Source organism: Telopea speciosissima, chromosome 3, assembly GCF_018873765.1.
Source record: "Telopea speciosissima isolate NSW1024214 ecotype Mountain lineage chromosome 3, Tspe_v1, whole genome shotgun sequence".
NCBI classification, from domain to species: domain Eukaryota; kingdom Viridiplantae; phylum Streptophyta; class Magnoliopsida; order Proteales; family Proteaceae; genus Telopea; species Telopea speciosissima.
In genome coordinates, this window is record NC_057918.1 from 13890415 (window position 1) to 13955287 (window position 64873).

At 40.1% G+C, this 64873-nt stretch overlaps 3 protein-coding genes across 9 annotated transcripts; 1 reads left to right on the plus strand and 2 right to left on the minus strand.

The window, feature by feature from the left end:
• The first annotated feature begins 2462 nt into the window (after positions 1 to 2462).
• On the plus strand, positions 2463 to 7046 carry LOC122654313 (biotin carboxyl carrier protein of acetyl-CoA carboxylase, chloroplastic-like). 5 transcript variants are annotated; one of them, XM_043848355.1, is made up of 8 exons: positions 2463 to 2826; positions 3128 to 3160; positions 3440 to 3603; positions 4739 to 5051; positions 5168 to 5239; positions 6387 to 6452; positions 6563 to 6613; positions 6773 to 7046. In XM_043848355.1, the coding sequence occupies exons 1-7, from the start codon at positions 2662 to 2664 to the stop codon at positions 6584 to 6586; spliced, it is 837 nt and encodes a 278-aa protein (XP_043704290.1). In that variant the 5' UTR covers positions 2463 to 2661; the 3' UTR covers positions 6587 to 6613; positions 6773 to 7046. The 5 variants fall into 5 exon arrangements, with proteins under 5 accessions (XP_043704290.1, XP_043704291.1, XP_043704292.1 ...); XM_043848356.1 differs by having other exon boundaries at positions 6817 to 7046; XM_043848357.1 differs by having other exon boundaries at positions 6563 to 6590.
• A 2755-nt stretch (positions 7047 to 9801) lies between these two features.
• On the minus strand, positions 9802 to 16117 carry LOC122656888 (F-box protein At5g39250-like). Its single transcript, XM_043851578.1, has 2 exons — positions 16064 to 16117; positions 9802 to 10781 (listed from the first exon to the last, which is right to left on the minus strand). The coding sequence occupies exon 2, from the start codon at positions 10677 to 10679 to the stop codon at positions 9930 to 9932; it is 750 nt and encodes a 249-aa protein (XP_043707513.1). The 5' UTR covers positions 10680 to 10781; positions 16064 to 16117; the 3' UTR covers positions 9802 to 9929.
• Positions 16118 to 31165: 15048 nt separating this feature from the next.
• On the minus strand, positions 31166 to 60247 carry LOC122653611. 3 transcript variants are annotated; one of them, XM_043847511.1, is made up of 10 exons: positions 60073 to 60247; positions 58569 to 58666; positions 57585 to 57714; positions 54495 to 57316; positions 54262 to 54407; positions 51688 to 53772; positions 51486 to 51534; positions 51139 to 51386; positions 50865 to 50972; positions 31166 to 32075 (listed from the first exon to the last, which is right to left on the minus strand). In XM_043847511.1, the coding sequence occupies exons 2-10, from the start codon at positions 58587 to 58589 to the stop codon at positions 31841 to 31843; spliced, it is 5844 nt and encodes a 1947-aa protein (XP_043703446.1). In that variant the 5' UTR covers positions 58590 to 58666; positions 60073 to 60247; the 3' UTR covers positions 31166 to 31840. The 3 variants fall into 3 exon arrangements, with proteins under 3 accessions (XP_043703446.1, XP_043703445.1, XP_043703444.1); XM_043847510.1 differs by lacking the exon at positions 60073 to 60247 and having other exon boundaries at positions 51688 to 53244; positions 53275 to 53772; positions 57585 to 58020; XM_043847509.1 differs by lacking the exon at positions 60073 to 60247 and having other exon boundaries at positions 57585 to 58020.
• Between the last annotated feature and the right edge of the window lie 4626 nt (positions 60248 to 64873).

Here is a 64873-nt window from a genome sequence, read left to right on the forward strand (position 1 = left end):
TACTCCATTGTGATCTAGTGGTCGCTGGTTCAAATAAAAAAATAGTATTTTCTCGAAGTGAACAGGGTAAGACTGCATATATTATGACCCCCCCCCCAAACCCTGTAGTAGTACAGTGGCGTGGCGAGCGGTGAGAGCCTTGTGCGTGCAGTGGGTATGCCTTTGTTTACATTATCTCTGTCATTATAGCTGCCTAACAGGCTAACAGCATTAACTCATGCTTCGCAGTAAAGTGTAGGATCATTTATTGTAAAGAATAAAGTTAATGAATTTGTGGAGGTGAGTGATTTCTCAAATTACAAATCAATTTCATGAACTAATGGTCAGCTGAGCTGAATCTCAACTAGTCTTAAAAGGCATTATTAACCAACGAACTTGAATATTAATTCCCAAGAATTCGGCGACAAATCAAGGCTGCAAGGATCCCGATGTAGTTGCAGTATTATGTTCTATATATAGATGATATAAAATAAAAATTCTAAACAAGAACATTAAGGAGATCTGAGGAACTTCTCCAGTTCTCTTTTACCTCTAAAATTAATTCTGATATGGTGTGTGATTTAGTTTACTAAAAATTCTGATCGAGAACTCTTGGCCTTCTAGATCTCCTAATTGAAGGATCCTCACCTATCTTATTGGTCAAATTTCATGTCTTAGAACAAAAGTTCATTCACAGATAAGTGTTTTCGTGATTGACATTCAATAGATCACACGTAGTTGAAATTATGACTCCCGTCCTTTGTTCTAGGAATGTCCGGAATGCCATAAAACTTGCAAACTTGTGTGTGAAACACCTCAACAAGTGGGTTCTCACCGCGGTCGTGCTGATTCCTCATCCCTTTACTTTATGTTAAAAGTCTATATAAAAGTGGGGAAAAGGCTGGGTAGTGGACACGCTGCCAGGGTGCTCAACATGTGTCATCCTCTCTCCTCCCTTTTTGGAAATGACCACGTTGTTCTCTTGTGTTTAGACCTATGATTGGTGCATGCCGCTAGCTTATCGAAGCTGACGGCATGCCCAACCTTTTTGCTTATGCCATATTGAGCTCCTCTCCAGGGAGCCCAACACCCAGGGAGTGCTAGGGGGTATCTAGCCGTTGGGTTGTGCTGCACACAAACCGATGGTTGAATAGACACGCACCGGGATGTGTGCAGGATAGCCCAACCGTTGGATGCCTCCCTAAGCACTCCTTGGGTGCTGAGCTCCCTGGAGAGGAGCCAGATGTTCAACTAATCATATTGAAAGTCATAATCACTCTAAGGGCGAGTGTTCTCTGTTAAGGAGCGGAGGGTGCACTAGCATCTTTCTGCTCCTTTTTAGCTTCTGGGCGAAGAATCATTTCTTATCGAGAGGAGAGAGACAATGAGTGGGTGGTGCTAACGCACCTGATAATTAATGGACTGAGTTTTCCTTCACCCATAGTGAACCTAGAATCTCTTCAATTAATATCTTTTTATTGCTTTACGATTGGATGGAATCCTTTGGGACTCCAAGGGCACTTTCGAACTTTGTCTAATAGAAGAGTAATTATGACTCTCGATTATGAGAGAATCTCTCTTTCACCGTGGGGCACTCTATTTAGGAAAATAATCCTCCAAGTCCCTAAAGTTGTGCAGTGCGACAGTGTTAGGTGGAGATATCGACACGTGGCAACTTGGACATCTAACGATCTGAGCTCATTGACTTATGTTGAGCTCGGACCGTTGGATGTCTGAGCTACCACGTGTCGATATCTCCACCTAGCATTGCCGCACTTTACAACTTTAGGAATTGAAGAGGAATTTTTTTTTTAGTAGAAATTGGAGAGGATTAAAATCCCTCTATATGATTGTAAATAAAGGGTGGTGAAGTAAGTGAATTAGTGAAATCACTTTTATAATATACCTAAAATTCTTACCTATATTTCTTTACTTTGCAATCAAAGTATAACATCTCACTATTTACCAGTTGATAGTATAGGGGAAATGACATCTTCTAATAAAAAAAAGGCTTGTCGGATCTTCTGATCACAATGACTAACCCATGTACTACTATGTGACAAATAATGAAGTATTATCTTTCACTAAGACACAGTGACGAGAAAGAAAAATTAATGACACAATAATGATTGCAAAAAATTCTGCCTCTATATAAATTTGATTCCCTTACAACCAATGGAATGTCTCCACAATTAAATCAACCGAGTACCGTTGGCCAACCGAAAGAACAAGCTGAGGTTGGAGGGAAATTAAATGCGTCTTTAGAGAGAGAGAGAGAGAAGGGTGCGTTTGTTTTCTACTTTTGTTTGTTAGTTAGGGCCACTTGGAACTAAGGAGTTGGAGTCAATATTTTCTTCGAAGGTATCGAAGAGAGGAACAGAGACGAAGAATTGTATTCGTTTTCTATATATATTTCTAAATTGAACCTCATTTGTTTTAGGTTCAGATTTCCTTTAGATCTTCTCTTCTCTTCTCTTCTCGGTTTCATCGATTCTCTCTCCCTTCCCACGCCATTTTCCTGAATGCGTGATCTGGAGATAGAATCGATTCAGAGCGATCTCCTTGATTTATTCGCTTCTCTCTATTTCATTCCTTAATCAGTTTCCTGAGGTTTAAAAAATCGAAGCTTCTATTTATCAAGTGCTGTTGTTGATTTGATTGCATTTTCTTGTCGGTTCGTCAATGGCATCTTTCTCTGTATCCTGCCCCAACTCTTCTGCGTTTTCTGTCTGCGGATCGCAACCACAGAATCCGAAGCAGTCGAAGGTCTCCTTCCTTCCGGCTTCAACATTAACTCCACCATCTTCGTCATTGCTAGCTGGATCTTCGGCGCTTCTGAGACTTCAGGTTGGTTATATACCACTCTCTTGAATTTCTAGTCTCAATAAAGTTGCAGTTTGTAGTGGTCACGGTAGCTGATGTTGCTTTAACTTTTAAGATTGAGATTGTTCTAATGTTCTTCAAAACTTACGTATTCTTTCTACTATCTATTCTCGTTGGAGGATATTATACTTGTTCTGATTAGACTGCTTCTTGCTTCAAGTTATCAGAATCATTATTTAATCAATATGATAAGAGGCATAGCAAGTTTCTACAGTTAATTCTTCGTTGTGTTCTAATTTTAATGATACGATTACGTTTTCCACAGGGGCCTTTGCGGAGCCGATCAGCTGTTTGCAAGGTAGGGTCCCAGCTCAATGAAATATTTGGTGGTCATTTGAGTATACCCTGTTTTTTGATAAATATGTTGAACTCTTCTAATTAAAAGACAATTTCCAGCCCTATGAATTAATTCCTATTACTTCAGAAGGGTTTATTTTGAATTTTCCCTAGGGGCGTACACCATTTTCATTTTTTTTGTTTCAAATAAAGGAGGGTGTGCTCAAATCGCTTCCTTTTTCCTTTATTTTATTATGAAGTGCTGTCTCTTGTTTCTGCTAAATCTACTTCTACATCCAAGGTTGCCATTGAAAAATCATCAAATTCTGCTCCCGTACTTGAGACCAAGTTGGAAGTTCCATCCTTACAGCCAAAAGATGAGCCAGGAGAGCCTGCTCCCCAAAACACAGTTCCAGATGCATCATCCATTTCCGCATTCATGGCTCAAGTTTCCGACCTTGTGAAGTAAGGGGCATTCTACTTAACTATTGTTGTTGTTGTTTATTAGTTACTCCTACAGTCAGTCTTTCAGTAAAGGGTGCATCTTGTTGTCACCAAAATGGTGAGTGAGAAATTGTAACATTTTGATTGCCCTGTGCCTTATTCCCAAAAGTCATTAAATGTAGGGATAAAAAAGAGTTTTCAAAATAATTTGAAGGTAAAATGATGTACACACCAGCGGGCTGTAATGGAATCTCGTACGCAAACACGTTTTTAGAAATAGGATGTGGTAGTTTGCATCTCTTCATTCAATTGACTGCCACTGCATCACCCGCAATCCATTTCTGACTTTTCCAAACCAAAACTGACCACCACCACCACTTGCTGATACTGCCTCTGCTACCATCACTTCCCCCTCTTCACTCTCCCCACTCGCCCTTTTCCTCCTCCCCATCTCTGCAGATCCATAAGTACCAAGAGATTTCAACCTTTTGTTGTGTGCTTCCAACTTTTCTAACCACCTGCAATTAGAATGGTTTCCCGGATCCTCACGTCCAATGCTTGCCTAATTTCTTATTTGTCTTCATAGGAAGAAAACAATGAGAAGAAAGCAGGAGAATAAAGTAGGAAAGGGCACAATAACCTCAAGGCTCACGTTGAAAACAATGGGGGTACAATTACAAGCAATGACAACCAGTTTTCCCTCTCCCCTGGTCCACCTGCTCCCCCCCTCTAGAGAGAGAGAGACTTGTCATTATGCCATTATCAAAAGCTACACATTTTTGCGAGTAGGCATGTGAAATGTCAGGATTTAACCCCATTGAAAAATAAGTTGTTATACAAAAAGGGGAAAAAGGTAAGATTCGTTTATACACTGCTAGCGTATAGATCCCTCTCCCTAATTTGAAAGTGACTTGTCACTATGTCATTATCAAAAGCTACACATTTTTGTGAGTAGGCATGTGAAATGTCAGGATTTAACCCCATTGAAAAAAAAAGTTATACTAAAAGGGGAAAAAGGTATGGTTATGACTTTTTTTTTCACCAACCTTGGTTACAACAAAATTGTCCCTTTAGTAAATTGTTACCTTTCAACGGTGACCATGGATCAGGGTTGAACTATAGTTCATTTAGAATTGATATCACTTCCTCTGGGCAGGCTTGTGGATTCACGAGATATTATGGAGCTTCACCTGAAGCAACAAGATTGCGAGCTCATAATAAGGAAAAAAGAAGCTTTGCCTCAGCCTCCAGCTGCACCACCTGTTTTCATGATGCAACCCCCTTCACCTCAAGCTATGCCATCTCAACTGCCAGCACCTCAGTCTTCTGCTCCCAGTTCTCCTGCTCCAGCAGCCCCTGCCCTACCTGCTCCTGCGAAGAAGAGCAAGTCGTCTCACCCACCTATGAAATGCCCCATGGCTGGAACCTTCTATCGGTCTCCTGCACCTGGTGAACCAGTATTTGTGAAGGTAAATGGATTTGTTTTTTGTGTCAATTTATTTTGTACGTTTACAAGTACTCATTCATGGATGGGGTCTTTATATAATTTGTCCACATATATAATTTCTTTCACTTGGTTCTTCAGGTTGGAGATAAGGTCAAGAAAGGCGAGGTTGTCTGCATTATTGAGGCCATGAAACTGATGAATGAGGTTGAAGTAAGTTTCTCACTCCATCCATCTCTTCCTCAAGTAAATTCTACTGGATCTGCCCTTACAAACAAATTACATATAATGAGGAAACAAGTTGGTTCCATGCTATAAAACCGTTAATTTCATAATTACTAACTTATACCTTTAGGGATCTCTACATAGTATCATGTTATAGGAATGCATGTTAAAGATGTATTTATTCGTATACAAACACACATGCATGCGTGTGCAAATAGCTGAAGGTTGTAAGAAGATGCTACCTGCCCTGTGGACACTTGTACAAAAATTTGGAGGAAGAAAAAACCAAGATCAAGACATTCTTGTTTGGTTCAAGAAACTGAAAGATTAGGTGCTCTCACTCTTTCGCACACCCACACACTTTTTGTTCTCTCTTTTTTTTCTTGGTGCATCTCTGATGACCAGAAAAGGTCAATATTTTGTTGGCTGAAGGATTCAGATACACGGTGTACAGCAGCATGGTAGGCCCCTGAAATTTGACATGTGGCCATCCAAAGGCTTCCCTATCTGTCCAACTGTTGGAGCAGCTACATTATTCCTCTATGTGGCTCCAATCAGGTGGTCATCCTGGGTGACCCACCATAAGTTAATCTAAACGGGAACTTAGTTGTCAAATTGCATGACCCTATTTGAACTGTAAAGTGCACATGTTTTTGACTTTTCCTACTGTTTCTTAGCCACCAAAACATGGATTTTTTTTAAGGGTGTGACTTCATTTATCTGTGTATGCATAGTGGTATGACTTCATTTATCTGTGTAGCCATAGTACATTTGGGTTGAAAAGAATTTCATGGGTAGATGTGTGGGCGCCTGTGATGTTTACCATTCACAGGGCTGCTGTGGCATATCCAGGATGTCCAAATTATAGGGGACACTCTGGATTGTTGAAACTTACACTTTCTGTGTCAACTTGATTATTCATGATTATTCAAAGCATTTGAGAAGATTTTTATAGGGCTGGGCAAAGCCATAAAAAGCTTCAACTGGGTTCTGCTAATCAGTTTTCACTATTGTCATCTAATGAAGTAGAAATGCCCCTGTTATTCCTTCCAATGACTGCAAAGGCCTCAATAATGGGGCTACCAAATGCACAGGATCTGAATTTTGATTCTCCCTTTCCTTTTTCTTGTGCCAGGCTGATCAATCAGGAACCATAGTCGACATAATGGTCGAGAATGGAAAACCAGTTAGTCTGGACATGGTATATCTTTCTTGCTTCTGTCTGTGTGCTTTGCTCATGCTCTTTGGGCATGTTTTATTTTTCCAATTTAGCTTCGTCTTTCCTCATATTTTCTATGTTTCTCCTTGCAGCCTCTATTTGTCATTGAGCCTTGAAGTATGTGAAGCATCGATGAGTTACAAGTTGGTACTCAATTAATAGGTTTTTTATTCCAGCCTGAAATTTTTGCCCTTTTCTTTTTCCTGGTTGGTTGGATAGAATTTATATTTCTCATACCTGTATTAATCAGTTAATAAAGATCACATATGCTAAAAAAAAGTTATTTTTCTCAATCAAACTAGGGATTATTTATTAAAACATCATTGTAGATCTTTCTGAAATGTAGAACTGTATCCCAAGAAACATTTACGGAAGGAGTTTGTGTCTGGATACTATATGTGGTTGGCTATATACAAACAGCACTCAGATTACCACACGGACTGAAATGGTTTTTAATTTCTTTGCTCTATGCCTATAGCTTCAAGCATATGGTCTTCACCAGAAATGGATTCATTTTGCACCACTCACCGAAACACAAATAAATCTATTATCCTTGTAAAGAGGCATTTTCATGCACTATGTTTTAGTGTCAGATTTTTTTCCTTTTTGGCCCCTCTTAAACAATGGATACTAAGGTGTTGGATGGCAAGTACAAGCATGCTTAGTGGGGGTAGTTTTGAAAAAAAATATGTTGTTTTAAGTGCCAAAATGGTAGTTTTTCTTGGCCACCTGAAAAACTAGTGTGATATTATAGTTATAGAAGGGGGGAATTGTTATTAACAGGGCAAAAAGGTAAAGGTGAGTTCCTTTAACAAAGTGAGCTGATAGGATGAATCTGTTCTCTTTATAATTTTGAGACAGAATTAGGGTATAATATTTGGAGATCTGCAACGCTTTCGATGTTATGTTCTATGTTGTGGATGTTGTGATTTTGCAGAAGAAAGTCAATGTATCTTTCTTTTTTCTTTGAAAAATTATAAGATTAGTCAAAAATGAGTTTTACTTAATCAAATTACCCAAAACAGTGCCTGTTGCTTTACCCACATATTTTTTTGGCATTTTTGACCTCCAACTTCCCTCTCTCATTCTTTCTCTGGTATTTGCTTAATGGGGTTTGATTTTTTGTATGGGCGCTAGATTGGGCCAGCCTAATATAAGATAGATAAAAGGGTTTGATTTAATGCGTTCCATCAGTTTTGGAGTTTTTGTTGTATTAGTCAAGTACCTAACACTCTTCTTTAAACTTGAATTCCAATGGGAGAAATCATCTTTCCCTCTTCCCCTTTACTACACCGTGATCAGCATTGAGATTGAAAGCTGAACCCTCTCTCTCTCTAGTATTCGTTCTCTCTGTAAGTATTCCCTCCGCAAATCTCTTGCTCACTTTTTGATCTGTCTCTCGCTCGACCACATTTAAGAATGATTCAAATAAAAGGAGCCCGGCCAATAGGCCAGGGCTGGGTGCGTATTCTCAGCATGTAACCTTGAGCTTACCCATAAGGCCATAAATCTGGGAGGACTTTTGCCTCATCCATTAGGTGACGATTTCAAAGAAATACGGATAAAAAAAAAGATAGAGAAACCCAATTTAATTACAATCAATCAATTATCTCTCTCTCCCCAGAGATCTACCACAAGGTCTCCGCCGAGTGAGGACAGAGGTGCATTTTCACCGCTGTGTACATACAGTGACCCATGAAGGTGGTTACCTCTCACACATACGTGCAGGAACTGGACCCCATCAAAAGTACATGGAGGGGCATTTGTCTCAGCTAAAGGAACATTTGTCACCTCTCCACCATGGAGAATACCAGTGCGGAGAGGTGATCCCAGCTCAAAATCGACTCGTTGGGAAGGAAAACCTCTGGCATACTTTGAAAATACGAACGACACTTCTAGGAAGGCTCCTTGGGCAGGTGAGCTGAAAGTGTGAAAAAGAACGAATGGTGCTCATGAAGAGGAGAGAAAGCAGAAGAGGTATGAGATGGAAGGAGGTGGTTGTAAATTGTTAATGGCTAAGTGTAGTGTATAAGGATGAGAGGGCTGGAAGACACGTTAGAAACCGTGAGGTTTCAGAGGGAATGTCTTTCAATGCTCCCCTTGTGGGGTCTTCTCACTCCAAGTCCTAGTAGGTCCTTGGCTTCCCTTCTGTAGTCCTATGGTTTCTCTCCCTTCTATGGCCTTGATGGCATGGGTAACAAGCTTCTCCTAGAGCTGTTGTTGGGCTACAATATGGCCAGTGAGTGCCGACCTTGGCTTGCCATCTATCCATGTTGACTCCTACAAGAGATCTTTCTTCTTTGGACCAAATTTTCCATCAACCACGATGAAGAGAGAATCTTTTCATCCATCAATTTTGATGGTTGGATGAAACTCTATGAGCAGTACCAACAATATTTCGAGCCTTCGTACAATAAAGGAGAGAAAGGGAGAATAATCATGACATCATAGTAGTGGGATTCTCTTTCACCTTTCACCTATAGTGAAAGAGAAACTTTCTCCTTTCCTTGTACGCACAAAATGTTACAATCAACTGATCAAGGAAGAAAAAGAGAGCAATGGTGATAAGGATGTCAATCGGTATGGTATATGATACTCAATACGGTACACTGCACATATATCCCATACCAATTTGGTATAGATATCTCATACTGATACCGTACCAAATCAATTTGGTACAAGTATTCGGTATGGTACCAATACGATATGATGTATTTTCAGCATTATGTCCATACCACTATTGTACCAAATACCAACTCGATATAGGTATCTCATACCGACGTTATACCAAAATTATTTGATACTGTTCAATACAGATAATTCAGTATGAAAACAATATTGATATACGGTACATGGTACACATTGATACTGCGGAACAGCAGACCTACAAGGCATCCACAAGCAGCAACTCCAGCAGTTAAGTGAGTCTCCACATTCCAGAGAATAGGGGTCTCACTAGAGTTGGGACAAAATCCAGCGGACCAACCCAAGTTTTGCCCACTAATTGGCAGGACAATGGTTGATGCCTCCTGAGCATGGTTCATAATCTCGGGATCAATCTCAGTATCGCCTAGAATCAGTCCGAATTGGATGCATTTATCGCTGTTTTTTAATAAAAAAAACTCAAATTTTATTACCTTTTTACCTTAGACCGTACCAGTGGATCGGTCTCAGCTGATACCAATCCAATCCGATCGATCCGAGACCAATATTACGAACCCTTCTCCTGAGTGTGCGTGTGCAAGCATGTGAGAGAGAAAGAGAGTGTGCGCAGGAATGACATTTGCCAATATTCATTTAAAGTAAAATAAGATAATCTACAAACTACGACCACAAGTACAACAACAGTGATAAGATAAGTCATGCCATGAGAAAGCTGTGCATAATAACAAGTTTCACTATACAAAGCCTCCGCAACATCATAGAAAACATAAACAAGATAATTATATTTGATACCTCTTATTTCCAATCAAGCATGTCTAGCAGCCACAAAACCTCATTTTCAGAGTTCGCAACATCACAGAAGTCCAACTCGAATCCAAAAACATCAATAACTCCATCACCTCCATCCTCCATGAAGAGCAACGAAACCCAAGCACGGATGCCTGAGATGAATGGGTAGACCGGGGAGAAGTCGAGGTAATCAAAAGCGAGGGCTCTGTATGCTGTCCGATCTATGTAATCAAAAAAGGATTTGTTGACAATGCAAGCTACCTTGTTGTTATCCCTCCGACCCACAAGCACAGAGACACTAACGGTCTGGCTCAGAGGAATGTTGAACTTAGGCTCAACAGGTATTATCATCTTGTACTCGGGACCCTCCAGGTGAAACCTCAACATTTCACAAATTCCAGGAGGCAGGTCCTTCATCCCCCCTCGAAGGACGGAGCCTGGGACCATTTCTGAGAAGATTATTCTTTCTTCAGCCCATATGTCTACGTAGAACTCCAAGTCATCAAAGGAGAGTCTTGGGGGAAGAAGAGTTTTCTGATGGTGGTGTTTATAAGACATCTGGAAGAGCTTGTGATAGGATAAAGGGGGAGGTGTAGGCCTCTTGCAGATTGAGGGCCATCGCTTGGCACATAAGCATTTCCAAAAATAATCATCTCTTGCAAAATCTCTCCACTGTTTACATACACACATACATGAAGCAAGGTCTTTGCCATCCAAAAGCGGAAATACAACTTTCAAGGCTTCCCCATATGTCATCCTTAATTTACACTGTAGAATGAGAATGCAATGGCTTTGGCTTCAGAGAGCATCTTATAGCAGTCACAAGCTCACAAGCGATAGAACACTCCAAAGGTTTTTCTGAAAAAGAAAACAGTATTCTCAGCAACACGATGACTTGCATCTTATTTGAACTTCAGGATAAATCAATGCTCTATTTGATATATTGTCAAGTAAAAACGAAAATTAAAATTAAAAAAGAAAAAACAAAGATGGTTGGAGGTTATACATTTGAGCCCATTTCTAGATAGGGTAGCAACAAGTTAAAATTAATCTGGTAATGTGACGAGACACACTTCCTTTTTGTATTAGTCATTTTTCTTTAAAATAATTTTTTTTACTGCCCTTGGAGGCCAACTTTTGGGCTACTGCTGCATCTTGGAACTCGTATTTCATCCAGTTCAATTTGGGTTGGCAAAGAAAAAACTACCAGTTTCTTGTAAATTGCAACGAATGAACCCCTGAAATAGATGAATAAAACAGAAGTAGTAACTATTAATATATAATAATATGATCAAAGTTGCTAGATCTCAATAGTCCTCAACCCCCCCCCCCCCCCTCTTTAACTGGGGTAGACACAGGAATTTTCTTGGGAGGGGGGCATCTAAACTAATAACATATGTATACATATTGATGGATGAGGTAAAATTGGGAGGTTACATATATACTCTTGCCCCTCAAGGTCTGCCTCTTCTAAGTCATATTACTTATAAAAAGCATATGCAATAATCCAACCTGTATACCACGTACACTACCAAGAACTGTGAGAATATTGTAAATGTTACAAGTTCCCTTTTGATACATGATACCTTCTCCAAGCCATCTATCTTCTCTTTAAGTCAGGGAACCACCTTATCCTTAAGACACTATATCTCAAAACCCACTTCTGTGCTCATAATCTGTATTCTCTGATCCAAAACACTTTTATTCAGAAGAGACCCAATCAATGAACTCAAAAGAATATTAAAAAAAAAAGGATGACTAATGAGACTTAGATGGCATCCGATCAATAAAAGTTGTTCATATCACAGAATGTTGAACTAGCTTCACTACTGAGGGGGGGGGGGTGAATCAGTAGGCTAAAAAATTTTCCCACCAAAAGTCATGTCCTGTAGACCACTGCACTGTGCCAACAACAGTTCAAACACTTGGCTGGGACAATCCCAATTTTACCAACTACAGTTCGTGTGAACTCCCACCTTATAACCAAGATTGGTTAGGCCTTCCAAGAGATTCACACCCACTTTGCACGCACCACAACACTTCTAATCAAAGCAAACAACCACAACGCACAAGTTTACGTGGTTCGGCAATATGCCTACATCCATGGAGCAAACCCCCTATGGGGTTTCGTATTTGCTCAATACTCTGATACTCAACTCAAAATGACTGCTCCCACAATCCAGGTTACACCTGTTTTAGTCCTTGATAATACAAAGATTAAGGGCCACAACCCCAACTCCTCACAGCACCAACTATGAGGGTCTAGCTCCTACTAGTCAATTTAACAAACACGTTGAGAGCACCCACTCCAAGGTCCCTTACAATGCAAATAAAATGATAAAATTGAATTCCCCAATCCCCATAATAATCAACTAAGTGTATACATCACATTCAACTCAACCTAGGATCTACAAATGAAAATAGGGAAGAACTCACCTAAGTGGACTAGCCACTTGAAGAACAAAGCTCACAACCATCATCTCCATCTTCCACATGCTCATGGGGATTCAATTGAAGTACAGTGCTTTAAATGCAATCCCAATGCTCCAAATGTGCAAATTAGTTTTCTCCTTCAAAATCTGGGCAATAGGATGTTTTCCAACTCTCACAAGCAGTCCCAAGCTCTTCTTCTTATTTTTCTTAAAAAACAGCAACTTGAACCACCCAAAATGGACTTGAAATGCCCAACTTATGGCCTTGCAAAGTTTCAGGGGCATTTTGGGCAACCAGGGCATTTTTATGATAGAACGCGTATCACGAGGTTTAAATAGTGACTGTTTTTTTTTGGAGACAGGAAAATAGCAGACAGGTGTAACAAACTGGCTGCTTTGATATTAGCCGTCGGATCTCTATTCCAAAATGCGGTTTGATCTTCCTCCGTAGGATCTTCACGCGGCGCTTGACGAGGCTTACAACCTGCGGGGCTGCTCAGAGCCACATGAAAATCTTGAGCTGTCGCGTAGTACACCAGTGCTACACAATGGTATTGTGAGTTGCGGCATTTTGACTCCATGAAACGCAACACACGAAAAGCATCTTTGTGCGTCAAACGAAAAAGGCTTGCAACGGAATCTTCTAAATACTTCCCGTACGCTCGGGTACACCAAAACAAGTCACCGTTTCTGTGAGATGACACAAATATGTCTCTGCGCAGAAGAACCACAGGACAGGCAGGAGAATATTCTCCGCCTCCTCCCATTCAACTTCTTTGGATCCACGTTGGATGGCCATAAATGTTCTGGAACCGATTAGATTTGAGAAAAATGTGTCAGTCATATCGTCTTACCGAGAGCACTCCAATTTGAACCCTTCTCTTATGCATTTGGTCAAACAAGTGTGTGGTGTTCCCATACTTTTAGAGTTTATTTTTTTATTGGTCTGGGCATGGCATGCCCGCACGCAGGGAACTCTGCGGGCATGCCGCCCAGCATGTGGAGCCATGCCCCTTGCCAACCCAGCCAATGTGGCCATCACTTGGCCGCTGCTATGGCCTTGGTGGCTTGGACAGCTGCACCATTGACCAAGTATTTGAGTTCTTGCATTGCCCATGTGTTGTGCTGCTGGTCCCAATGTGCATGGCTACCTTGCATGCTGACCATGCTTATGCTACCATGTGGCTGCCACTTAGACATTAGGACATCTCCTGAGACCATGAAACCTCACTTGGCCCATGACATACATGACCACTCATATCATCATCACCTATCACCATACACACATACCCCTTTTAGGTATCCATGCCACCTTCCAAGCATACCATACACATGACTACATCATCATATTACCATGTCATGTTCACATCACAATCATTCTCTACGCATGCTATACATGGCATGTACATGCAAACATATCTTGTAACATGTTGTACCATCTGAACACGTCCTACACATCAGAACACATCATCTAACATGTCCAACACATCTGAAACATATTGTACATATCATCTGACGTCCATACACATGTCAAACACACCCGGAAACATTCCCAGCACATCTCTGACATCTCAAACACATCCCAACAATGCTAAATCACCTCAAACACATGCACTGTTACCAACAATGACAACATATGCACCCTGAACACTGCCACACAATGCCATAAGTCCAACTAAAGTAGGACAGATTTGAAAGTTTCAAATTGTCCCAGAACAAGATCTAAAACCAGGGAGTGAGTCTCACTCATAAGAAACTCAAGCTGTAGAAAAATTAATGGAAGAGGGTGTGAAACAAACTAGGGAGTGAGTCTAACTAAAGTAGGACAGATTTGAAAGTTTCAAATAGTCCCAGAACAGGATCTTAAACCAGGGAGTGAGTCTCACTTATAAGTACAACTAAAGTAGGACAGATTTGAAAGTTTCAAATAGTCCCAGAACAGGATCTTAAACCAGGGAGTGAGTCTCACTTATAAGTGCAACTAAAGTAGGACAGATTTGAAAGTTTCAAATAGTCCCAGAACAGGATCTTAAACCAGGGAGTGAGTCTCACTTATAAGAAACTCAGGCTGTAGAAAAATTGATGGAAGAGGGTGTGAAACAAACTAGAAGAAGGTCAGGCTGTTGGGTAACAGTTTAGGGAGCTGAAACAGAATAGAGGTATATGGGTTTAGGTCTGAAACGAGGCAGGAGTTGATGCCAAAGGCCTCTATGTAATCAGCAGGTTCAAGTCTAACTACCGATTTCATAAACTGGGCTGAAAACTGCAGAATATTTAACACAGGGACTGATTATGGGAGAAGATGAATAACTGCAGATCAGGTAATTTATCTGTTTATTTTATAATTTGGTTTAAGTTTACAAAGATGGTCAAAAGGACTATAATTTATCAAAATTTTACAAAGATGGACAGAAGGACTTTGTAATCTATCAAAATGAGGAACAACACGGGTCTATAGTAGTGGTACTTGTCAAAAGATAGATGACCAAGTTTTGGGTTCTTCCCCCCCCCCCCCCCCCCCACACACACACACACACACAAAAAAAAATTCTTCCTTTCCCTCGATTAGTTTCACTAATACCAATTCAAGGTTTATTACTACCATTCACCATCACTAGATGAAAAATTGGGGACCCAAATCTCCCTGCGTCACAAGTATGAAAGGATGGAAGTTCTCAGCATGCTCATGTAGTTAGGCCCGTTAAGTTAGTTTTAGTTCACTAGCTTCAACTGCATCCAAGTTTGATTTGATTCCAGCATTCACAGGCAATTGAGGTCTTTTGGGTCTCCAACTTAAGTTTTGACATCATATAGGTCAATTTTGGTGGGAGTGTGGGACTCAGGTACTGCAAGACACCATCATAAATCTATGTGCTTTCCAACCCCGCCCCCAACCTTTTCATAGGAGTTACAGGATAACAAAGCTAGGCCAGTATCTGCTTCAGATGTCTTCACATTCCAACTAGCTTGCACCATTTAAACACACATATATATATAAAAAGGGCTGTAACCTGGTGCAAGTCCCACTTTTGCAGTTTCCTGAAGGGGTGGATTAAACTCCAGCATTTACTGCACAAAATGGCTGCTCTCAGACTTGACACATGACTTCATGCTAGCAGCCCCCAGTTAAACACAACTACCATGGATGTAAATACTAGAAGGCATCGAGGAATATAATTTCCACTGACTACACAGTACACCATATCGATACAGCATGTTTGAACAATGAGGCATCAGGCCTGTACCTGCAGATAATTTGACGACAAAAGCTACAAGTTGGTACTAATTTATTCCTTTGCTTGTGTACTCATCAGACAGAACTCATATTTCAACTCATAAAATACAAAAAAAGGAGAAATAATGAAACAAGTAAAATCAAGCAGGGTATATAGTTCCATATTTTCAACTCTGGATATCTACCTCAGAATTAAGAACTATAATGAGATTTAGAGATTTCTCAATCCATGCAAAGATTGAAAATTGAAGATATCACAAAATCCTATAAAAAATTGGACTCACAGAAAGCTCATAAAACTCTCTGGTCAAGCACTGGGCCATAAAACTTTTACCATAAAACTTACCAGTTAAGTTATTTTCAATCTTGACCCCTGAGACTACACATAAACATTCAAAGCTAAAATCAAAAGGCCAATTTCCGGGATCTGCATAAACATACATTCCCAGCACTGACCGAAAAATAAAACATACACAGAACAAGTTGAAGGAAGAAGCTTCGTTTGGTACCAAAAATTCCTTGCACTACTGCATTTCATTTCATGACAGTACATTATCAGAAAAAAAAAATACAATAAATTCCGACCAGATTAAAATAAAAAAAGACCAGTCAAAATTAGGAATTAAAATTATCTAGAAAAGTAAGGAAGAAGAAAAATGCAACTGAAACTTGCGGTACTTGTAAGAATTCACAAATCCTATCCAGATGGTTAAATAAAGGGGGGGGGGGGGATCGTCATCGAAATCAAAATTCTCACATCAAATCAGAATCATGAACTCTCACATCAAAAACAGAGAATAGAAATTACAACAATGACAAAAAAAAAAAAAAAAAAAAAAAAGAAGATGAGATCCCAACATGATCGAAAGAAGATGGAATAACAAAATTTGAGAAGAGATTCAAATGCACCTTTGCCGGTCGAAGTAGAAAATCTTAGACTCCGGCGAATGACACAGAAGAGCTCTCGGCGTCGTCCCAGGAGAAGAATTAGAGAAACAACAATGAAAGTTTACAAGCTTGTAATATACTGATTTTTCTTCCCTAATTTTGATTAAATAATTCTTTTTTTTTTTAAAGAAAAATATATTAGTGAAATTTTTTATCACACCCATTTACTCAAATTCTATTACCTAAACTTTTCTGATTGCTCCATAATAGCAAACTTTCACATCTTTTTCTCCCTTATTAATTTAGATCCCTAAATTACCCTTTGTCCCTCTTCCGCTCCCCCCTCACTATTAGGGTGTTAATTGGTATGGTTTCAGTTCGATTGGATTCACAATGTGTAAAAATTAAAATTGAACCATTTATTAAACAATTTCATGTAAAGAAACTAAAACCAAACCATTTATTAAATGGTTATACAGTTCTTAAATGGTTTCAAAAAATATCCAAAATATCTACTCTAATTAAAAAAAAAAGATAAACAATTATTTAATATAAAATCTATTTCATCTTTATGAAATTTTAATTGTTTTAAAAAAAACTTCCACATTTTCAATGGGATGGGGTCATGGAGAGGTCAAAGAATCAAGGGTGTTATTTATTTAATGAGGAAAAGAATACTGTCCAATAGCGTCCTCCTACGGCCTCTCACATGGAACATTGAAATGATCACCCCGCCCCTCCCCTTAGAAGTTGTGTGCATGCTACCATTGGCCTCTATGTTGGCACAAGAGCCACACAACAAAGTCCTTCCTTTATTCAATATATGAGCAAGGGATCTATACTTGGTTGCATGGTCTCTACACATTCGTCTAGGCCAATGGAAGAACACTAATGGGTAATCTACTCATGGGCAAAGATGTCATCTCACGGTGCCCTGTGAGAGGTGTAGAAAACACCACCACATTTTGATATGAAGAACCATTATTGGATACTCCTCTAAAAAAAACATTGGATGCTGCTTTGTTTTGAAAGTATTCTTTTTTATTTGCCACATCACACTTAAAAGAAGTTTACATATTTTTTTTTTGTTGAAAGATGACTTGGGGGAAATATTCTTGGAATGCCTTATCTTTCAACGCGTGGCATTTATTAATCATTGACTTGGACCCGCATCATACAATTACTAGGATGCATGTTCGCTTTTTTTATTTTATTTTATGGAAATACTTGGATGCAAGGAATAAAGTGGGTGGGATAGTTGCAACCAAATTTTCTTTAAGAGGGGCTATTTTTTCGTGGTCCATTTTGATAATTTATTGCACCATCCAACTAATTTTAGGATTACAATTTTCTCTAATTCCCTAAAATTGCAATGCGATGAAAGTCAGGGCTAAGATCTAGACACCTGGTAGGTGCGACATCTAATGATTCAAGTTTGATTGATCAAGTTTTTTTTTCTTCTCAAGCTTAGCACAGTTGGATTTTGCGTCTGCCAGATGTCGATATCTCAACCCCAAACTGCACTACACTGCATTGCATTTTAGGAAATTGGAGAGGGGCATCGAACAACCCGCTTTGATCAATTGATTATTGGATCATTTTTACATTTCATGTATTAGTTTTTTTTTATTATCAAATTTTACAATAAAAGTCAGTCAAATATATTTTCATTAATGTTCATACATTCATTCTTATAATATTCAGCCATCTATGTATGTCAATAAACCCTCTTACAATATTACCCACAAAAAAAAAAAAACCCTCTTATAACATTTTTAATTTTTAAGTTTTATTTTGTGACCTCTTTTTGAAATGAAATTTGACATGTAAATAAGAGACTTTTAATCTACATATCCACAAAATGTGAGCTGTTCCAATAAACCATACGATAAATATTTGGATGGTCCATTAGCTCTTCTTATTCTATTTGTGTTATTATGTCTAAAGAAAAATTCATTATTTTTAATATATTTATTAAAAAAATTTAGTGAATTTTGCTCGTGTCTCATTAGTGGATTTAAATTTTTTTTTTCATGCTCTATAAAATGATTCAATTTTTACCCTCATCTTTGTTGCCTAAAATTTCACGTTTGATCATGATAGGTATCTTCCATACAATATTTGGATTGTCCCACTTGACATGCCATGTGACAAAAATAGGGAGCCCAAGTTGTCTCCATAACAACGCACCCAAGTAGTAGCTTCCTTTTTGCCGAATCTATATACATGTGTGAGCATGTTGGTGTAACTAAACTACTAAAGTGGTGAGCTGAGAAGTTGTAACTTTCCTTTCTTTACTCTTTGTCTTATTCTCAAACGTATTTAAATTAGGTGTAAAAAGACAATTTGCAAAATAATTTGAAATGCCTTATTATTATCGAGTATAAACATGTGAAAATGTTTATCCTTGTTGAAAGAAAAAATGTATCACATTAAAGGGATTTTCTTACTGATACCTTTTAAGGTGTCAAATATCTTGTAACTTTACTATTTTTGCCCTTTTAATACGACACATTTTTTTTCCCAATGAGGGTGAATATTGTCATTTCATATGTGTATTAAAATAATGTGCAAGACAATGACAATTTTAGATAATTACATAATGATATCTTACTTTCAATTTTTTTTTTAAAAATAAATCCTTTATACAGCTTAAAGATCTTTTGGGAATAAGATAAGGGGCAATCAAAAAAAGGTATTAAAATTCTATACACCTATAGAGGTTTCATTTGGACAGTCCATACGTTAGAAGAAGAAAAAAAATATTTAAGGTTACAACTTCTTTTTCACCAACTTTGATTACAACAAGACTGATATCGAAGCATATAATGTGTGAAAGATTATGTTACTATAATTTTTTGTAGTGTCTCTTCACGCATAAGTTCTAGAAGAGAGGCAACAATTTGGGTATCGATTCACTATTTGTATGCTTACCAAGTTATGCTCTAGAATTTGATAGAAACTTCTCTTAGTGTATGTCTATTGTTTAAAACATTCATAGGATCATAGGATCAATATGACAGATCAAAGAATGCAAACAATAAGAGGTTTGATCGGAATCATACCTGGATCCATATTGTTTGCCGAAAAACTCCTTAAATGCTCTCTTTTTTTTTGTTAGTCTTGTCTGCTTTCCTCTCTATACAATCTGTCAGTGATTGCAACTAATAGCCATTGCTTCCTTTAGATAAAGGGAGAGCATGGGACTAACCCTGAAATGAAGTACAATTGGGACTCTCTCATAATAAGGCCAATTGTAAATAGGTCTATTCTACACTTTACATTTTAAGGCAGTTAATTGAAGCCCATTACCCATAAAAACAGACCACCTCTAGTATTTGGCTCCATCCAACCAAACCTACCAATCAACGCCCATCTACTAGTCTAAACTCATACCAAATGTTAGCCCATATATGTTGAAAACATTACTTCTTCTTCCTCAAAGCTTGACTTTGTTTATAAAGTAATCTACAATCGTGAGTCTTGACCTTGGTTTGAGGAATCGGTATTGGATTGGCAGATTCATATCGGTATCGTTGGAGATTGATACCGATTCTTGGCCGATTCATCAGTATGGAATAAGAGTAAAAATATTTTTAAAAAAATCTGATTTTGTTTTTTGAAAAATATAGGAGTAAATTAGTCCGAACTGATCTCTCAATCAAATCAATTTAATTATAGAGTCAACGGTCATCTTTGAGTCCTAAACCCTAATCAAGGTGACACAACTCACTCTTTCTCTCCCATTGAGAAGACTTTTTAAAACGATTTTTAGATCACAATTGATTTATCTCATGTGATTTGTGGTTAAGTATCATCCTAATCACTTTTTTCCCACGTAAAATTATGGAGCTCTACAAATTAGTTAAAAAAAAAATTAACTTCGGTAATTTTGATTCAACAATTGGGAATAAAGTGTAGTATGGGTGTGACAAATCTCTCACTTATACAATACGATTGAGATGGAACTCAAAATTTGACATCTAACTAACTTATCCTTGCGACAAAAAACTAAAACAAAACATTATAAATAATTATGCATAGTTTAAATCAAGGATCAAACAATAAAAGAACTCTTACAAACCTACCTCTGTGGAAGCTAATGTGACAAATTAAAACACATTCTTAGCTTCAGTTTCTTCACTTGACCTTCCACCCATTGAGATCCATGCCTTATTCCACGACACAACGTATTGCAACGAAGGGAGTAGTCATGGAAATTGCCGGACTTGATCAATATCAAATACTAGGGAATCCTTCATTAGTCGTCTACCGGTCAAGGACTCAAGTTATCAAATTATTAATCTACGTGGGTCATTCTCAAAATGTTTGAGGAATAGTATCACATCGGTTATCCCTAAGAATTTTTGTCCCCTCATATTCCTTGCGACTTCCTTCACCTAATAGTTTTAGCTTTTGGGTTGGATATTCACATGATATTAGACTAGGGTTTCTTCAGTCGTGTTGTAGGTGTCTTCAGAGTCTGGCTATGTTCATTTGTGTATGTGTACGCAGTTCCGTTTCGATTTACACATGAGGAGGAATGTACATGAGCATACAAAATAACCACTCTGCCCTCATGAAATAAAAAAATTCCATCTATATTATCCCCCCCCCACCTCCTGGTGTAGAGACCACACAACCAAGCAGCTATAAGGACAACATTTGGTTAGGTCAACAAGAAAGCAAATCAATCCTATCCAAACTACGCCCAAAAGTTTGTTGGGCCAGTTTGGTCTGAGCCCAAGATAAATGTGGAATGGGATGGACTGATTTCTGCCCATCCCGTCCATAAGCAAATTTTAAATGTGTAGAACCTAGATTGTATATTATACAACACGGCTTATGTTGATCGAGAATCTTCTCAACATGTTACAAATATCTATCATGTGATAGATCAAATGAGGGCTCAAATTTTATGGACAGATGGACTCCGAGCTCCCTTGCTCAGATGTTAAATTCCAACTCACATGGATTTTGCCAAGTGATAGCTGTGAAAAATCCAAAACCATGACAGCATGCATAATAGTGGTTCGAGAACATAGGCGTGCATCAATATACATGGAGATAAGCATGGGGCATACATTGAAATAGGCTTGTTACTTGAGGCTCAACAGATTTTTGGGTTAGTTTGGCCTGAGCCCATAATACGAATGGACTACATTCGATTAGGGGTGTCAATTTTGGATGGGAACCGGTAATCGGGCCGAAACTGTCCCACTAGGAACCGGAACCAACCCACCCAATAGCTTATTGATCTGGATCTAATCTTAGTGATAGGTTATTGGTCCGGATCTGGTCTGGTCCCCAGAACCATTAAGAAATCGTTGGAACAAGAAGAAATACATACACTTGAACTTGCCTTGCACCATTTTTTCTATTTTAAAATGTTAAAGATGATTTTTGTTATTTTAACATACAGTTAAAATGACTTTTATTATACAGTTATTGTCCAGTTACTATTAGAACATGACCCAAGACTAAGCAAGACACTTGGTCCCTCAAATTCTAGTATTCTACCCCTCTCATATATGTTGCACATAGAGGACACACACCAGTAGTAAATGAAATATTCTAGCTTGCTTGAGATTTCTAGTTCCAATGGGAAAAATGCTTTACATTTGGCTACTCAACAAGGGCATGTTTGGACTCGATTAGGAAATGAAACCGGACCACCCATTAGTTAATGGTCCTGGATCTCAGATATGGAACCAGTGAGCTTATTGGTCCGGATCTGGTCTTGACACCTTATAGCCGGAACTGCTAGAAAATCAGACCAATCCCAGAACCGAAACAGTTGACACCCCTACATTCGACCAATTACTAAAACCACGTGATCTAGAGATCCGGATCCTCTTCCTACTTGGTAACCACACTTCATGGATGGTTGTTGGATCACCCTTGGGATAGTTATCAAGGGATCTTTATCCTCTCAAATCCTGTGTACCTAACTGTGCATTTGACGGTGCACTACACCGAAAGTGAATTTTTATCCAATCAAGTGTGGTGCACTGTCCGATACAGAGGACTTGAGAGAAAAAAAATTCATTAGCAAGTGGGCAGCAGATCCTATTATATGGGTCCACGTGAAGTTTATCTCTCCCACAGAAAATTATTGCCCCCACTACTGGGGGCGCTGCTGTGCGCATCATGCGGTGCAACAGTGCCAATGTGTGCATAGGACCCATTGTACACACATGGGCACTGCTGTGCCACATGATGCGTACAACAGTGCCCCAGTACTAGGGCGATAAAGATCCTTCTGCCACACCACCTCCCCTCCCCTCAAAATATAAAATAAAATAAAATAAAATAAAATTTTCATCCACTTGCTTCACTCACCATACAAGTGTCAACATGCAAAACATGTGCAGTTCCAAAACGAAAAAGAATCACATGTATGCATGTGTGATTAAGCAAACGGTGTTTTGAAAGATAAACCAACATGTGAGGTATGTATTGCTTAATGGATAATTATATTATCATTAAATATCATTACTTTTCAGCTTAAGGAGGGAAGTAGAGAGAAGTAGTGTTGTGGACTTGTGGGTTCACTTCATGAGAGGCTCTTGTGAAGAGGGAGAGAGGGAGAGAGAGAAAAAAAAAAAAAAAAAAAAAAGGGGGGGCAAGGGGACCTGCCACCCATCAGTTCTATGCAGGGAATGTGGAGAACATGGTGTACAGTTTCTCCCCTGGTTCGTCGTCACACTGTCACATGCCACCCCTCAACGGTACACTACTCTGTCCATGTGCTCCCATGTGCACCCCCAACGTCCCTTTCTCAGTTTCTCCTCTCCCCCCTCTCTCTCTCTCTCTCTTTCTATCTCTCTTCTTCCAACGAGGCCTTCGCTGGAATCGCTGGCCACACCATACCACCACATGCCACACCCCGAAATCCTAGGATGACGCTACTCTCTTTATCCATTAAATACCTAAAATGCCCTTTTCCAATTATCCTCTTTGCGTTTCTTTCTCGAACTTTTATCATTATTATAAGGCTTGCCCAGTGCTTGAACAACTCAGTGAGCCAAACACTACAAACTCAGTGACTACTATTCTTTCTCATAAATGTTCCAATTTACCCTCTTGGTCTGAATAAGTTGAGTAAAATAAATTAATTATTTAAACAGGTAACAACTAATACTGCAAACTTAAATCTGTACTTGAGACATTGTTTCAGAAAACAGCATCGGAGATGAATCGGTCAGTGTCTGATTTTGATTCAAATCGGTTGGATCAATCATGAACGATTTCAATCCAAACCGATTGATTCACCGATCTAATTTACGATTCTTAAAACCATTTTTAGTGTTAAGAATTAGCAATGCATGCAGAACTGCACACTCGAAGCCAATCTGAAGGGTATTTCTCATTGTAGTAGAATGCATGTATGGTGATAATGACATGAGATCCTCTACATGCATGTTCATCTTCATATACGAGTTAGGTGCAAACACATGTCCCACTTGCTGCCATTTAATAAATGAAAGATATTTATAAAAATAAAATAAATAGGTGTTAATATGTGACCCGTACATGCAAGTGATCGTATGTGTAGAAGAACTAAACTCGTGATAACAAATTAATCAACTAATCGTAAGTCAAACAAGGAAAAACCTTCAACCATGGATGATCTTGTAATGGACATTGAGTCCCTTCAATATGACCCGATTTCTTTTTTCATATTAAAAAATAGTAATAACAAACACATTGATTAGGGTTAAAAAATAAATAAATAAAAAAAAGAAAAAGAAAAGGGGCCTAGAGCCACTGAAGAACCGGATCCAGGTAATAGAAGATCGATTGAATTATAGTTTTTCAAGCCAAGATACAAAAACTACCGTCGCTATCGTCTCATTATTACGTAGGTGCCCTTCTTGAAATGAAGTAAAACTTACATTTGTGAATGAAGACTATTAGCACGACACTCGTGGGCATATTTGTCTTCACCGGTCAATCTTGGGGATTAGGGTTTTTAGGATTGATTCCGGATGGTCAAATGTGGGGAATTTCGGGTTCTTGAGACCGATTTCAGAGAGACCAATTTGATCAATGATTTCGTGTGTTTAAAATGTTGATTTACTTCTTGTGTCCTAGAAGTGAATTTAAGCAAAAGCCGATAAACTTAACCAAATATGCTTTTAATGAGTCAAACAATAAAGGGAAAAAGGACCAATTTTTCTCCAATCACAGTGAAAGGGATCTCTCATTCACCACGAGGCGGGAGAAGGCATTGGGAAGGTATTTTAGGAATATAACAAAACCCTATAAGAGTTTGTGAACCCTAGGATGGTGGGTGATCCATCCACTATAGGTGAAGAAAAACTCTCTCCAACATTAAACGCGAGATCAGTTTCTGAGTTAATCCTAAACGATCCATCTACTCACCAACGAGTTGGTCTGACTTCCGAGTTGTACATGTTATGAATTTAAGATTTTTCACATTTCCAGTTTCAAAATATGAATGGAAGGGAATGCTTTACCAAAAAAAAAAAAACGTATGGAAGGGAATGGCAGTTTCGTATATTTTCAGAAAACAAGTGTCGATCTTAAAACTCACCATACATAAAGCAGCGCCCTCAAGTCTCGGCCGTTGGGGTAACACAGAAACGCGTCTTCTGCCCAAGTCTCACCATGAGCTCAAGACCAAGAAGCCTCGTTCGGACATGGAGAAGGAATCGAAGAAGCTTGCGTGGAATATCAAAGACAAATCACTGTAGAGGCCGGAGAAGGTTGAGGAATGTTGATAATGGCAGAAGAATAGATTTAGGTGTCTCCGCCAAACTGGAAGCTCTGAAGAATTTGATACCTTCGAGGAACGGAGAGATAAAAGCTGATCGATTGTTTGAAGAAACTGCAGATTACATCGTCTTCCTCAAAGCCCAAGTGGAGATCCTCCAGAGATTGAACGATTTTTATGCGTCGGATGAGAAGAAAGAGGTTGTATAGTTAATTCCACTAGTTGAAAAGAGGAGATCGATAAGAATCCTCATTTTTTAATTCTGTGTTGGTTTTAGGTTTTTTACAACTTTGTTTCTATGATTTCGTTCAGGATAAATGACTTGCTTTATAAAAAGTTTTTTTTTTTTTTTTGGGTACAGATGATGATATGAAACTCATTAGTTTCAGTGTTGCAGATCATGGATTTGAAAATTTCTTTTTTCCTTACTTTTTGCGCATTTCCTCCTTTGCTAAGGAAATTGGAACGATTGAAAGCTGGGGTTCTGTTCGCTTTTATTCATTCTTTCATTAATTTGTTCTTTGTTTTCAAATTTTAGATTTGAGTTGAGGAGATTACGAGTTTATGGGTTTTGCCTTGGCTGTGAGAGGAGTAGAGGACTCGTTCACCGACTTAAGGGTTTGTTTGGATTATTGTAAGAAACATTTCCAAATGCACCAAAAAAAAAAACAAAAAAAAAGATTGTATTTCCGTGAAGCAAAGCCTGCAGATGCAGATATATGTTTTGTCTTCATTGTTGATGACTTTGCTTTTGTGAATCGAGGCTTTCAAGAATCGGGGAATTGGACGATTACCAACCCCGATTTCTGACAATTCAATACCACCGATTCTTGGGTTAAACACCAGAATCTTTGAAATATTCCTTGAATATGCCGATTCTAGGGTTTTACCGACTGATTCAATTTGATTCTAAATCGGAATTGACACCGACTGTTTCCGTCACCAATTAAAACCTTGACACTGAAACTTTTTTTCTTACATTTTAGGCTCATGTTCTCTGTGCCGGGGTGCGCCCAGACACCTGGGGGTGGGCACAATGATCACTCTGCCCCCATGAGTGGTAGGGCCATGTGTCTGGGCGCAGCCTGCGCTGCGGCACAGAGAACATGAGCCCTACATTTTATTGCTCCCTTTTTGTGTAATGGGAAATTTTGCTTTTCCATGGGGGTTTAGCGGTCATTTTACTCACTCCTATGTTTGGGCACAGAGGCAGTGCAGTGTACGTGCCCAGGTAGCATACTTTCTTCCCATGTTTTATAGTTGTTTAAGACATTAATTACAATCCCACCCCAACCTTGATTGTTTAAATGTGGGGTAATGAACTTACAAAAGGGAGAACAACATTAAATGTTTTGGTTGTTGATGGAATTTTTATCCGCTGTTGTGCACTGCAGCGCTGCTGTGCCATCGTGCAGCTTAAATCTCTGCTTCTTTTCAGTTATTCCTAGGAATGCAAATACAGTTGCCCATGCCCTTGCTAGGGAGGCCCTGTCTTTAGCAGGAGAGACAGTATGGCCTATCTCCACTCCTTGACTTTTTAAAGTGCGTAATCAAGATGCTTTGTGTTTATCTTGCTCCTCTTCTCAATAAAAATACCTTTTACCAACCCGAAAAAAAAAAACAAAACTACACAGTGGGATCCAATCCAATCCCACAACCCTCCCACCCCATCCTTCCCGTCAAACAAAAGGTGCATAAGGGATTGGTAGGAGAGGAGTAGAAGATAAAGAATTGTAGGTTGACTCAGGCAAAAAAAACCTAAAGAGTTTGCCAAGGATCATTTTCTTTCTAATGATAATCAGATTATTCACTTTCAAAAAATTTGTCTGCTAGATTATTCCCGCGAGGTGATTTTTCTATATCCATAGTGATTTAATACTCTGATTGCACTCTTGGGATTATAAATGTTATCCTTAACTCCCGGTCCTATTTTGGAATATTTGAAATATCTTTTTTAAATTCTATCAATCAACGGTCATAAGAGATTCTCTTTCCATCATGGGTGAAGGAAACTCGATCCTTATAAACATTTTTATTCTAACGTCTTAATCACATTGCACAAGGCATTAGTAGGAGGATTTTGATCCTCCACTGCCACTTGCGGGCACAATGACCGCCCTATCCCACCCAGGCAAGGACAAGCAGGCGGCAATACAGGATCTAAATTATTAGTGGGAACTCAACCCTTTGTACTCATGGTTTTATGTATCGGTATGGGCCAAAACCAACCAATACTTGACTACTATTGGATTGTTGATATGATATAGACAGAGGGTAAAATGATAACCTCCCGGAAGCAATGGGCTTCCACGCACCACATGCTACCAGGTGCGCCAGGCACTTGTTCACTTTCCCATGCTTCTATTATCATTAAAAACTCTTTGATCCTAAGGATGATTTTAAAATTAGGACTAGAACCAACTGAATTGGCCGGGTCAATTTTGACTCCAATTGGAATCAATGGAGACATGATTCCTTTAGGCTATGCTTGGATGCCACGAAAATAAAAGAAATATGTTTTATAATTAAGTTCAGTCCCGGTAGCAAGAAGCACTCTCCTGCTATCGAGCAGTAAGCGGATGAGCGGAATGAGCCACCTCGTTTTCCACAAGAGATCGGGGAACAAGTTCCCCTAAGCCTCCCCTAGGGGGGGAGTCTCAATTGGAGGCCCGTTGTGCGGGCTTTCGATCCGGATCTAACCAAATTACCCCCTTCGTTAAAACCCTAAATAGAGTTTACCTTCTAATTTTTTTACGGTCTTAAGGCTTAAGCCTTAAATTAATCCTATGAATACAATTCTACGAACTTCTTGTCTGCTACTCTGAAACTACAATTTCAATTCAATGGAAACAGAGTACTACAAATGCGGTGGCTGATGATTTGGTAAAACAATGGGTTCTTTGACCAAGACTAAGGGTGTCAAATCCTAGTCCGAACTGTTAAGACCAACCAAAACCGGCCGAAAAAACCCGAGACCGAACCGAACCGATCCTTATTGGTTTGGTTTTGGACTAGGGTATGATGGGACCGGTTGAAAATCGGACCGCACCAAAAACCGAACTAAATGAAACTAATAAAAATATAATGAGTATAAGGTTATGAATAATTGAATTGATTTCAATATTAGTGAGCAAATTTATGGTTGTAAGGGAAATTGTTACAAATCAATGAGTATGAGGTTATGAAAATAGGGAAATTGATTTGTAACAATGCTTGTTCCATTGATCTCCTTTTTAAGTGTGGGGCTAATGAAATTTATGTAGTTGAAAGAGAAAGAGAAGAAAATAGGCACAAATCGAACCAAACTTGTTTTAAAAAAACCGGTACCAAACCGAATCCAAACCGCATAAACCGAAACCGACACGAAACTAAATCGCACCAAAACCGAAACCAAAAAGTCCTTATTGGTTCGGTTTCGGTTTCTCTATAAGCCACACCAAAATCAAAAAATTCAGACCAAACCCGGACCAAACCGACCGATTGACACCCCTACCCAAGACTATGCTTTGGAGATGATTTTTCCTCGTGAATATTCATTTCTTTACTTACATGTAAGGTAAGTCTCTAGACTACTAGAGCCATAGCAGCCTTTGCGCATTTGTGCTTAGTCCTTGTTGATGTACCACTGTTATTGTTGTAGTATCACTGCTTTGTAGAAAATAATGATTTATGAGACTCGAATATATCCAGATAAGAACCAAATACATGAACCAAATTGTAACCAAATCCAAACCAAACAGAACCGACCAGTTTCGGTTAGAGTATCCAATTATAGAATTGATCCGAGACTTGGTCTGGATATGAATCCCACTACCACTACTTGGCATCGAACCGAAATCGAATGCCCGATTCCGGACCAATTTACACCCTTAATTCCCTCTTATTAACGATTTTCCAACGTCGTGGATTAGATTTTAGTCTATAGGTTTGAACTGTTGAAGTGAAATAGTGAAATGACTAAAATACCCTTTACATTTGTCAAATGGACATCTGAAACCCAGATTAAGCGCCAAGTAAGTTGATTGCCTAATATTGGTAGCAACAACAGACATGGTTTGGGGTATTAATATAATATCATCCATATTAGGCGATGCATACCGGTTTTGCAAGTGATCGATCTTGATACCGTGTTGCTGACACAATACGGACAAAGGGGTAAAATGGTTTGAAAACCTATTTTTAAAGGAGAATCATGGGCAAATTTGTCAGATGCGACCAAACCATGCCGATATCGTATCGATTTTCTGATTGAACGATACCCGTTCCGATACCGTGCACTAAAACCATGGCAGTAGGAGTGAGCGCAGACATTAGCCAACTCTCTATTCTTGAGAAACCCTAAGGCCCCGTTTGTTTAGAGGGGACTTAGGTGGGGTGGAATCGTGGGATTGTTGAGATGGAAAAATGCTGATTTCGCATTTCAAAATCCCACCCCAATATTGTTCGGTTAAATTGGGCCTGGGTGGTAAACTTACAAAAGCTGAGGAGACATCATTAATTGCTTTGTCTCATTCTGTTCTATTTTTTCCGGTAAGAAGCTGATGTCTCATTCAATCATTAAAATCTCATCCCTTTGCTATTCAAAGGTACTTTGGTGGGAAAAATACATTTTCGTCTATCCCTCAACATTTTTATACCAACAAAACCCCCACCAACATGTGGGTCCCATCTTCCCAAGAATCCCACCGCCACCTTCCCCTTTAAACAAACGGGGCCTAAATGATCTCCACTTCCTTTCAATCCAAAGTAGCTATACTGATGAATAGTACTCCAATCTTTACCCCCAAAAAATAAAAAAATAAAAATCGCACTTCAACTGAAATCTGGAATAGTCTGTTTTCCTCCCGTGCAATCTCCATGAAAGTCCTGCAGACAAAATAGTAGATAGATCCACGAATTCAGATTCACTGATGCATTTAAACTCATCGAATTGGCTATTTTCAAAACCCAAAACCCTCTCTCTTTTCGAAGTGTCTCCACCTTCCCGTATCTGTCTCAATATCCCCTACTTGCAGAACCCTCAACCTCCCCCACGACTCAATTGCCTCCAAATCCATCATCTGATAGCCCTCTTTATCAAGAAAATTGGCGAAATCCTACCCTGACTCAGGCCTCGCTCAGTCTCTCGCCCCACTAAGATTCGTTTATCAGGCATCATCATCTTCAAGGATCCAAGCTTTCAAACTGCCACATGTCGGCATCTCCACTTAGCACTGCCGAGCTTTAGCAAACTGGAGAGGATAATTTTCCAGTGGGCTAAGCCAACACTCCCATGAGTCTTTCTCTTTCCCATATGAAAATACAGTTTTACCCCCTTGCTTTGAGGGGAGAGACAGACACAAGAGTGTTGACATAGGCCACACTCTCAAACAGAAAACTACTTCCCAAAACTTTAGGGATGTAGTTTTGTGTCTTGGAGTGTGGCCTATGCCAACATTCCCATGAGTCTATCTCTCTCATATGAAAGGACATCCCTGCCACCTTGTTTTGAGGAGAGACATAGCCACATGAGCGTGCTGACTTATGCCACACTCTCAGACAAAGTTCTTTCTCCAAACACTTTTTTTTTTGGTAATGCTTTCTCCAAAAACCTTTATTACCTGTTTTAGTGTTTTAATCTATTTTCTTTCCTTTTCATACCACTAATACGATTTCAAACGCTTTCAAAGTATAGTTTCATAGTTCATTCTCTTTAACCACGATTTAGAGTGAAAATCTTCAAGAGGTGAGTGTCCAGAAACCACAAAATGATGAGATTGAGAATATGAGATCACAAATATCCGTTAAATAAATAGTGAGTCCAGATGTTTAAAACTAAGGCTGCATTTGGTGCAATCTCAGCCCTCTTTTAAATATTAGTTAAGGCATGTGAAACTCTGAAAGGAACCCCTGCAAATTGCAATTACTTTATCAACTGCAGAAAAGAAAAGAATCAAAAAAGGTGGGGGAAAAAAGAATTCTTTGATACATAACTATCAAAGTACATGTTAACAGGATTGGAACATCCACTGAGATGAATCTGAACTACTTAAGAATCTTCGAAAAGTGTTGAAATTAACCTAAATAGTGCCGCATTTTCTTCCAACTGATTGATTCAGTGACCAAACCTCCGAGATAAAATTCCTCACTGGTCTGGTCATTTGAGCAATGCAAATCAGTACAAGTGATAACTCCAACCACCCCCACATCAGGATCAATCATCAGATTGATCATAATACTGAACATTTAGCTGTATCCTATGATTCATCTGTGTCTCCAGATCTTTCACCAGAACCAGATGGAGCATCCTTTCTTTCCCCCCTTCCCTTGACAAAATGATGGGGGAAACCCAAGTCTCCTACGACTTTCTTAAGAAATTAAGAATATACATGGGCCAGAAACTACTTCTCAGAGAAAGAAAAAAATTGACACCAACGGCCTCATTTGAAAGGAATGGACAACCTTGATTACTCAAATGAGCCGATCAGGATTTCATTTTCTTCCTTTTCTTTCCATTTTTCATGATGCTTTGTATGAGTGCATGCTCTATGCCAGCATATAGGATGAAATGGAGAACACAAATTGGTTGGAGGTAGGAGATCAATGACCAAAAAGGGGGCAAAAAATCAATTAATTTATATGATCAAAGTGATAGACATTGTACCCCATCTGGAAGATTTCTAGGCAGCGGAAGTGCAGTAACATATCTCTGGGGGAATATTTTCTGTGAGGTTACACCTGCGCCAGAGGATGATGAGGTCTCAGACCCATCCGAATGGCTCCGGCCATGGAATTTGGCAAAACGGTTGATGACAGAGAAACTTTCCAGATCCTGGCAATCCACCCGAAGGTCTAAGATTGATGCTCTCTTGTCCAGTCTGCATAATCACAAGGACAGCATTGAGAAAACAAAATAAACATGAGAACCTCAAGCAACTAGTTCAATCTCTGGGCACACGTTGAAAAGCAAATATTAATCTAACCAGCATAAATAACACATCACATAAGAGGTACAATTGGCACTTTCCCAGCAACTATAAGCACTAATGGTGCCTTAAAGTGCCATGGATTGTCAAGGTTTGGGTGCTAGAGCAGTTTCTAACAATAATTACTTACTAGACATGGTCATAATGGTTTTTCTTTTTTTTATTCATTGGTGTGGTGTCCATGTGAGTGGGAGGGTGTGTGTGTGTAGTAGTTAAAATACCATACTGATACCATAAATTGCCAAAGCCATCATGAGATGAGTGCCAACTCCTCCAGGGTCAAAGCAGAGGATGCCTTACCCATCTCATTGCTCAAACTTCAGCCCCAGGCAGGTCTGACCTGACACTACTAAAACGTGGCCAAACCAAAAGCAATCCGCCTGACAACATATTTACTTAAGAGTTAAGGCTCTCCAGATATTAGGATGTATTATTTTGAGTTGGGGGTAATTTTTGTTTCCCTTTAGATGGGAAAGTAAAAAAATATAAATAAGAAGCAAACGAGGTCAAATTACATCACTAAATTTATCTAAAGTTATCACTAATTAATTTATATCTCAATATCATTAGATTTAAATTACTAAAATACTGTATTGTTATATAAAACTTAAAAATTATTTTATAATGGAGAAAATTATTGTTTATGCATCGCATCTCTCTCATATTTAGTTTTATGTAAACTTCTTTTAATTTCTATAGCTTTTTGTTTCTTGGAGAAGAGAATATTATTTAACGCGGCATTTAAGTGAAGTTTATCATTTTACAATCAACAAAACCAAAAACTCAAGCGAAAGTTTAAAAAACAAAAAAATAAAAGGAATTTTTAAACCATTGATATAATCATATATGCAGATTAGGATCTACGATATTTCTGTTTTTGGGGTATTTGGCACATACATATTCAGGAACCAAATGAGAGCATGAAAGTGACAAACAGCCAGCATTCTTCGTATGTAGGCACGTTGGCGTGTTTGTGCATTGTGCATACTGGGTGTAAAGCGCATACATGTTTAACACGATTCAACTCAACTACACCTTATCCCAACTAAATGGGTCAGCTACATGGTTCCTGTTTCGTCATTCAACTCTATTCCAAGCCATATCTGGTGTCAATTCTCATTCATGCATGTCATTCTCGCTTCTCCTAAAGTCATTTTAGACATACCCTTGCATGAATGTTCAACACTCCAAACTCCATAAACCCATTACAGGGCACGTAAGATCCAAGAAATCCAAACATAAAATGAATGAATCAATACGGAAAATTAGAGGGTGGCCCTTGGTGCAACGGTAAGGTTGCCCCATTGTGACCAAGTGGTCATGGGTTCGAGTCTCTAGAAACAGCCTCTCCGCAAAGTGGGGATAAGGCTGCGTACACTATGACCCTCCCCAGACCCCGCAGTGGCAGGAGCCTCGTGCACTGGCTATGCCCTTTAATCAATACAGAAAATTTATCTATATGGTCCCCCAGTGAGTACCTATCCATCATGCGTGTAATAGGGACGTTAAAGTTCCATTCATTTGTGTTGAGAATAGAGGTTCAATCTTTACCACCCAGCCAAAGAGAGCAAGCCAAAAGCGGAGACTCAATGGTTGAAAAGATCCTGCCTCCAATCTGTTTTTTTTTTTTGGGAGAAGAGAAAGTACCATAAAAATCATCTGATAATTTTTTTCCAAATATGCTTTTTGGACCATAGTCCACGCTTGTTAACCAAGCAATTAAGTCTATACCTAGTATCAGCTGATCATTGGAATTGAAGAGGTACGACCAATACCAAAGATATTGAATTTGGGCAGCACAGATACAACCGTTGGGCATTGGGTATTACATCTAAATTGTACAACTTACATTCTAGATGATCTTAATCAGGTAGTGAGATGCTGAAGAAATAGAGAATACGTCTAGATAGTGTTGTTACAACTTTAGAAGGTGGACCTCGGCACAATGGTAAGGTTGCACCATTGCAACCTAGTGGTTGCAGGTTTGAGTCGGGTAACAGCCACTCCGCAAAGTGGGTAAGGCTGCGTACATATGACCCTCCCTAGACCCCAAAGTGGCAGGAGCCTCGTGCACTGGGTACACCCTTTTTTTTTAATCTTGAGAGTGTTGTTGCATTATCCATAACCTCAACAATGCTGAGTGCCCCATCACCAAAGCTATCTGGAAGGGTATCCTCTCCAAGTGTTGGCCTTCCCAGAGACGAATCCCCCCTTTCTCAAGAGAATGGGTGTGGATTGACAAGTCCTTTGCTGGCTCCTCCTTATGTGATTGCGTGGGAAAATTGGCTTTTTGTGCAACTCTCAACCATATTTGGATGGAGCGTAATGACAGGAAATGGACCTCCAATTCTCGATTTTACCGGCAGATTTGGGATTCCATTTCCTTTGAAATTTCAGCAAAGTTATCTTTTGTTCCTCCTTCTCAGTGTTTAGATACCCCAAGGAACAAGCTCATTGTTGATTCCTGGGGCCTTCATAATGTTTCTTTTGTTGCTTTGGACTCCCCTAGCTAAGCTTGGGTTGGCTGTCCTATTCTTTCTTTTTCCCTTTAGGGGTCTCTAGTATTTCTTTTTCTTTTTTTCTTCTGGTAATGAATTTATTTATTCACCCAAAAAAAAACATGTGATCAGCAGCTTTGACCATCCCCAAACAGAATTCCGATGAAGCAGGGACATTAGGAATAAAATCTTCAAGGCGTGGAGCTTTCTCTTTGAAGAACCATGGTGGCATAACAAACTCTCTGTGTTCGACCTCTGAATCAATATCAACTGTGTATGTCGTGTTCATAGAGTCCTCAGCAGTGGTAACCTTCTTACCTAGGACTTGAGGCACAATCTGTACCTCTTCAAGAACAGCATCTTGATTGTCGATGATTTCTTATGGAGTGTTCTCAACCACCACTTCATCTTCCATGCCCTCAGCCTTGTCTACTTTGCTCTCTTCAATGTAGACCTCTTCAGTAGTTTCTTCCACCATTGTGTTTTGGACCTCCACATCAATTTGATGGCTGAGCTTCTCAACCATGATCTCAACTACTGGTGTACCTTGGTCTACTTGAGTTTCTTTAGCTATAGGTTCTTGAATCTCTTCAACACAAACTGCCTTAGTAGAATCTTCTGTTGGTGCATCCACCATTGGTGAAGCTTCAAGCACAGTCGCTGCCACTTGCGTTAGAGTTGATACGTTTGGCATTCCCTGTGGCTGTACCGTCGATGTTGTCACCTTTGGTTGTAACCCTTTTAGAGTAAAACAATGGTATAGATGATGTCGATCAGGTAGGACACACGTGTGGTTTTCAGGTTCAATCCAACCTTGTCGTGTGTCCAACCAATCACCACCTACTGCAATAAAGCTCTTTGAATGTGGTACCGACTGACACCAAGCACCATCATGGTATGAAGAACACCCAAATTCAACAAAGACTTGACCTGTAGGCATGATGCAATTCTCACCTGTTTGAGATAACATATCCACCACGGATTATGAAATAATGTTGTTACGTCGCCTCTCATCAACGCATAATATGGCTGTGCTCCCATTGGGTAGACGAACTCGGGTCTTGAAAACGAAGGGAGGCGGGTCTATCGAGGCTTGGTTGGAGCTTCCCTCCGCCATAGCTCTGATACCAATTCAATGTATTCCTATATAGGCAAGGCCTAATAGGAGCCAAGTAAGATCAGAGTTCTGAAACTATTTGCTAATAGGCAGATTTGGGGCTGTTTAGGGTAAAACTAGGGTTAGGTTAAGGAATTTGGGTAAGGATTGTATATGGTTTTAGTATGCAGGTTTAGGGGATTATTATGGTATAAAGAAAATAGGATTTGGATAGGTTTAGAAATTCTACAAATCTAGGGTTAGGGTTTGGGTTTTGGTTTTAGGTTCTAGGCTGTAAACTAGGGTTTAGAGTGGGGTTTTGAGGCTGGGTTTCTGGTCAAGTGTAGCTGGCAGTTGGGGAATGGTTCGATCAGAATTCAGAGGTGTTCTGATGGTTAAATAGGACTGGACAGAATTTAGAATGTTTTTAGGGTTTTTGGGTTTTGCGGGAGATGAGGGGAATTAGGGTTTAGATGGTCAGATTGAGTTCAAAGTTGGATTGAGTGTCGGAGGGAGAGGGAGAGATGTCAGCTGAAAGTTTGGGACAGATCTGATGGCTGGAAGGTGGTTGCTTGAGTTTCAAGCTATGGATTGAATGGGGGGAAGTTGCAGGTTTAATGGAGGCTAGGGTTTGATGGATGGAGGGGGGTTTGGATGTGGTCTAATGAAAGGAATGTTGGGCAGTTTGTGAAGGCTAGGGTTGGAAGATTAGAAGAAGAAAGTAATTGCAGAATTAAATAAACTACTTACTTGAATAATGCTGATCTCCAACAGTAGCAGATTGAAGAAGAGCTAAGAGAGGACCTCCCGATCTACAAGATGCAAGGAGTCACTGGGGATTCCAGTCCTTCAATCCTTGATATGACTCACAAGGGGGGTGTCTTAATATGACTCACAAGACTGGATCTCATAGGAGAGAATAGCAGCAACAAAGGCAGCAAGCATAAAGCTGAGTTTTTATTAATCAAATTCGTATTCAATGCCGGCCTCCCTTACAAACTTATATAGAAAACTCAAAAATAGACTTAGACACTAAAAAGGAAAGGCCTAATCCTATCCCTAACCTATTAGCTAACTTAAGCTGACTAGAAAACTGAAATAGACTCAAATTAGAGTCCTAATCCAACCCAACTAAACAACTAAAAGAAAAACTAATAAAATCACTTAAATTGAACCATTGGTTGAACCGGTTCAATTTAAAACACCAAATAAAAAGCTAAGTATGAAAATAAAACTAAGTATGGGAGCTAATCCCATATGCAACCTATTTACCCATATTTTAGGCCCATAAAAGTGGCATATTACATTAGAAACCCATGGTATCAAAGGCCCAACATGTATGTAACCCGACCCTAGACTTATTCCTAATAAAAGAAGCCTAGTTTGGTGATAAATCTGCATCACACATGGACAGCTCGGCAATGATGCACAAGTGTAGGAACTCTAGAAAAAAGCTACTCAGACTACTCGGGGGGAGTTATATGTCTCCAAGTATTATGCTACCTTGCGCAATCTCTGGCAGCAATTGGACCATTTTTTTTTTTTCCACACCACTACAGTTGTTGATATTGCTACATATAAGAAGCATAAGGACAAAATCAAGGTTTATGATTTTTTTGGCTGGTTTGAATGTGGACTATGACCAGATTCATGTTCAAGTGTTGGGCCATTCCCCCTTTCCCACACTTGAACAGTCCTATGCTTTAGTCTCCTCTAAAGAGAATCGTAGGGCTGCTATGCTCCACCCTCCTATTACTGATAGATCAGCCCTCCAGACTGCTGCCCCGGCTACTCCTGCACCTGTTGGAAATGTTTCTCTTAGTGATTCTACTACAGGCACTGGTAATTGTTATCACTGTCACAAGCCTTACCACACCAAAGAAAAATGTTGGAAGCTTCATGGGAAACCAGTTGACTTTGAAGCCAAACGGGCTGCCAAGAAAAAAACAAAGAACAAGGCCTCATCACACTGAGGCTGTTACCATAGCCCCTGCTACTGACATTGGTCTATCCCAGGATGATCTACAGGCAGTCCTACGTGTGCTACGGTCTTCTGCTACTGCTGCTTCTACTACATCAGCTCCTGCCAATTCCTCTGCTCCATCAGGTTCAAACTTTGCCCAGTCAAGTATTCCATTTGGTGGTCATTGTGCTTCCGTAGCTTCCCATCCTTAGATAATAGATTCTGGAGCTACAGATCACATGACTGGTTACTCTAGCCTTTTACATCGCTATTCTCCCACATCTAGGAAAGACAAAGTCAAGGTAGCCGATGGTTCCCTTTCCTCAATCTCTGGAAAAGGAATCATCAATTGCACTTCCTCTCTTACTTTGTCTTCTGTTTTGAACATTTCTAATTTTACCACTAACCTCCTTTCGATTAGTAGTATTACTCGTGATCTGACTGCAAAGTGACTTTTTTCCTTCCCATTGTGTTTTTTCAGGATCTGGCCTCTGGGAAGACGATTGGATTGGGTAAAGTGCACGGTGGATTGTACCTGCTTGATGACGGTCGTCTTACTCCACTACCATTACCTTCTCTGTTATACCAGAACTCTTTGGTCTCTTCTGAACTTTACCAATGGCACTCTAGATTAGGTCACCCTCCATTAGGATTTTTAGCACATTTATTTCCTACTTTGGTCAAAGAATGTAATAAGGATGATTTTGTTTTGTGAGGCTTGCGTTCTGGCCAAACAGACATGTTTAATTTATTCTATTTCAAATAAAAGGAGTTCTTCACTTTTCCATTTGGTGCATTCTGATGTTTGGGGCCCTAGTCGTAAGACTTCTCTTTCTGGTAATCGTTGGTTTGTTTTCTTTATTGACTGTCACTCTAGAAATACATGGGTATATCTTATGCACACAAAAAATCAGGTTTTTTCATGTTTTCAGCATTTTTATAAAATGGTCCAAACTCAGTTCCATGCTACTCTCAAAATTTTGAGAAGTGATAATGGAACCGAGTATAAAGAATCTCAATTTCAAAAATACTTTGCTGATCATGGGATTATTCACCAGACTAGTTGTGTCGATACCCCAGTCCAAAAATGGCGTAGCTGAAAGCAAGGACCACCACTTATTAGAAGTGGCCAGAGCATTGATGTTTGCTCGAAATGTTCCATCCCAATATTGGGGGGATGCTATTCTCACTGCAGTCTATCTCATTAATCAGTTGCCTTCTCGAGTTCTTGACTCTCGTAGTCCGGCTGAGATTTTACTTGGGAATTCCTCCTTTGTGGTTTCCCCCAAGGTGTTTGGCTGTGTGTGTTATGCTAGGGATACCAAATCTCCTGGCAAATTTGAACCCCATGGGTTACGGTGTATTTTTGTGGGTTATTCTCCAACCCAGAAAGGTTACAAGTGTTACCATTCCCCTTCCCATTGTACTCTTGTCAATATGGGGATGTCAGTTTTTCATGAAAACCTTCAATATTATTCTTCAACACCTCTTCAGGAGGAGAGTTCTAGTGAAGATGTGGTTCCTCCTCTTTTATATCCTTTAGATGTTGCCCAGCTCCCTTTAGCTGCAGCCCAGCCCACTTTGGTTGCTGCCCAGCCTCCTTTGGCTGCCGCCCCTTCATCCGAAGGGAATCCGTTACAAGGGGAGATCATGGAAAATAATAGTGATGATGTTCCTATTCAGGGGGAGTTGACTCTGGGCTAGAGAACCATTGGTGAATTTCAGAAGAGAATTGACAACTCCAACGTTATCACCTATAAAAAAGGATGTTTCAAAAGAGGGCCGCTTCAATCCACTGTAGCATCAATACCTATTCAATTGCCAACTCAGGATCCAGATCCTTCTTCTCCTGGTAAGACTTCTTCCTCAGACCTACCTATTGCTCATCGCAAAGGTACTAGGACTTGCACTAAGCATCCCATTTCTCGCTTTGTTTCTTATAGTTCTCTTTCTCCATCCTTTCGTGTATTTGTGTCCCCTCTTTCTTTTGTTTCCATTCCTAAAAATTGGCAAAAAGCTTATACAGATGGAAAATTAAAGGCAGCAATGTTAGAAGAAATGAGAGCATTAAAAAAAAACAATACTTGGGATCTTGTAGCCCTTCCTCCAGGGAAAAAACCAATGGGATGTAAATGGGTGTCTGTGGTCAAACAAAAAGTTGATGAATTGTGGATCGATATAAGGCACGCCTAGTTGCGAAGAGCTTCACTCAAACATATGGGATTGATTATCAGGAGACCTTTGCTCCTGTTGCAAAGCTAAATATGATTCGAGTTTTGCTTGTATTCTTGTGTTGGATGGGATCTACAACGGCTAGATGTGAAGAATGCCTTCCTCAATGGAGAACTTGGTGAGTAGGTGTATATGGATATTCCACCAGGGTTTTCTTGTGACAGTAATCAAGGCAAAGTGTGTAAATTGAAGCGTGCACTTTATGGGCTGAAGTAGTCGCCTCGAGCGTGGTTTGGCCAGTTTCACAAGGTCATGATTTCTGTAGACTATAAGCAAAATAATGCTGATCACACTCTCTTTATAAAGAGGGTTGGTGGAAAACTCACTGTTCTTATAATCTACGTTGATGACATTATTGTTACTGGCAATGATGGTGATGAGATCAGCCATTTGAAGACCTTTCTTGGGCAGGAGTTTGAGATTAAAGATTTAAGAAAGCTACGGTACTTTCCTGGGATTGAGGTTGCTAGATCTTCTAAAGGCATCTTTCTCTCTCAAAGGAAGTAAGTCCTAGACTTATTGGCTGAAACTGGTTTGTTAGAATGTCACCCTTCAAATACTCCTATGCATGCTAATGTTCGTCTCAAAGAAAAGGAGGGTGAACCTGTTGATAAAGGCGGGTACCAAAGACTAGTGGGGAAGTTGATTGATCTCTCACACACACGTCGTGACATTGTTGTTGTGAGTACTGTGAATCAGTTTATGCATGATCCCTACTCTTCTCATATGGAGGTTGTTCTTCGCATCCTTCAAGTAAGCATGATCCCTACTCTTCTCATATGAAGGTTGTTCTTCGCATCCTTCACTACTTGAAGAAAGCTCTGGGAAAAGGGATTCTCCTATCTCCTTATGGTCACCTACGGATAGAGGCGTATAATGATGCTGATTGGGTTGATTCTACAGATCGCAAGTCTATCTCTGGGTATTGTTCTTTTGTAGATGGCAATCTTGTCACTTGGCGTAGCAAGAAGCAGAATGTGGTGGCTCGTTCTAGTGCTGAAGCAGAATTTCGTGTTATGGCACAAGGCATTTGTGAGTTACTTTGGCTGAAAGGCTTGCTACAAGACCTTGGTATTCCTATTCATCTTCCTATGATGTTGTACTGTGACAACAAGGCTGCAATCAACATTGCACATAACCCAGTACAGCATGATCGCACCAAGCATGTTGAAGTGGATAGGCATTTCATCAAGGAAAAATTAGAAGAGGGGGTGATTTGTGTTCCCTTTGTGAAGTCTATTGATCAGATTACTGATATTTTCACCAAGGGATTGTCTGGAAAGCTATTTCATCCAAACTTAGTCAAGTTGGACATGATTGACATATTTGCTCCAACTTAAGGGGGAATGTTGAATAATGTACACCAGAATACTGTGGGGGTATTCTGGTCATTTTACAGTTGTATTTTTATGTTTTATGTACCTCCTAGTGAAGTCAGCTAAGCTAGGGGTATTTTGGACATTAGGCTGTAATCTCTTATATTATAATAAATACAAGGCTTGTTTGATCATATTGATCATTCAAGCATTACTCTAATTCTGAATCTGTTAACAGTTTATTTCTTTCATATATTGTTAATGTTTGTTTCCTAATTCCTATTGGCTGAGAATTGTCCTGAGGCCAATATGATTCAACCCTTTAAGTTTCTATTTTATGATGCAAGGCCGTAGAGCCCCCCCCAACGATTTTCAGATGAATAAAAATTGGCTTTCTGCCCCAATGTTCTGTGCGACTCAGAATACTTACTGTCATATGCCGTAGCACCCATGGTGAGATGCTAAGGTAAGGCTGGTGAGATTCCAATCCAATTCCAGGTGAGAGGCTTGGTTCATATCATCTTCTTCATTATCCTTCCAGTAAACCAGGTCAGTTTCTGAAACTTATTTCTTTTCTTGTGCATACTAATGCAGATCCAAGCCTTAATGAGCTGAAGAAGCCCCCCTGATCATAGGGTTTTAGTAGGAGCCTTAGACTAGTTTATACTTAGTTTATTTCAGTTCTATACTTCGTTTTATTTTTATGTCTTTAATTGAACCAATTCAAATTGGTTGCATCCAATTGGTTCAATTTAAGTTTGTCTAATTTAAGTGAAGTATTCCTATTGGCTATTAGGATCTTATATCCTATTGGTTGATGAGGAATCTTCTTAGCTTAAGAGTTTTAAGTGTTTTAAGTTAATAGGAGTAGTTAGGACTTTTAACTTTGAGTTATTTCATTAAGTCACACTCTTTCCAAGATTTTGGAAGAGAGAGGATTTTAAATTGTATTAGAATTGTGGCCCTGTGGCCCTTATTAATAGAAATCGTGGGAGACGCTCCCCCACCAATTAAAGTTTTAAAAAAATTCATTTTTGTGCTGTTGGCTATTGCTGCTGCTGTTTCTCTCTTCTGAGATTGTATTGTGAGTCATATCAAGACCCCCCCTTGTGAGTCATATCAAGGTTGAAGGGCTGGTGGACCTCCAGTAACTCCTTGCATCTTGTAGATTGGGAGGTTCTTCTTCAAAACTGTCTTCAAGGTTGCTACCATTGAAGAACTCCTTAAACCAGTAAGTTATTTACTGTTTCAGCATTCCCCTCTTCCCCTCTTCTTCTTAATCCTCCAACCCAAGCCCCACCTGCCCTAATCGATCCAAATTGTCTCCTCCATTAAAAACCCATCGATCCCCATAAACCCTATTTGTTCTAAATTCTGTCTAGCCTTGTTCCTCCATGTAATCTCAACCAAATTTCAACTACAGCCCCCTCTCATCTCCTCCCCCACTCGACCTAAGTTGCAGCCCCCCATCCAATTACTAAAACCTTAATTTGCCTCGTCCCTATAGAACCCAAAAAAACCCTAAATTCTGTATAGCCCAATTCAGCCATCAGAATTACACCATATTACAGCCGAGTACCCTTCCATTGCCCCTTGCCCTAATTCCAAGTTTAAACCCTAGTTTTAACCTAAATTCTAAAACCCGAAACCCTAACCCTAATTTCTGTAATTTTTAAATTTTGTTTAAACCTTGTTCAAACCTACCCTATTAGCTTCTCCTAGACCTGCCCATTAAAACCATATGAGATTCTACCCTATTCTCATAATCCTAACCCTAGATTTGACCTAAAATACCCCAATCTGTCCCAAATCAGCCAGCACCTTTGTGAGGGTTTGATCTACCTGGCTCCTAGTAGGTCTTCTACCTATCTAGGACTACATTACATACTCTTAACTTTCTGGAATCTGATTATTTCTTTTCTTGCACATACTAACTTTTTGCAATCTGATTTCTCTGTTATTAAATCTGATGTTTCAAATCTGACTTCATAGATAGCAACCGCACCTTCTGTTGAGTAGATCTCTCTGGTTTCAAAATTGAGTCTTGCTACTGATTTCCTAGAGTCCTGCCTCAGATCTGATTCTCAGTTTTACCTTATTTGTGGATCGATCTCTTCTGTTTCAGATTGATATCCCGATGATATTGCTGGATTCTGTAGCTGTTTTGATAATCTTTTAATTACTGATTGATCCCATCATAACCTGAGATTGGTTTTTTGTTCTGAACATTCTATTATAGTATCCTATATCCAGTAGGATATTATCATATCTTCAGATCAGACCATCAGATCTGAACCAGACTTTAAGGAGTTATTCTCCTCCATATTCAAGACCTTCAAGTTTTTAATGGAGACTGGTCTAACCTTCTCATAAGTTTCGGAAGCAGTCCAAGATAACTGGATCATACCACCCAAAAGTGACTGGATTTAAGAGAAAAGTCAGATTTGAATAAGAGATGATGCACATCAGGGAATATCTTCAACTGACCTTTAAATAAATGAAAGAACAACTGAACAACTTCAAAACTTAATTTATATCGCGTGGAGTCGTGGACAGAATAGAGAACATAAGATAGAAAGGATATGACTTGAAGAGTCACACCTCAAGCCTAGGCTAGTATCTCACCAACCACCCCAACCTCTCACCAGGAACAGAATCTCATTACAGATCTATTTCTCACAGAAGAATTGTATAAACTCAATTTCATTAAAATTCTCTCATTTCAAATTCTTACAGGCAGCTCTTTTTATAGAGAAGTTGGGAGGGTTCTAGACCCTCATTGGAACTTCAAACTAGACTTAATGGCGTGTACATTTTCAAGAACTGACATTGAGACTTTTTCAAGATATTTAATGACCCTTCCAGGGTCTTTCACAACAAACATGAACTAACCTACCGACATCCCCAAGACTTCACAACTTTAGAGGACTAGATAGAACTAACTAGTTAAATTTGTATGGGCCACTTATCCCTTATATATCGGCTGTCAAAATAGGCCCATTCCAGTAGAAAACATAAAAATCCTGACCCATATAACCTATTAGGCTACTTTCTTAACCCATTAGACTTGGATTTGGGATTGTTCCAACATGAATACTTGTGCTGGAACCTCTCTTGATCTACATCAGTTTTTCCTCTGAGTTTCTGATTTTTGGTATAAATCTCCTGACTTCTGGTTTCTTAACCTACTGGAATTCTGTTTATTTCATTGGATTTCTGAACCTATGACCCAAGGCTTCTAGGAACCCATCAAATGGGAAAAGAAGTTGAATTTCAAGGAAAGTATGCAGCGTCCATAACATCACATTAAAAGTTTTACAACCCATATGATGGGCCAAGAAGAGCTGTAGGCCATCAGCTAGACCGCCTGATGGAATTTAGAAAACAAAGAATTCAAGCAACTCAGCTACTGCCAATCCAGTGTGTAAGTAAATTATTGGTAAATCAGGTTCTTAAGCACCAAGCCTACGCTATGAAGATTTGGTATCTATTAGAAGAGAGAATTGGGAGAATGCTTGAGTGATTGAAATAGATCACCCAGCCCCTTTATTTATAATAACTTGAATTACAACTAATCAAAGTAAAAATAGGAATGCTGCCTCAGTCCTAATCCTATTAGGAATTCCTAATACAACTAGGAATACCAAAATAGAACTCAGCTGAGGGAAAAACAATAAAAAAGAGAAGCCCTAGTCCTAGCCGAAATATGACTAGGCATCTAGGAATACATAAAACAGAATAATAACATAAAATAAAAAGGGAAAAAGACCAGAATACCCCCACGGTTGGTATTATGGTATATCTTAACACTCCCCCTCAAGTTGGAGCAAAGATGTCAAGCATGCCCAACTTGACTAGGTTAGGATGAAAGCCCCGTCCAGGCAGTCCCTTGGTGAACATATCAGCAAGCTGATCAGCAGACTTCACATAAGGAACACAAAGAAGGCCTTCCTCTAACTTTTCCTTGATGAAATGCCGATCCACCTCAACATGCTTTGTGCGATCGTGCTGTACCGGATTATGTGCAATACTAATGGCAGCCTTGTTATCGCAATACAGCATCATAGGAAGGCGAATAGCAACGCCAAGATCTTGTAGCAAACCTTTTAACCAGAGTAGCTCACAAATACCATGTGCCATAGCACAAAATTCGGCCTCAACACTAGAACGGGCCACCACATTTTGCTTCTTGCTACGCCAGGTGACAAGATTACCACCCACAAAAGAATAGTAACCAAAAATAGACTTACAGTCTGAAGAACCTGCCCAATCAGCATCAGTATACGCCTCAATGCGTAGGTGACCATGAGGAGCCAAGAAAATTCCTTTCCCAGGAGCGGACTTCAAGTAGTGAAGAATCCGAAGAACAACCTCCATGTGTGAAGTATAGGGATCATGCATAAATTGACTGACAAGACTAACAGCAACCGCAATATCAGGACGAGTATGAGAGAGATAAATCAACTTTCCCACTAGTCTTTGATATCGCCCTTTATCAACTGGATCACCCTCCTTTTCTTTGAGACGAACATTTGCAACCATAGGAGTATCTGAAGGACTACATCCTAACAAACCAGTCTCAGTCAGTAGGTCTAGGACATACTTTCGTTGGGAAAGAAAGATGCCTTTTGAAGATCTGGCAACTTCAATCCCAAGAAAATACCTTAGTTTTCCTAGATCCTTTCGAATTCTTGGCCAAGAAATGTCTTCAACCTGCTGATCTCAACACTGTCATTGCTAGTGACCACAATATCATCAACGTAGACTATCAAGATAGTGAGTTTTTCGCCTACTCTCTTGATAAAGAGAGTGTGATCTGCATTACTCTGCTTGTAGCCTACAGAAACCATTGTTTTGTGAAAACGGCCAAACCATGCTCAGGGGGACTGTTTCAACCCATAAAGAGCACGTTCAATCTGCAAACCTTGCCTCGATTGCTGTCAGAAGAAAACCCTGGTGGAATGTCCATGTAAACCTCTTCATCGAGTTCACCATTGAGGAAGGCATTCTTGACATCAAGCTGTTGTAAGTCCCAACCAAGATTAACTGCACAAGATATTAGTACTCGGACAGTATTCAGCTTAGCGACAGGAGCAAAGGTCTCCTGGTAATCTATCCCATATGTCTGAGTAAATCCTTTGGCCACAAGACGTGCCTTATACCTATCCACAGTTCCATCCACCTTCTGTTTCACTACAAACACCCATTTGCATCCTACAGTTCGCTTCCCTGGTGGAAGAGTCATAAGCTCCCATGCATTATTTTTTTTCAAGGCGTCCATTTCCTCCATCATTGCAGCCTTCCACTTTCCATCTATAAGAGCTTCCTGCCAATTTTGAGGAATACGAACAGAAGAAAACGAGGAAACAAATGCACGAAAGGATGGAGACAAAGCATCATAAGAAACAACATGAGATAAAGGGTGTTGAGTGCAAGTTCTCACACCTTTGTGAACAGCAATGGGAAGATCCAAAGAAGAAGAAGTATTACCAGGTGGAGAAGTAGGTTCCGGAGCCGGAGTTGGCAATTGGATGGGAACAGGTGTCACACTGGATTGAAGCTCCCTAGTTCTGGTCCTATTCCTTGAAAAAACCTTCAAATTTGTCGCATCAATCCTTCACTGAAATTCACCAATGGTTCTCTGGACTGGGGTGACCTCCCCCTATGCAGGAACATCTCCCCCTGAAGGAGAATGGGGAACTTCCCCCTGTGTAGGAATATCTCCCCCTGACGTAGCGGGAAGGGTAGGGGTAGGCAGGGTAGGCATACTTGGAACAGCAGGAGTAGACTCCTCATAAACATGCCTCAGAGGGGGGTCAACGGTCAACACATCTTCACTAGAACTCTCCCCCTGAAGAGGTGGAGACGAATAATAGCAGAGATGTAAAAGCTCAATAGGGGACTTGGAAGCAACAACCCGAGTCGGCAGCCTATTAATCAAATAGGCTGCAGTAAGGACAGCATCTCCCCAATAAAAGGAAGGAACATGACGGGCAAACATTAGGGCTCGGGCCACCTCCAAGAGATGGCGATTTTTGCGCTCAGCCACACCATTTTGGGCTGGAGTATCGACACAACTAGTTTGGTTTAAAATGCCATGGGCAGAGAGGTATCTTTGGAAGTGACCGTCCATATATTCTGTCCCATTGTCACTTCTCAAAATCTTGAGAGAGGCATTAAACTGAGCTTGTATCATTTTATGAAAATGCTGAAAACAAGAGAAGACTTCACTCTTGTTATGCATAAGGTATACCCCAGTGAAACGGGAATGACAATCAATAAAGGTAACAAACCATCGCTGGCCATGAAGAGAGGTCTTACGACTAGGGCCCCACACATCAGAATGAATTAAGTGAAATAAGGAAGAACTGTGTTTATTAGATATAGGATAAATGGATCGTGTCTGTGTGGCCAAGACACAAGGCTCACAAAAAAATTCTTCCTTATTACAATCTTTAAACAAAGTAGGAAACAAAAGAGCTAAAGTGCCTAAAGAGGGGTGTCCTAATCTAGAATGCCATTGGTGTAATTCAGAAGAAAAAGAAGATGACTGACATAATTGGGAAGGTAAAGCTAGTTGCGGTCCATCATCAAGGAGATACAATCCATTATGCAGCCTACCCGATCCAATCGTCCTCCCCGAGTCTAGTTCCTGAAAGACACAATGAGTAGGAAAAAAAGTCGCTTTGCAATTTAAATTTTTGGTAATACTACTAATAGAAATAAGGTTAGTAGTAAATTTTGGAATGCGCAAAACAGAGGATAGAGTAAGTGAGGGAGAGCAACTGATGGACCCCTTGCCTGAAATAGAGGAGAGGGAACCATCAGCCACCCGAACTTTATCTTTCCCAGAAGAAGGGGAATATGTGTAAAAAATGTTAGAAGAACCTTTCATGTGATCAATGGCACCGGAGTCTATAATCTAGGGAGAGGAGACAACCGATGCACAGTGACCAGCAAAAGGGATACCTGAGCGAGCAAAGTGGGAACCTGATGATGTGGAATAACCGGCAGGAACAGATGTAGTGGAAGACTGTAACATACGCCGGAGAGCTTGGAACTCCTCCTGGGAGAAACTATTGTCAGCAGTGGGTGCCGGAGCTACACTTTGTGTGATTGGCTTTGTTTTTAGGTTTAGCACGGCCACGTTTAGCCTCAAAATCAACAGGCTCACATTTAATTTCCAGCACTGAGCCTTAGTGTGATATAGTTTATTGCAATGTTTACACTTGACAGGCTCCTTTGGAGGGGCAGCAGCAGTAGCAGTAGATTCAGAAGTAGTTTTAGAACCAGTAGCATGTAGGGCTGATCTTTCAACAGAAGGACCCATCATCATTGCAGCTCGACATGTTTCCTCAGTAAGAACATAAGAAAAGGCCTGCTCTAATGTAGGGAAAGGCACCCTACCAAGAACTTGCACACGGATTGGATCATAATCAGCATTGAGACCAGCCAGGAAGTCATAAACACGAAACTTATCCATATAGGCTGAATAAGCAGTAACATCAGTAGCGGTAGTGGGCTGAAAGGGGGCATAATGATCCAATTGTTGCCACAGACTTTTGAGGACAGCATAGTACTTAGTCACGGACAGCTCCTTTTGGATAGTAGAATGGAGTGTCTTCCGAATGTCATACACCTGTGCATCATTCCCCAATTGTCCATAAGTGCCCTTAGCAGCAGCCCATATTTGTGCAGCCGTGTCAAGAAGATATTGGCTGGAAAGCTCTTGGGGCATGGAGTTCAAGACAAAAGACATAACCATAGCATCATTGGCAGCCCATCGGGTTTTGGCAGTGCCTGCTTCAGTAGACTGTGTGGAGGTGCCATTAAGATGCCCACTAAGTCCCCTACGGTCCTACCAGCCACAGTCAAGGAGATAGATCTGGCCCAGATGAGGTAATTTGATCCATCAAGTTTAATAGATGCAGCATGAGGGTGAAATTCTGTCCGCGGCTGAGAATCAACTCCAGAGTTGGCCGTGGTCACTTCTGAGTCCCCCATATTGCAGACAAAACAGTAATAAAAAATTGATAGATGAATGAATCCCTTTGGCAGCAACAAGCAGCCCTAAATCCAAAATCGATAGTCAGGGTTTTGAGTAAAACCCAAGAAGAGAAATCGATTGAGATTCAGGGGACTTCAAATAGAGATTGAGTGGTCTTCAAACAGTGAGAAAATACTGCAGAATCTGTGTTGAAAGTTGATGCAGATGTGTTCAAAACAACAGCCCATGCAGAGAGGAGAAACAAACCAGATCGAGAAGTAGCAGATTTTTATTTTTTTTTCATAAACCTGGAGAGGAGATTGATATGGATAGATGCCTCAATGGTGGGAAGAGAAACAGAGACAGCAGCTGTCCAGAAAACCTGCAGTGTTGGATCCCAAGAAAACCAGCTTTAATTGCAAGGAGAATCTGATCTTCAACAAGGGAGAACTCCAAAAAAAAATCGCAGAAGTGTGGGCGGCATCTATCTCACAAATCGCCTCATTAGATCTGCCCTAATTGGAGAAGAAAAACAGAAAAAAAAAAAAAAAAGTGAAGAAATTCGAGTGGGGTGGAGGGGAATGGAGATCGAGTGGAAAAAAAGATGGAGAAGAGGACAATGGAAGAAGGGGGGGCTAGGAACCAGGCTAGATCAGAGAGACCTGCTCTGATACCATATTAGAAGAGAGAATTGGGAGGATGCTTGAGTGATTGAAATAGATCACCCAGCCCCTTTATTTATAATAACTTGAATTACAACTAATCAAAGTAAAAATAGGAATGCTGCCTCAGTCCTAATCCTATTAGGAATTCCTAATACAACTAGGAATACCAAAATAGAACTCAGCTGAGGGAAAAACAATAAAAAAGAGAAGCCCTAGTCCTAGCCGAAATATGACTAGGAATCTAGGAATACATAAAACAGAATAATAACATAAAATAAAAAGGCAAAAAGACCAGAATAACCCCCCACGGTTGGTATGCTGGTATATCTTAACAGTATCAGTGTTTTTCACACACCTAAGGGCCTCATGAGACTTGTAGAGAAGCCTTTTTAGAGCTCTTGTACTGTAACCGTGGAAGTTTCATGGTTTAAGCAAAACATATTCTAATATCCGGGCCTTCCAGAAACACTTCGGGTTCCGAGAGAGCATCTGTTTGGTAGGCTTCTCCTCCCAAGGAGTTAAAAGAAATCTGTTTTCCTTCATTCTGTATAGATTGGGATGCCATTATCAATGACACAAGTGAGTCTTGAATGTCAATTTATTTTGAAGCTTGATGTCTCATCCTTTGGGCCTTGTAGTGTCCCTTTGGGAGGAATTCTTATAGCAATATAAATATATTAAGATACTTATCGCAAAATTAATTAAATAAATAGACAAATGCCACGGTGAATGTAACAACTTAACAGCAAATATCAGATCAGAAAAGAAGATTAGCAGAAACAGTTGTGATACAAACAAGCCACAATGTAAGCTAAAGACCTCAAAAATATAAATGGATGCTGGCATCACTAGCAGCTAACTGCACCTCTGAAAATGTTGGCTGTCACCAGAAAAAATATTCCATAACTGAAACTGGACCCTTACCTCAATAAATCATTCTCCAACTTCCTTGCTCTACCAATGATATCTTCCACAGCTTTCGAGTAATACTGGTCACCAATTCTCTCAGAAATTTTGACCTTCTCATTTGTCCTGAAGAAACAAAGGGGGGGGGGGGAGAAACAATGTTCAGAAGGCTCTATGGATCTTATGTAGTTTTTTTTTTTTTTTTTTTTTGGTAATGATCTTATGTAGTGTTATATCAAATATCCACGAGAGAAATTGACTTATCAACTAGGCCTTCAAAAACAGCTCTTACATGTTTGCACTGCCTGGTGGTACAAATGAACCACTTCCAGGACTACAGATCAGGCTGCATGCATCCCCTAATGCCAATTTAGCAATGAAGTATATTACACTTTCATAGTTTGAAGTGGCTTCTGCAGAGAGTATTGATGCTGGTGCAGGACGAAAGAGTTGTTGCATCAACTGTGTCGTCAATATAAGCCTTCTTCTTGGTCGAACAAGTGGTTGTACATCCTCAATAAGTTCAGCTTCCTCTTCCACCTGGCATTAGAAAAGCAAACCTTAAAAATCCTTCCAATTGTGCAGAAAACAGAACAAAAAATTGTTACTGTAAATACACTCATTCAACTATGACAGCACCTTCTCAATTAGCCGATTTGCAGCTTGAGCCCAATCTAGTTCAGCAACACTGTAAACCACAAAATATGTTGTGATAAACAAAACCAAGATAACAACACCATTTTAGCTAGTGTACAATGAAAAGACAATGTTAAAGAAGACAAAGGATTAGAGAGTATAATTTACAAAGTTTGTTTAAACAAATACATAACATGACAGCCACCTGATATTGTGAAGCCTTTGGGAACCTTGGGTCACTTCTTTATGCCATGGTAGAAGCCCTGATGCTGCACTTTTACGCTTCTTTGGTCTCACAACAGCCAAAATTTGATCAGTGGCATCTGGTGGCAAAGAACGAAGAGGAGACGAGCACTCACTTACAACCACAGTGCTTGTTGTACCATGCCAAACACTACTAACCTGACTAGAATCAGCAGCATTTAGTTGTTCTAATCGGGTATGTGTAGGCAAACTCTCAGAAGCATTTACAAAGAAGAACTGTTGAGCAGCAGTCTTTGCAGTTCTCCGTGCATCATACATTGATAGCATCTGCCCATTTTTGAAGGTCCCATACTGATCAAACCATGAGGGTGCCATCTGTAGACTTATCTTTGAATGCTCAGCTCTAGTTGATGGTATATTCATATTGCTAGACTGATTTTGAGAATCATTTCGACTAAATTTGACCATATCCTGAGGAGTAAGCTGGGAAGCTACACCTGCATTCGCATCTTCTCTCACCTCTGATGAAAAGCTAAGCATTTTGGTATCTCCTGATGAAAATGAGCAATGCTGACCTGCTGATTTCAGTCCATGATCTGCTGCATCTCCAACCATTGCATTGTATCCATGTAATAACTGTTGTCCTGCCTTAGCAGCCGCCTGCTGACCATCTGGACCGAAATCAGGTCCTTTGAGCCTCTTCGAAAGCCTGTGACTAGGATTGGTCTCCACACCCTTCATCACCTGCATTTGGTGCAGCAGAGAGTAATTTTGATGACTATTTGATGGAGTCAAAGAACGGCCAAACACTTCAACATCTCTGTTGGAAGGAGGGGAGTTCTGGATGGTTTGCGAGACCACAACTGGATCCTTCCCATTCCTTCTATCAATCTCCTGTTGATGTCTCTGACCCAACAATGAAGTAGAAGCAATAGAATTTCCATCCAACAATTGGTTTGCCACAGAATCTTGGCCTTGGGATGCAACTGCTGTCTGTTGAGCCAGCTCAGCCTTCTCAGATGGAATTTGTTGCCAAGAGCTTTCTTTCCTTGGTTGATCTTCGCCATGGGGTAACCATTGAGGACTAATAGAACGTGCACCAAATGCAGAGGAATTATTTACTCCTTTTTTGACATCCTGATCACCTGGTTTTTGTGCCCATGAAGTGGTTTCCAGATTATTATTTGATGGATTGATAGAGGGAACCAAACTGGTAGGAACCTTGTGAGGTTGACCAGCAGATAGGCGTTGCCTTGATACATTGTTCCACACATTATGCAACATTTTTGAGAAGGGACCCTGTTGAGACATACCTGATGTAACCAACGGCTGAGAGACTGAGATAGACTCCAATGCTGGGAGTTGTTGGCCTGAAACCCTAAGATAAGAGGAAGTTGAGCTGATTGATTGGGATGTATCGGCAGGGGAACCAAGGTTGAAAGGTGCCACCCTGCTACTTGAACCAGGCAATAATGATTGTGAAGATTGATCAGATGCCACTCTGTCATGAGAGTTGTTTGTCTGCGTTAAGCGAGAACCAAGGCTATCAAAAGGACCATTTAGAGCGTGATCCTTCGGTCCTTGTCTACCTTGACTTTGAAGTTGATTTCTTGGATATGGCAGAGCAGATGTCAATGCAGTAGATTTTCCCTGCATATTAGAGAGTAAGTTCTCATTGCCAGCTTGTCCTGAAATACTTGTTTTATTATCCCAATGCTCCCTCTGCGACATCTCACGGGAATGAGACAGAGCCTGCACAGGAGCTGAGGAAGTCGACCATGTCTGGCCCCTCTCTGCTAATTCTGGATCAGCATGCCTTGAATCAAGATCGTTAACAGCTTGTGAAGAACTCTGAGATGGTAAAGAATGGCTTGAAACAGGTAGCCGTTGCGATGGAGGGGCCAACCTTAAACCAAAACCTTGAGAAGCAGATGATTGAGTGCGCCTAAGATGAGCAGCAAATGTTTCAGAAGATTCTGCCTCCGGCATCTCAAATGATCGATTATGGTCAGAAGGGTCATATTGTTTTACAGGAGCATGTTCCCTTGATTGGTCCACCTTGTGGAGAAGCTCGAGCATATTACGACTGTCAAGGTTTAAATCAGTTAAATGACATAAATTATTATATAGTAATTGTAATTATTGCAAGCACTAGTTGTAAGAGGAGAATATTTTTTTTCTGACTAGAAATTAGTCAAGAACAAACTAATAACAAAAGCTTAACCATTTATCCAAGACCCAAAAAACTAACCAAGCTTGGCAGCAAGGTTGGTCCAATAACAGAACAGCAGAGGATAATGCTGATGGAGTATTCAAGAAAATAATGAAACTAACAATCTCTATTAACCAGACACAGCAAAGGATAAACCCTGGGTGCGGCAAAGATTAAATTCTTGCATTCTTATTGGCTCACATGAATTGTCAGACATGGGTATGGCTCATAATTTGAAGTGTTGAGGTAACATAGCTAACTATTAAATGAATAATGAAAGTAACTACTATGAACAATCATATAATTTTATAAAATTTTAAAGCTCAAACAAGTAGAAGTAGCAAAAACTCAATTTATCAGAACCTTGTCTGAGCTGTTCTGTTTGGAGCATAAAAACCAGACGGTCCATCAAAGGGTGCAGACATATTGGATCCATAGCCAGGAAGAGCGCCTTGTGAAGATGTTTCCTCTGATCTTTTCATGCCTCCTTGGAACTCTGCCACCTGCCCCTGTAAATGGAAGATTACAAACAACAGTGAGCTAAATAAGAGAGACTGGAAATGGCAATCAATAGCATTATCCTCAACAAAAGAGACCTTATCGATGTCCATGGCATTGTTAGGAAGATGACCAACAAACTTTAAGTAACCTTTCTCTTGATCCTTCAATCCTTGAGTAACCTTCTGTGATAGTGCCTGTGAATGTGTCACATGTTTCATGGCTTCAGCAGGTTCCATGTTCACACCCAAACTTCCCATTGGATGATACTGAAACTTACGAGGCCCAGAGGTTTTCCGGCCAATCTGACCCAAAGACTTTTGGTTTGCCCCAGCCAAAGAATTAGAATCATTTGCATTTAACCATGCATTCTCAACACCTCCTGTAACAGTATGATGGGGCCGGCTGGAGTTATGGCTGTCATTAGAGATCTCTTTCTGGAAGCTGCTCTCCTGCTTGTTGTCATATGTTTCACCAGAAGCCCTTTCAGAATTATTTAATGATGCTTCAAAAACTTGCGGAACATTGCTGAGCTGATGCTGATACCCTCCCCCACTCTCATTTCCCTTATACTTCAGAGAAGAATCAAAAGCATGGTTCCCATAATCAAAAGGATGACTATGTGCAACTTGTTGGTTAATCTCCTGATTCCTTTTTGTATTGCTTGAATCGGGTAAAGCAGTAAAGTTATTCATCTGGGAATCTTCTGAGTTTACCTGCGGACTACCAGTGCCAGATTTTATTTGTTCCAATCCAGAAGCTGAATTACGGAAGGGCATTGACACAGCATTACCATCAGCCTTCCATAAAAGACTATTATGATCCCCATCTGCTTGCATGGCTCTCTTATCATCACTACTCCGAGAATTCTGTACAGTGTGTGCATTCTCAAGAGCTTTTAGGGTAGCATCACCACTTGGTGACAGGGCCTCATTAATATTCCAACCATTAGGCTTATTACCGGGATGGCTACCAATATTGTAGGAGGATATGTTCTGCTGGTGAGCCCAAGAACCCCGCATGTTCTGAGAATTTAATTCCACATTCATAGAATGCGCAGCAGTCCCAGACTGCTCATAGATTCGACCATCCCAAGCACCATCAGGAGTATTGTCCAAATGCATAAGTGATTGAAGTTGAAGACTCTCCTCAACATGTGGCTTCTGCTGAGGACTGCGATCAAACCCTTTCCCACTTTCATTCGGAGGCTGTTGAACAAATTCCCGAGAAGAATCAGGCCGCACCTTAACACTCTGCTCATATGGAAATTTGACATTTGACTGCTGAAAACCAGGAACTTTACGACTGCTTGGACTCATACTGACATCATCAAATAGAGGAAAAGGTCTTGAAGTTAAAGAAGACGCAGTCTGCAAGTTGCCATCAACCCAACTTGTTTGTCCCTTCCCAGTGTCATTAAATGTTGCTGGCTGATTCCCATTTGACAGTTCCGTTTTCTGAAAACTCAAGCCACTCCACTCTTCCTGTAACCCAGTGTCACTGCTAGAAGTTTCTGCAACAGCAGACTGCATAAGAGCACTCCAGCTTCCACTCTGAATGGAAGGAAATGCACTGCTGTAATCTGCACCTTCCAAGGAATTCCCATAGACTCCTGTACCCATGTTGTCGCTCCTGCCCAAAGGAGCATCCCAAATACCATCATCTGAATTGAACAAAATCCTTTCTTCTGTTGGATCTAGGGCAACTAAACCCTGAGAAGGGCCAACCTGTGGCATCGTTTTTTCTTGCAAGTTTCCTGACCAACCAGGTCGCTCCTGCCTCCCCAGTAATTCCTGCACATGTGCATTCCTAGGGACGGAATTCAATTGCTGGATGTTACCAGATAAAACTTCACCGCTTAATCCTTGACCAGGAACATGCCCAAACAAACTTTTCCCTTGTAATCCCTGCTTGGAAACCGAAGCACCATCCTGCATGCAAACCTGGTCCTGAAATGCAGCACACTGATCTCCCTGAAAAGAGTTATTTAAGGATGATGACTGAATCAGAGGCTTCTCTACTTGGTTATCACTTGTCTTGTTCAACATATCAGCTGAATCATGTGAAAATCCTTGTATATTAGAGTACTGATTCAAATTTCCTCTTGTGCTAGTGATAGAAGCACCATATAGCGATTGGTCAAGCTGTTGAGGAACAAACCCCATTGAACGAAGGGCCTGCCCTTGTTCATTTGAAAACATTACTCCATTAGGAAATCCTTGCATGGAGGGAGAACCACTCTGCTGCACCCAGTTCATGCCACCAACCATAAACATTTGTGAGGAACTAGGTACCATCTTAGAGTCACCGCCAATATGCTCATTAGGCCACAAGAAGTTCGATGAATCATGGACAGGTGCGCCATTCACTAGAGCTGGTAACTGACCACCAGCAGTCTGTTTCGCAATAGAATTCAACTGGTTAATCGAATTTTGCTGCTTTGTTTGATCGAATCGTTGAAGCTGCTGCTGCTGCCTCTGAAGTTCTTGCAGTTGTTTGATCATTAATTGTTGTTGCCATTGGGGAATGTCATTAAACCCAGACTGCTGCCTTGGCCGAGGCTGTGGTAAGCCTGATTGTTGCCCCCTCATTAGCAGATGTTGACCACCAAGAAAGTTAAAATTACTAGGAACCTCAGCAGTTTCCAACCTCTCTGAAGTTTTGGTTAGGCCAGGACTTTGTTCAGGACCAATCCCCTGCTGTGGTTCAAGAACAGATGAGCCTCTTGCCCCTCCTCCCAGAAACTCTGCCTCATGGTGCTGCCTTATCTCGAAGTCCTGATGTCCATGCAAAAAACCATTCAGACTCAGATGTTGGTTTCTGGATTGGCCCTTAGCAAACTCTGACCTCAGTGGCAACAGGGTAAAGTCTGAGCCACATGGAACTCTAGAAGGCTGCCTGCCATTTCCATTCTCAGAATCTGCAAATAATCAAATACCATAAAAACAGGAGAAAATTTTTGAAGGATCAAAGAGACAAGCATTTTTATACCAACACTAGAAATGTAACTTTCAAATACCACAATAATACATAAACAAAAATAAAAACACAAGATAATTAACAACCTAACAGTTTGTACATTTATACATTGAATCATTATAACTTGTATCAAGAACCATGATGAATTTAACAAAGCAAAAATAAATAAATAAAACAGTGATGCAATAAAGTAGTCAAAATAACCATACCTGATTGCTGCACACTGTAGTTAGTTGAGTTAGAAGTCAGAGGTGTTCCGATCTGTCTCTGGCCTCCAGCCCACAGACTGTTATTAATAACTGACCGATTTCCACCTGTAACCTGCAACTGGTGCTGACCCTGGGACAAATTGTCTTGGTCAAAGAAATTGTGGACCTTGTCTCCAATTTCATTCCCAGGCATAGATTATTTAATCTGCAAATTTTTGCAGCTGATTCTTTGGTAGGAAAAGGACCTGCCTAAAAGGGACAGTAATGATGCTCAAGCCTTTCCATTCTCATAACTCTTTGCAAGAGAGATAGTAAGGCTCTAAGAAGAAAACTTATAACAATGGTTCACTCCAAAAGTTTCTTCTGCAGCTTACTCCTTTTCTGTACAAAGAATGGGACTTCTAGGGATATGCCCCCCGCCCACTCAAACCTCACCCTGCATAAGATTAGGAGTGAATCATCATGAAATGGAATAAATGTCAAACAATGGCTAGATGTCAATTAATAGATCTTGTAAGGGAACCATATTAAGGTAAGTCAGTGATCTAAAAGCAATGCATTGTTTTTCCGGTTTCTTAATAAAATCATAGATTTTGGTATTTAAGGTCTGCAGGAATTAAAACTGATGCTAACAGTTAAGTACACAAAATGACACGAGCCTGAAATGTTTTGGGTGACTGACACTAGAATTTCAAAAATCCAATGTCTGACTAAGCATCTTTTTAGTTCTTCAAAAATTTTCACACTATATGATCCAATTAGTTTCCAGTAATGCCGGAAAATATAGTATCATCCCATGCTACAATGGTTTCTATTTAAACGATATATGCAACATTGTAGTAAATCCACTGGACATGTTCACAAGTTGTATTTTCATGGTGCCAGACACTTGGTTTCTTCTCAATTTGCTTAAATGTAAATATTCCATAAGATGCAAAACAACACTCAACTCCAAATAACACAAAATAGGGACGTGAATCTAACCATTGAGGGTTGTATTCGCATGTCTCTTCTTCATGGGGTTGTAACCCAGCAAAAAACCTTCATGTCATAGTGTGCCTCTTACAAAAGAGATGGAGGAACTGTATTCATATAATAATATTAAAGATAATAAGAACCAGAGCAACTTATGGAAACTTGAGAGTATTAAGGGTTTTTTTCCACTTCCCTCCCCCCCCCCCTCCCCCTGAAAGTGAAGAGAAAGCAGAAAAGAGAGGGTAAGCGAAAGAGAAGGAAACATAACGCAAGGCTATCTCTATTAGAACATTAACCCCTTCCCCTCACCTGACAATTAAAAAAAAAAAAAAACCTAGATACATGAAAACAGTCTTTTATAGCTTCAGTCCACTGATATTCATAAGAGAGCTACAAAACCTCAGTTACCAAATGATGGTACTGCCGAAAAGACAAACACGTACCCAGACACCACATCATTAGATTGCAAGCACACAAATACAAAGGAAAGCATAGAAACAGATGGAACTATGCCCAGGAAAGAAAAATTTAAGCATGTACTATCAGAATGTTTTGGATCCTGAGCACATCTTTGGAAAAGAGAAAACACTGTAATAGAAAAAGTGGAAATACCCACCTGAAGAACTGAATTTGACTCTCTACATGGTAGAGAGGCTGCTGTAAGTGAGAATATCAAGTTTGACATGGTAAGGTTAGTATTCAACAAGCAGCAGCCTCGTTGACAGAGTTGAAAGCTCCATAAATGCTCATCTATATGAGTTTAGTACATGGGGCTTGAATTGCTTCCGCTGTTTCTGAATTTTACTATGAACAGGTAGGTATAATTGAGAAGTTTCCTTTCTAATGCTTTATTATTGAATAAAAGCTAGTCATGAGGGGGAGAGAGATGAAGAGAACATAGTTGGTAGTCAAATACTCCCTCGCGGCTCAGCTAAACTATAAAAGTCAGTCCACCCCAATCAATAATCTGAGCTCCGAACCATCTAACATTTTTAATTGATGTGAGTAACGGGTTCGAATTACATATCAACAACACCGAAGACAAAGTGCTCCCGGACAAAACATAAGGGACAAAAGCAATAAATTCAACAAAATGAACTGCTCCTTCTGTCTAAGTTCAGCTCTAACAAGCTCAAGTTAAAGCAAGGAACGCCCCTGTCGGACCCAATTCCGATGACCCAATCAAAACTCCACCCATAATAGTCTCTAAATGGGCTATTCCGTATGAAAAGCTAACAAAAACCGTGAAGGAAAAATTTTCCACGCAGGAAGACCAACACCAGGACCCAACCTCAACAATAAAATTCCAGGGAGATCGAAAAAGACACACGTAATTCCAACTAAAATTCGTGATTGACTCACGAAAACAAAACGAGCAATGAACACGAGCTCAAAAGAGATCCCTCCCAGCCAACGAACGAAAGCCCTAATCAACAATCGTCACACTATAAGTCCATAAATGGTGGTCCGACGAAACAAATTAGGGTTTTTGGAATGACAAATGTGCACTTACTTGGTTCCTGAGGGACTTCTAATGGCGAACGACTTCAAATCTCTGTAATTTCGTCCCTGTTTTTAAACTTTAGCTAGGGTTTGCAGCTATGAAGAGGAAATACGCCTTTCTTTTCGAGCTCTGCAATAACGGGTTTTCCAGACCGTAGCAGAGAGATAGATAAAGTGATCAAAAAACAATGCGAAATTTTCAACGAATTCTGAAAGAAGACGTAGCTTCGGTCCGACCCTTAGCTTCGGATATCGAAGCAAGCTGGTTTGGGCTAGCGATGTTAAAAGGAAGGAAATAAAAAAACAAACGGGAACCACCGTTAAAAAATATATATATATAAAGCTCTCACTTCCAAAAAAATAATATTTCGTTTTTTTCTCGATTTGTAAAAATACTAAAAAGATTTCCTACTTTTTCAGGTTTTTCTTCCTTCCCATCTTCCGCCGCCGAATTTAGGTCGTAGCGGACTGAATTTAAACGGACGTTAACTTTTTATCATTTTCACTAATCTCAGATCGGATCAGTCAAAATTGCTAGAGTCGGACCGGTATCAGCATAGATAGATCCTGCCCGATATTGGTACATCGGTCAACTTGACCAAATTGCCCAAATCTTGGAATCGGATCAATTGGTATCGGTCACTATGATTCTAAAATGGTTCGTAATCTCATGATCGGATCTATCAATTCGCTTAAGTCATATCGTATTGATTAGAGTTGCAAAAGGGTCGGGTTGGGTCGGGCTTTATAGAACCCTAGCTTGGGCCCAAGCCCGACCCGACCCGACCCTAACTCAAGGTCATAAAAATTTAGGGTCGGACCTGGCTGACCCTAATTGGCCTTAATCATGGGAAGGGGGAAGGAAATACATGGGCTATAATGGACTGGGAGGAAATTATCAATTTTATGTAAAATAACATTGTAATAAAATATATTATATCACTTATTGTCTTCATATATAATATATTATATAACTAAATGTGGGTGAAGTTTAAAACTTATAATATATATTTTATAGTATAACTTAAACAGAGTCAGGGTGGGTCTGGGCGGGCAAAGCTTAGTCCGAGTCAACCCTGACTTAGAGTCAGAAATTTTCAACCTTGACCCACCCTCAGGGCCAAATATTTTACCCCAAGCCTTGTTTGAGCTTAGGGAGGGTTTGGGCCGACAGGGCCAAACTTGCCCCCTATTGACCATGGTTTTACAAGTTACTTACTTTTCATAATTTTAAAATAATTTTTTAGTAATACTGGCCGATACGGAACCGATCCACAAAAATTCGGTTTTATGGTAATTTTTTACTGATCCGGATTGATAGCGGATCTATATCAGCCCTTTGACCGATCCCGAGACTGATCCCTGTATTACGAATCATGCGTATGATTGAAGATTTAAACGGACGTTAACTTTTTGCCTGTTTTCAAATTTTAAAGTTTCTTGCCCTTTCCGTATATACGAGAATTGTTCATTTTCGTGAGAACTTACCTAGTCACCGACCTATAGTGAGTCATACCTTTATTCCAATCCAAAAGTTGAGATTCGTGAGTCTACAGTGACATGCGCTGACGTGGAAGATCTGATCCGTCCAAAGAAAGTAAGTGGCTTTCCAGTTGGTCATTGGTGTAGTTGGGTTCCTGCAACGTCATCTTCGTATGGTCCACTTTTTTCTATGGATAATAAATGAATACTTCATGAATTTTTTGAAATTGGCGCTTTTTGCCACTTGGTACAAAGGTTTAAAATGGCGGGAAGTTGTCTTATTAACAAATTTAGATATAATCCATGTGCAGCTTTTTACTGCCAGGTCAGCTAACACGTGTTACAAATTTTACAAAAGCAGCTTATGTGACACAACCTTACAACTATTGTACTATTCAAGTCACTTGGTGGATAAAGGAATCTAAGGGTATTTATGTGAATACAAAAATGTGGGTAAGTCTAATCCCTGTATATGACTCACACATAGCTGTCTTGATCTTTTTTTTAAATGACGGAAAAAGAAATCTAAGGGCAATTATATAAATAAGTAGAACATATAACTACTAAAATACCCTATTAAACGGAAACAACATGGGTTAGAGTTTTACCTCGATGTTGATTTTCACACAGCAAAAATGATCATCATGAATTCTGACGATGCAATCTTCGCAACTATTCACGAACTCGTTACGTTTCTCCAATGGAAATTCCACACTTCAAGTCCAGGAAATGTAATGGAATCCCTATCAATACACACTCTCAAATACGTGATCAAACATAGAGAGAGAACAGGAGGAGAGCTAGAGAGTGTGGGAGAGAGAGCGTGAGACGGAGGAAAGAGAGGAATTTTTTTTTTTTGGGTAAACGACCACTTTATTCATAAAGAAGGCAAGTAATACACTGAGCATCCTGGTGACATAAGTCCAAGAGCCAAGGATCGGAACGTGGCCAGACTATCCTACTTGCACTAGATAGGGCCTTCCTAGGTAGAGAATGAGCAGCCAAGTTCTCTTCTCTAGGGATCCAACTAAAGGAAATTACATTAAGCTGAGAGATCAAAGTCCTAATGTTGTGAATGACATTAGAGATAGTCAAGGGGGACTGGAGGGAGGGGTTGTTGAGCAGATACATAAGCCCATAGTTGTCAGACTCAACGATAATATTGGAGTACCCTGCCTGAATAGCTGATTGAAGCCCTGTTCTGATCGCAATAGCTTCCCCAATGATCACTTCCGAGAACAACTCTAGCCCAGCAAAGGCAAGAATCGGGTCACCTTGCGCATTCCTGATCACCACACCAATGGCTTCCTTGTGTCCAATGGGGTCCACCGCCGCATCAGCATTCAACTTTAGATTTCCAGGAGGCAGGACACTCCATCTGGTACAGGGACGAGTTGAAGGATTCTAATGGGCGGCAGCAACTGCCTTTGGGGTAGAAGTAAACTCCACAGACGCTCTCTAGGCACGTTGAATAATATCAACCGGAGAGTTGTTTTTGTTGTTGAAGAGCAATTCATTACAAGCAGTCCAGAGGTGCCACATGAGGAAGGATGCCTAAGTAAGAGTCTCTTTTCGCGTTTTCTTATCTGGGAACTTCAGTTGATCCCACATGTGGAGAAAGCTCAGGAGAGATAGGTTATCCAGGGAGCTGACATTAATGGACAACAGACTCCCAAACCATACGGCGGCAGCAAAGGGGCATGTGAAAAGGATATGATCAACGGATTCAACCTCCAGCCCACATCTCTTACAGCTTGGGTCGCATTTCAGCCCTCTTCTCAATAGATTTTCACCAGATGCAACACCTTGGGCACAAACCTTCCAGAGAAAGGTGCGGATCTTGGGGAGGGTATGGCAACTCCAGATACGTTTCCAAATCACAGGCCGGACCTGGTCCCAGCCGTGTTGTCGAGAGGAAGACGCTTCCATGGCGGTTTGCAAGTCCCTTTGATTTACGAGTAGGTGATAGACAAACTTGGTGCTAAAAATCCCTTTACGATCACCTCCCCACACCAACTTGTCCTCCTTCGGATAGAGGGGAAGTTTGATTTTCACAATTGCGTCAACTTTCCTCTGACTAAATAGTTGGTTTAGGATTCCAATCTCCCAGGTGTGATTCCTAGTATTAATGAGCTCCTAGACCAGTTGAAGCGAACAATGAGCTGGTTTTTTAATTTGCAACTTGAAACCAGGAAGCGATGAAATCCATCTTGACTCCCAAATATTAATCAGCTTTCCAGATCCCACATGCCACATTAAACCAGCTTCCAACACCTTACGACCCACTAGAATACTCTTCCAGGCCCATGAAGGCCTATTTCCTTCTTTGGCCTCCAAGAAATAACAATTTGGGAAGTAGATGGCCTTAATAAATCTGGCCCAAAGAGAGTCAGGTTGAGCCCATAATCTCCAGGCTACTTTGGAGAGGAGCGCACGGTTGTGGAGTATGGGGTCCCGAAATCCTAAACCACCCCTCTCCTTGGATTTGCACAGTCTATACCACGAAATCCAGTGCAACTTTTTTTCCTTCTCCTACTGGCCCCAATAGAAGTTTGCAATAGCTCTCCTGCTGACCCCAAGAGAGGAGTTGCGGCAATCTCTTCTTGTGCACAACCTCCTTCTTACTCATTATATATAAGTGGGGGGACCACCATGTGGCCCCCCTCCTCTAACCCTAATGGGTCTATGGGTCCCATAGCTGTCCCAAGTGGGCGCCCATAGGGCCTGGCCCATATTGTTTAACATATCCCAAATGGTCTAACCATCAAAGCCCATATATGTTGAGAATAGTTCCTCTCCAATGACGTTAACCACCAGAGTTGATCTCACACCATAACATCATTAGAGAGGATTTGGGCGCATATATATCAAGTCTTACTATCTTTTGGATGTAGCAGATCCCAACCAGATAAGTTGCCAAATCAACCCAGTTTCAAGCTGTCATGAATTTAATACAATCTAGTCATTCTTCCCAAAAGGAATAGTAAACCTTGCTTAATTTGGGCTGATTCTGAACCTGTTTCACTTTCAATGCATGCATTGTTCTGATTGAATATCCCATATATAAAATAAAAAAATAAAAAAATTTGATTGGATACTTTAGCCCAAGTGTGGTTTAAGGTTTTCTTCCCTGTCACTATGTCTACTAAAGTGTAATACTCTACTATTTGTCGTGATGCAATACATGGATTAGTCCATGTGATAGAGGACTAGGCAAGTATCTCATTGGTACAACTTCAACTTTAAATGAATTAAATGTGAAATAAGTATATTGAAACGAATGGGAGGAACGATCACCCTCAAATTAAATGATAAATTTTCTAGTGAAA

Bases quoted from the DNA above. Each gene is read 5' to 3' on its own strand.
- LOC122656888 (XM_043851578.1), bottom strand. From the start codon at position 10,679: ATGACATATGGGGAAGCCTTGAAAGTTGTATTTCCGCTTTTGGATGGC.
- LOC122654313 (XM_043848355.1), top strand. From the start codon at position 2,662: ATGGCATCTTTCTCTGTATCCTGCCCCAACTCTTCTGCGTTTTCTGTC. The intron at 2,827-3,127 runs GTTGGTTATATA...CGTTTTCCACAG, and splicing joins CGGCGCTTCTGAGACTTCAG to GGGCCTTTGCGGAGCCGATC. The intron at 3,161-3,439 runs GTAGGGTCCCAG...TCTACATCCAAG, and splicing joins GCCGATCAGCTGTTTGCAAG to GTTGCCATTGAAAAATCATC.
- LOC122653611 (XM_043847509.1), bottom strand. From the start codon at position 57,777: ATGCCTGGGAATGAAATTGGAGACAAGGTCCACAATTTCTTTGACCAA. The intron at 57,317-57,584 runs GTATGGTTATTT...GATTATTTGCAG, and splicing joins CTACAGTGTGCAGCAATCAG to ATTCTGAGAATGGAAATGGC. The intron at 32,076-50,864 runs GTAAGGGTCCAG...GTGATTATGCAG, and splicing joins TTGGAGAATGATTTATTGAG to ACTGGACAAGAGAGCATCAA.